The sequence below is a fragment of the Peromyscus californicus genome, unplaced genomic scaffold (assembly GCF_007827085.1).
Source record: "Peromyscus californicus insignis strain IS unplaced genomic scaffold, ASM782708v3 Scaffold_4__1_contigs__length_199733344, whole genome shotgun sequence".
In the NCBI taxonomy this organism is placed as follows: domain Eukaryota; kingdom Metazoa; phylum Chordata; class Mammalia; order Rodentia; family Cricetidae; genus Peromyscus; species Peromyscus californicus.
In genome coordinates this window covers 50,598,668-50,659,615 of record NW_026294562.1, presented here as the reverse complement: position 1 = coordinate 50,659,615, position 60,948 = coordinate 50,598,668, and the positions used below count along the sequence as shown (strand labels likewise).

Below are 60,948 nucleotides of genomic sequence, written 5' to 3'. Positions count from 1 at the left end.
TACCGGTGTCTTCACATGCTACCTGTCATGGCGGCGGCTGGCAGTGTCTCCCTCCATCTTGCTGTTCTCTCAGTTCTCTTCTCTGTTAGTCCCGCCTATACTTCCTGCCTGGCCACTGGCCAATCAGTGTTTTATTTATTGACCAATCAGAGCAGCATACAGACCATCCCACAGCACAAGGTGAGCAGGTTTGTGACACCACGTGTCTCCTTCCTTGATATTCCGCCTCATTGCGGGTCCCAAACAATGGAACCAAGCAACCTCTCCACTGATGGGTGTTTAGTCAGTGGGCACAACTGGCTTTTTTTGTTTGTTTATTTTTTTACATCCCAATCAAAGGTTCCCCTTCTTTCCTTCCCTCCCTCGCCAATGTCCCATCCACTCCTCTACAACTATTTCAGATACAGTCAGGGCTCCCATTGATATCAGCCAGCCATGGTATATCAAGCAACTGACTTTTCTTTTAAAAGATTATGTTCTTTATGGTTACAAAATTTTTTTTACAAAAATAAAAATTGAGAGGGAAATTAACTTAAAGTTAGAGAAATATGTCCTGCTTTGATAAGCATGTCTGCCATTGGGGACTGTTATCAGATTCTACACTGACAGAAGATTCTTGAGGGGAGATCAGCAAGAATTTTCATTCTTTTTAAATAGAAATTAAAGTTATCCCATTAAGAGAAATGAGAATTTTGTAAAAGTATTTGAGAACCTAATAATGGATAGAGTAAATTCCTTAAGGAAATGATGAGTTTCAGAGATGGAAATATTTAGAAATTAAATGCTACTTTTTAAAGATTTTTCAGCTTGTTACTCATCCTCTCACCTCCCCACCTTACTCTAGCCACTGCCATGATATTATATGTTGGATGTGGAGAATCATGCTGTTGCTTGCAAGAATGAGCAGTAATTAGTAATGATCTACTGGATGAATAATTTCCTTGGGAGCATGTGTGAGGTATGTAGAAATAGCCCAATATGCCTGATGTGTCTCTATTCAAATACAGGTTGGTGTTATATAAATATGAACTGAGGCTACAGGAGCATCCTGTTGTTTAATGTTATGAAAAATAAGGAAATACCCAAGGTGGAGTTAACCATTGCAGTCATGAACACACAGTTTTATTCATCTAGAGCTTGTTTTGAAGACTTCACGAGGGGAAAAGTTTTACTTCTTTTTTATTTGTAATTACAGGAAATACCTCCCACCAGTAACTTCTAATAAAATGGAAAAATTCCAGGGAGTGTAACTTAAGTTGTCCGTATACCCATCATGCCTCAAAGCAGACTGATTATGGTATTTGGCTAATAGATTATGGCGAGATCTTCTTAGGCTAACAGTGTTCCTAGGTCAGGTGCTAGCCTCCCTGCACATGAACGGGAGTGGAAAAGTAGGGTGGCCTGAGATTTGGCATCTTAACTATATTGTTTCTAAGCTTGATCTTTCTGAGACCATTTATAGTGCTTAGTATCTGCATCTTATAGCTTACTAGCTAATTGCTCATTAATGTCTTGACTAGTTTTCTGAATGATGTAAGTTTTTAGGTGTTTTTATTTACATGGTATCAAATCCAATTCTGACTCTTCTGTGACTCAACACTTTGCTCATAGACTATGCTCTTGATACAGTTTATGCAGACATTGGGTATATATAATTTGGTCATTTCGAACATCACCAGGATTTGAAGAGCTAGGTCTGAGTCAAGTCCCCACAGCTATTAGGTATGATGGTTATAGGATGCTTTGGCTTGCTTCCTAGTTTCAATTTAATTGAAAATAGTGATATGGATTCTTTCATGGTCATGAAAGATCAAATGAAACCATTTCATAAACTACTCTGCCCTCTGGAAAGCATCCTGTAAGCACAGGTGTTGCTTATGATTTGAGATTTGGGTACCCATTGTGTTCCACCATCCTTTCTTCTTTTGACTAAAGAATACAAGGAGGTAAACAATGTGACCAGAAGCCCAGAAACAGGAGTTGGGCAAAGTTAAGACAAAGAGACTTGCTTATGTGTAAGCTCTGCTGTTTGTACATAGATAGGGTTAGTTATTGCCTTTCACAGCTTTACAAATGGGATACAGAAGCTGGAGGAACATGCTACAGGCTCTGTTACCCTGAAAAAAATACCTGTCTCATTCCCTTTCATTATTATTTCTATTTTCCTTAGAACAATAGTGCAAAAGGACTCCACAAAGAGTGTAGGTAGGGAAGGAGTCTGAGAGTTCAGAGACGGATGGAACAGTCATGTGTCTTTTCCCTCAGCTGCGGTTGCTGCTGGAAGAAATGGGGAAAAGCACTAATACTACTAAAAGGCCCACCTGAGAAAAAGGTGAATGAGAACTGGGTTCTGCAGCATTTCTGCCCATGTAAGATTCCCAAGCAAAGGACAACACAATCTGCTATAATTGCTACATTCTCTAAATGTGAAGGAGAGCTAGATGTGGCTTCTCTATGCAAAGATAAGCTGTGGAAACATGGAGAATAGATGTGGAAGATCACAAGAAATGGGGGTAACTGTGTGTCTTGGAAGCTCTCTAAATAATAATGCTTATAAAAGAAAAGAATTTAAGGAGAGATCTCATTTTCCACTGGCAAGGATTCCTGTTCCTGGGGAGGTTCCGGAAAGTTTATTTCTGTTTCTTCTTCTTCTTCTTCTTGCACTGGAATAATCTCAATTTCTTCTTCATTCTTTGGTTGGGAAGATACTCCACTTAGCTCAATGATTTCTTCTTTCATTTTAATCGTCTGTTCTTTTTTTTCTCCAGCTGACAGCAGAACCACATTCTAGAATATAAACAAATGCCTCTTGACCTTTACCCTTGACACGCCTCCCAACAATGTACATCTATCCAAATGCCAACTTATTCTCATGTTCTTTATTTAATTAACCAAATACTACAGATACCAGGATTGGCTACTTGGATGTGCAAATTCTCATCAAATCCCCTACTTATTAATCTCGAGTATGAGTTAATTGTTCAGGACTTCAGGCATTTGCCATTTTTGCCTGGAATGATCATACCACTTGGAAATATAACACACCAAAAATAGAGGAGTTGGATTCTAGAATTGATTTGCCTTTAGTGATCATAACCTTGGGAAGACGCTCTCATTCTTCTCTGACCCCATCTGTATAGTCAAGGAATCAGTAATGGCTTCTAAGCTATAGCTAAATCTTACAGTCTGCAGTTTTGGTGGAGTTTATAAGAGAACTGCTATTGGAGCATTAGTATTTCCTAGCTTTGGAGACTCTTTGAAATCCTATTGTTTTGGAAGTGGAATGAAGTGAAGAGAGTGGGAGGAGAGGGGAACACTGAAAAGTCCAAGAGCCAGTGACTTTATCTGCCTCCAGCCTTCAACATCCTGTGTTGCATTAAGATGGGAGGGGGCATGTAATCAAGACATGTGTGAGTAAGAATGGCCTCATAGGCTCAAAAATTTGAATACTTGTTCTGCAGTTGGTAGAACCATGGGGATGATTAGGAAATGTGGCCTTGTGGGAGGAGATGTGTCACTGGGGTTCGGCTTTGAGTTTTCAAAAGCCAGAGTCATACCAGTTAGCTTTGTCTGCCTCATGCTTATGGATCAAATGTAAGCCCTCAGTTACTGCTCCAGAGCCATACCTGCTTGCCGGCTGTCATGCTCCTCCCCATGATGGTCATGGACTCTAACTAATATTCAGAAACTGTAAGCCCCCAAATAAATGCTTTCTTTTATAAGTTGCCTTGCCATGCTGTCTTATCACTGCCATAGAACAGTAACTAAGACAGGGCAGGAGTGGGAGTCTGAAGTCAAGTAGAAGGAGAAGCTGATTGACAGGCACACTTGTACACATGTGGAACTGTAGCTTCTGTCTAACCATAGACTCATTTACACTTCAAAACATTTGCTGTCACTACTGGTATTTTCTGTTTTCTAAAATATAGCAGAACCAGTTTATTCCAATGAAGCCCCTAGTTTCAACGTTTTGTCAGATTACATTCTATGTAAATTATTCTTTGTAGATATTAATTTTCTAGAAGGATGTTATGGACAAGTAGCTAAAACTTACAGATTTGGGTCTGGAGCACATTCTTTTCCATTCATTTTCCACAATGCCAGCTGTCACAAGTTTCTGGAAGAAGGCAAAGATCAGCATCACTGACAAAATGCCCTGGAAACCAACAGAACGGAGGCAAAAGATGAGATGATGGCAGATGGATGTGTTTAGCGCACAGTGATGACTAATGACTGAAACTCAATGAGTGAAAAGTCAGCTCAGTTCTTTAGGTGAGTAGACTGAACAGCTAGGGTGAGGTGTGGGGGATGGCTGCTATAAAAGGCAGCATCTTTACAACCCAAATGCTGAACATAGCATCAGGCGCAAGAAAGTAAGGTAGGAATAGTAAACTGAAGGATCAATTCTTTGTAAGAAAGAGTCCCACATTAAATTCTGTCAGTTTGGTCTGGTACTCGCCCAGCATACTTGACACCCTGGGTTCTAGTCCCACTGTGTAAACTAGGTATGGTAGTATATGCCTGTAATCCCAGCACTAGGGAAGGTAGAGACAAAATGATCAGAAGTTCAAGGTTGTTTTTGACTACACAGCAAAGTGAAGGCCAGCCTGGATTCTGAAATTGTATCAGCTTTAGAGGATGTGACATCACACCAAGGAAACTCCACAACACTTGGGAGATGTATTGCCTTTCCCCTTTAAACTCTGTATTTAAAATTCAATGAGGGAAAACATGTTAATAACAGTGTAGGAATTTCTTCCATTTTTTTTTAATAATTATTATTAATGTCATCAATGATATTAACAATGATGAATGATGAACACATAAAGCTTGGTGTGGTGGCATATACAAGTAATCCCAGATTCAGGAGGTAGAGCCAGGATTGTTGTGAATTTGAAGCTAGTCTGGGCTAAATAGTCAGTAGCAGACCAGCCAGGGCTACACAGCAAGACCATTTCTCAGAAGAAATAATAAAGTCACAGGTAGAATCTTCCATACCAATGATTCTAAGCACCTTGCTTATGTTGACTAATTTGTTTCTCAAATCAATCCAAGGAGATACACAGTTTTACTCTCCTTGTTTTACAGGTGAGGAAATAGAAGCAGTATATGAGAGAGTTCCTGCCCAAAGCCACATACAGAAAAAATAGCAGACACAGACTACCTGGACCCAGAGTTGATATTTGTAATAAAACATAGCACCTTTCTTCTCTGGAGGCACCGCTTTCATACTTACCAAAAACACAGACTGCATGCTGTAACAGTACCGTGTAGATGGAGAGTTTTTCTCTGAGGAATTAGATGGTTCACAGTTGTAGATATCAACATACAGGTTGGGAGTTTTACTAAGATCCAGACGCTCCATTTTTAAAAAATGAGAAACTGTAATGTTCAGTATGTCCATAATTGAAAGAATTATTCCAGAAATGGCAGCAAAGAGGCTCAGGGAGCTCATTATCACTTTGGCTTTGACCTGAAACAGAGGCAGCCTTGTTAATTAGATTTGACTTCTATTCAGAAAACATAAAGTAGGATGTGGGATTCCAGTTGTCATCTCCCTGACTCAAAGATGCCACACTTGAATTCTAGTTCAGTTCTCGCTATGGGTGTTAGCCTTGCTGTCACTGTGAAGTACAACTTTTAGCCTACTTCTCTCTCCTTCTCCATCTTCTCATCTTGTACAATCACCATCCACCCAATTTATGAAACCAAAATTCCAGTGACTCCTTACCCACATGTTGTATCCCTGAACTTTTTCCTTGGCACCATCCTCCCAGACATACAGTAAGGACTTAATGAGCATCCAGATTATCATCTCTTTGCATAATAAGGCAGTGGGTAGAGGGATAAGAAGCATTTTATATCACAACTAAAGATCGTTGCTGTAGATATAGATAGAACCATCTAGGTTTGTACCATCCATTAAAAAATGCATCAGCCATAATAATGCTACCACTCCCTGCTGACAAGGTCAGCTGTCTTCCCCCAGTACCATTAGGGCAGATATCTCTTGATACACAGGTTAGAGGATATGGCTGTGACTGCTCTGTTCTGCATGGGTGATAAAAGCTTGACATATCATATGCCAAGTACCACAATGGTATGGCATTATTGATGATTGTTTCATGAAATACATATTTTATTCCTGACTACATGGCTTATTAATGGCAATTTGGTAGTTTTGGTTGTATTTGATATTTGTAAACCATTTGTCTCTTCCCCTAAATTGAAATTTTCAGACCCCTTAGAGAGAGGAATTGTCTCATTCCACTCAGATCCTTACCAACTCAAAGTGACTTAGGTTAGTAAGTGAAAATATTGTTAGAGGATTTTCTGGAGAGAAATTTGGTAGTGAGATCTAGTCACCCATCCTTCAGGAATTCTGTATGTTACCTTTATAAAAGAGGCTATAAATGAATCTTTAAAGATAAGATCATACTGTAGGCCTTACAGCTTCCACTCTATCACACTATCACACACAATGCTCTATTCATCTTTATCTTGATTTTTTTTGAGACAGGCTTTCTCTGTGTAATTTTGGTGCCTGTCCTGGATCTCGCTCTGTAGACCAGGCTGGCCTTGAACTCACAGAGATCCACCTGGCTCTGCCTCCTGAGTGCTGGGATTAAAGGTGTGTGCCACCACCGCTTGGCCTTATCTTGATTTCTTATGCCAGGACTACAACTTCTGTTCATAGGGTGAAAAATCAGGAGCACCCTGTACTCACTCACTCAGGGTTCTGACTTAGCTAGAACATGACTCAAGCATATGATCAGAAAAAATTCCTAAATAGTGTGTGGGGAAAATGACATTCTTTCAGAATACATCAGTTCTATCACCTCCATAGGGAACTTAGTATTGAAAGACTGTAAGTGCCATCTTCTGGGCTCTGCCTTTGATTCCCTTGCTATGGACAGACTAAAGGCAGATGCCATTTTTCAGTTTTTCATGAAGAAGTCATTTCACAACCAGGATGATACAGGATCTTTGCTCAGAGAGAGTCAGTGATTGCTAAACTCTTTAAGGGTCCCTAGGACTTGTTTTCAACTGAGAAAGTCATTATTGTGTCTGATGTGTGGGAAAAGACATATGATTACTTGCCAAACTCTTCCTGGAGGTTTGCTCTGCTGATGCTGCCAGGAGTGATCCCGAAACAATATACTGCAAAGAGAGGGGTGAGTGGGAGGGGAGGGAGGGGGAGGAAAAAGGGGCAGAAGGGGGGAGGCAGAGAAGGGTCACTGCTTTCCACTGATGATTGGTTGGGAAGGAACCACCTACATTTTTAGTGTCTTTCATTGAACTATGCATCAAATTTTATCCCTTTAAATTATTTCTAGGTGGCTATATTTCTTTGTTATTAAGGTTCATATACTCAGTCTGTACTGTTCAACCTCTGGGTACCATTAGGAATAGAATAAGAAAAGAGAGACAGAATTCACACTTCTGTGTCAGTGAGAATCCTCTGGGCCCATACCATCAAATAGAAAAATAAGAAATCACCCTCGATAACATGACTTACTCCTTCTCTACACAGGCTGCAATTAGACTAAGTTTTAAAAACACCATTAAGACTGGGGTCTCAGAGGCATAGGTAGGAGAGAATGTCAGTGTGAATTAAAACACTCTCATTCTCTTTCTTTTTGAAAATAAAAAAATTAAATTTATTTGTCTTATGTGTGGGTGTTGGGAATTGAACCCAAGCCCTCTGGAAGAGCAGTCAGTGTTCCTAACTGCAGAGCCATCTCTCCAGCCCATCTCTCTAATTGTAATTAGTGAAAATGTTCTTTTGGGGTCATAGTGATTTAATAGCTCTGATGCCACTGAGAGATAGTGTAAAAGGCAGTACTTATCTTGAATATAATACACTTCACCAAAATGTTGGTTGCTATAGGAAGTAATAGTGATTATTTCTCAACTTCCTTTTTTAAGGGTCAAGCTATAAAGTACAGAAAAGTCTCGCAACCAATCCACCTAAGTTCTGAGAGCCTCAATTCTGCACTTAGAGTCATGAAAAGTGTCCTGGCAAAATAAGCACTACCTAGCCCCATGTCACACACAGAATTATAAGTTTGGGAAACATGTACATTAAGTAGCCCCAAAGAGTGTTGCTGCATTCATAAGTACAGGGGGATTATTTGGGATGGGAATAATTTCATCAGATGCCATAGTAACTAACAAAATTGCAGGGAGGTGGAGGACTTAGGATGTCCCATTTTTCTTTTCCTTCCAAAACACCGAGTATCTGGTGTCTCACACCCTGCTGGAGTTAGCTGTGGAGAGATCCTGCTTTGTACAGTCTTGCTTCTCTGAGCACAGCTGGCAGAGCTCCTTTCTGTGAATCCACACGAAGTATGACCATGATCAGCCACAGGAGTCACGTGGTGTAGTCTATCCTTCTTCCCACTTAGCTATGTCAACCCAGTAGCCTTCTTCCTGCTCAGATTACTTTCATCAACATAGAAACAATCTAGATATTTTTTTGGCTTTTTTTCCCTCCAACATCTCACAAATGGTTGCTGTTTATTCTAACTTACCATAAGGCCTCCCCAGAGAGGGTACCATACACTCACAGAGATGGGTGCGAAGACCCCTGTGGGGATCAGCAGCAGCCCCCCAAGGGAAATATGGAAGAGGCCGTTCATGATCTGGATAGCCTGGGGAAAGAAGAAAAGCACTGGTGGTAAACTGAACCCATCACTGGTGAAGGTCAAAGGCCAGGTGGGAAGCCTGAGACCCGATTGAGGACCACACAAAAATACTAAATGGAGTGATAGCACTGCCAAGGACTTTGTCTCCTGTAGCTTGAGTTTTCCTGCCTGGCCCACAGTCAGGGCAAATCTCTCTCACCCGCCAGTCCCAAGCCGCTCAAACCCAATCAAGTAAACACAGAGACTTATGTTGGTTACAAACTGTATGGCCGTGGCAGGCTTCTTGCTAACTGTTCTTACAGCTTAAATTAATCTATTTCTATTAATCTATACCTTGCCACATGGCTTGTGGCTTACCGGTACTTTACATCTTCCTTATCCTGATGGCGGCTGGCAGTGTCTCTCCCACCCAGCTTCCTGTTCTCTCAATTCTCCTCTCTGTTAGTCCCACCTATACTTCCTGCCTGGCCACTGACCAATCAGTGATTTATTCATTGACCAATCAGCAACACATTTGACATACAGACCATCCCACAGCACTTCCCCTTTTCTTTTCTTAAAAAGGAAGGTTTTAACCTTTACACATCTCCAAAGTCAGCTTGGTATATTTGGGAATTTGGGCGTAGCTTCTCTTACTACTTCCTGCTGGAGGGGGGCGCTGTATCTTATGGGGACACAAAGAATATTTTAGGGTTATGGAGTAGTCCATGAGGGTGTATCGTCTGAGCCAGTTGCCTTGAAACGGTTCTGGATGTTGGATCATCTGGGCTATGGTGTCATCAGAGACCTTTCAGGTGGTCTTGGCAGGTCAAACCTGATGTGTCTTAATCTGGAACAAATCCATAGCCTCTGGCTTTCTGTGGAAACAAAAGCAGAGCCTCCTTTCCAAAGCAACATATCCTTATATCCAAATTTTGAAGTCAAGGTACCTTTAAAATATACATTTTGGCATAACTCAACAGCTTTTGTAATCAAATGTTTTTCTTTAGTTACGAATATCAAAGAAAACATAATCCAGATTCTTTGTGTGGTAGCCATCTTTATGTGGCTTATTTTTTTATATTAGCTTGAGCCTATTGCTTTGAACTGCAGCCTTCTAAGCCTGAAATGGCGCTGGCGCTGCTGGCTCCGCCCACTTCAGCTTCCCAACATGGCGGTGATACGTTTTCTGCCAGCTCTGGGAGCCATCAACTCTCAGAAATAGTGGGTCTATGCTTCTATCAAAGCAGCGTGTAGCCCAGAAACCTCTTTTTTTGTTTTGTTTTGTACTAGCAAAGGCTAAATCTACCACATAGCTTAATGTGCCACTTGCAGAGGCCTCATTCCTGCCATACTACAGGTCGAGCGCACACGCTAGGAACCCACCAGTAGCTCAAACCGGCAGGCTGCCGCTAACTTGAAAGAGACAACTAGGAACTGTTTTTAGCTCCATTTTAGAATCTTTTTTTCTCAGGTTTTAGGTGGAAACTCTTGCCCCACGTTGGGCGCCACAGCCGCCATCAGGACAAGGAAGATGTAAAGTACCGATAAACCACAAGCCACAAGCCACGTGGCAAGGTATAGATTAATAGAAATGGATTAATTTAAGCTGTAAGAACAGTTAGCAAGAAGCCTGCCACGGCCATACAGTTTGTAACCAATATAAGTCTCTGTGTTTATTTGGTTGGGTCTGAATGGCTGTGGGACTGGCGGGGTGTCAGAGATTTGTCCTGACTGTGGGCCAGGCAGGAATACTCTAGCTACAGTCTCCTACTCATCCAGATCTATCTCTTCCATCACACAAGGCATTTCCAAGGAACAGATGTGTCTGGAATTTGAACAATGGACCCGAATGGAAGATTCTTAACCTCCAAGCCAAGAGATGATATAAGATCACCCTACAGTGATTCAGGTGCTAACTCTTTTGTACCCTCTGGCCCAGCCCACTGTGTGAGACATAAAGAACACATCCACTCAGATCTGCCAGTGCAAGGTAGACTGAATTCCATGTATAGCTGGAAGCATCAGCATCTGTAGGCCAGAACATCTCCAGGGTGCAGAATAGAGGAAAACAGCCTTACCCCCAAAGCTTTGGATTCCCTCATGAAGAAGCTTTGTGTTGGGCCCACCAGTGAAGATGTCTTCCTGAGGTTTACTTTTTGAGAAGGCTGCATGGCAAGAGGGCCTTTGGTAGACTCTATTGGGAAAGTTCCACTCACTGAGTTTCTAGGTGTTGTCATTCTGTTCTCAAGCTCCTGAAAATAAAACAGTAAGGTGAGTCAATGACAAAGTCTTTGGCAATCTTACCTTCTGTCACCATCTAATACTTCTCTTAGTGTTCCCTTGATGGTGCCACTGAGGCATGCCGTCTTCCTAGTAGCTTCCAGTGTGAGGCAAGGTCTACCACTGTGTTTTAGGAAAGTATCTGGAGGGGCTATCTCAGGCAAGGACACATGGGCCCAGGAATCTGAGCTGGAATTCCTGCTAATCATGTCTGGACACACATTAACATTTAAGAAAACACTAGGCCGTCAGTTCCCCTACCAATACTAGAACATACTGTGAATTTATGTCCCCATAGATTTTTGTCTGTGCTGGGGTTTGGACCCAAGGTCTTATGAATGTTAGGAAAATATCACCGAGCTTCATCCCTGATCTCTGCATTTGGCTAGCTGGCCCCTCCTTGGATACTCTTCTTACAATTTAATACTGCAAAGCATACTTTTTATTGGCTTGTTCATCTATTTGTCTCTGAACAGTGTGTTGGCCCAGAGGTGTCATGCCTGACTATGGTAAGGACTGTCCTTCAAATCAGGAGGGGATGATTCTACTCCTCTCTCTCCCTCTGACTCTGACTTTGAACAGGTCACATCAAGAATGCTCTCTGTTCTCACATGTAAGACCACAGCCTCTGAGTCTGTCTGTCTGGTTTAAACAGTAATTCTAATTACTCTGAGGTGCTGGACAAGTTCTCTGGGCCTCAGGTTCTTCAACTCTAGACTGGAAGCTTGTAAGAGATAAGAGATAGATGGTGATGGTTCATGTTTGGGTGGCTTTTTTTTTTTTTAACCTGGGCATAGCTTAAATATCAGTTATCCCCAGAGGCCTTCTCTAAACCCTCAACCTATCACACATGTTCTTACATATTCTCTCTGGCTCAACACATCCTGTTCTATTCACCTCATTTCAGTTATTACTGTGGTAAATTACTTGTTTTTTTGCAGTCCTCTCTCTATAGAAACAAATGATGTCGTTGCCTCTTGACCAGGATCTAAAAGAATGCTCACATGTTATAACTTCTTAATAAACTTTGAAGGAATGCTAGATTTATGCAAAGCACTCACATCTGAATAAATATTAGCTGCTTTGTTGCAGTTCTTGTTATATACTTCTGAGCTGTAGTTTCTGTTTTATCTGTGAAGTGAGAATAGTGCCCTTCTCATAGAATTGTCTTAAGAAATGAGTGGACATATGTGCCTAGAGGAAGAGGGTAGCAAGTGTCTTCTGTCAGTGCTCATGAGTTGTTTCTGAAGTGATGATGAACCACATTCTTTCCAGTTCTGACAGGTTAAGGCCATTAAGCTTTCTTCACGTGCCATTTGTTGGGGGTATTCACTGATTGGCCATGTCAAAACCACAGATATGAATTCCCTTGATATTTTCCTGTGCCCTGGATGTTATTCTCTAGGGCCGCATCTCTGGTCTCATCTTTATTGATGGTAAGCTGTATAACAGGCCTTGGGAATTAAAACTGTCTACTTGGGCTGCTGAGTCTTACAATAAAGTCAAGGAGAACTGGGCAGCTGAATCTCTTAGACTTCGGGTGATTTTATAATTACAAGGAAATTCCATCAGGGATATCTCTTCTGATCTCAGTAGAGGAGATAAGGGGTGAATCATTGCCTGTGCTTTACAGAGTGTGTGTGTGGGGAGGGGCAAGGACAGACAAGTTAGGCAACTCACTTGAAGTTATATAATTACTAATAATCTGAAATGAAGCCTCCAACCTGTCAACTGCAGTGTCCATGACTCACTGCTTTGACTTCTGTGGGAAACAGTTAACTTTCTCTTCCTTTCCCTTCAAAATATGCACACTCTTCATTACTTAAAGCAATACAGAGCATGAGCTGTCTGCAGCGTGGGCTTTAGGGAAGAGTTTCTCACTTGATTGCCTTCTTGTTCTAAATTACCAGATGTCACTTGGCCCAGGGCAATCTGCTTCATGCCACAAACCATCCCACGAGACCACCAACCAAAATAAAAATTATTTACATAACCCACCAAGGGATTTTCAAATGAATTCTGGTCTAGAACTAGAAAAATCTCAGAAACCAGTTTGCTCTTGTCACAAATGAGGATCCTGCTCCTGGACATGGGGCATGCTTTTGCAAAGTCCTTATACTTAGTAAGGAAGCCAAACTTGAAGACACTGACACCGATGCTCATTCTGTGGACTCCCAGGCTAGACTGTAGTTGTTTAACTGGACATGTACTGTGTCCCCAGAGATATTAGCTGTGCTATTTTCAGTTTTTTTCATACCTCTCTCTTTCAGTAGGCACTGTATTTCCTTTTGGTGGATGTATAGAAGACCCCATAAGTTAATTTTCCCAAGATCCTTTGGTAACTATGGAATGAGCTAGAATTCACTTAACTCCATTCTAGGGGACTAATTTTAGTGATGGTGACTTAAAGTGCAAGATCATTAATTATTCAGGGTGATGGAAATGATTGGACTACCATCATTATAATTCTTCTGTAGTTACCAGCTGCTCATTAAGTCTTGGGTCTGTGTTGTTGCTGAGATAAACCTTTGATTTAGGCAAAGTCTCATGGAGCTATCTGTATGGGCTATTGGCAGTAATAATATGGAAAGAAGAACATTCTGTCTTTCTGTTAGAATAGTATCTTTCTAATAACTGTATTCCTACAAAGTGTTAAATAAATATTACTGCAAAATAGTATTTTATAAACAAAATATGACTTTGGCATGCCATTTTATGCTAATGATCCCTTCCTCTCCTTCCCTTTCTCTCACACACATGAGGACACTGTAGATTAACTGTGCAATAAAATTACATTCAATGGAAACTTGTGAAGCTAGAGCTCGTCCACGTACTCTCACAAATGTAGATTTCTCCAACTTTGCCTTATCATTAAAACATTATATGAAATGGCTTCAGTAGACCCCAGCTCACAGCAAAGATTGTCTGTTAGATTAGCAGGGTTACTGACCACATTGGCCAAAATGCAACAATACAGGGCTTTATTTTCACAAATATGAAAATAAACACTGATACTGAGATCCCAACTTAATTTGCTCACACACCATCCCATTTTACCATCACTGCAACTTCCACACACCTTTGTGACTTCTAGAGCATCACCATTTCCTTGTCCATTCCCCTGAAGATGTCACAGCTTCTTCTGTGGTTTTGGTTTGAATAATGACTTTTAGGTCCAGTAACTCCATCATCTACTGAGATGCTTGAAGCCCCCCAACCTCAACTTCCTCCTTTGCCACTAAAAATAGCCTTGCACTTATTCTTCCCTCTCCCTGCCCTGTGTTTATGGCTGTAGGTGAATCTTCTTCATTCTTTCCTCCTCAGCCCTTTCAGTCCATTTCCTTTCACCAGATGCTTGCTCTTCCTCTTCTTCCTGGGACCTACTCTCACTCTTTGTGTGGCATTATGCATATTCGTGATCTCTGTAAAATTAGGATAATATAAGATGTGCTGTGATTGATAAAATAACACTCAAGGAATAGTTATTATTCCTGAGCCTTATTTGAACAAAAATGTGCTACCTTGTTCCCCAGTCCCTAAACTCCCATTTAAAAAATTCTGGTAAAGTCCCCAATTACTTCCCCATTTCCCCTTTCTTCACTTCAGCTTCTTCAAATTTTGCCTTCTACCCTTCCCCAACTTCCTCCTCACTCACACAATTCTTCAACTAGTTTCTGTCACTCAACTGAAACTTCTCTGTACAAAGGTTGTGCTGCAGTCTGTGGCCTTTTCTGGGCACAGTGCCTTGGGTCACTTTATTTTGCCAGTTGCTCAGACTTAAAAGGTCTAAACCAGGGGGCTTGTGAGATGGCTTAGGTCATGCATCACAAGTATGAGGTCCTGAGTATGGATTTCAGCATTCACACAAAATGCCAGCTGTTGTAGCGTGCACTTGTAACTCCAGTATTGGGCAAGTGTAGACAGTCGGATCCCTGGAGCTTGCTGGCCAGCCAGTCTAGCCAAAATTTTAAGTTTCAGATTGGGTGAGAGACCCTGTCTTGTGACGGAAGAAGGCATCTAATGTTAACTTCCATCTTCCACATGTGTGTGCATGGATGTGCACTGACACATACAGGCTTGGAGGCAGATTTTACTCCTGCTTCTTCAGCTCCCTCACATATTCAGGCAGTAGCAAAAGCATGCCATTTCTACATCTGCAATACCTCGTACACTTGGACCTTTTCCCTACATCTAGTATCACCTGAAGATTTATTCCGATTTCCTTTCCTGGTATAGCATAAGAAAAAAAATCTTGTGATAAGGCCAGCTATATGGCTTATTGCCAAGGCTGATGACCCAGGTTCCATCCCCAGGACTCACATGGTAGGAGGGGAGAACTGACTCCTGCAGGTTGTCCTCTGACTTACACACACACACACACACACACACACACACACACACACACACACACACACGCACGCACAAATTAATGTCAGAAATGTTAGAAATATTGTGGTTACTGTTTTCCTTCAATAATTTTTCTAATACACCCTTCACAGAGCAACTGAGACACATCCTCTAAATCACTGCTAAGTTGTGCTCTTCCTGGGCCTCAGCTCTCCCCAACCTATCTCACTTTCTTTAATTCACTTTCTTTGCTTTCTTGAGACATCCTTCTGACTCCTCATTACAGTCCAGCTCTGATGACTTTCAGAACCCATGTCCTCAGTAGTCATAATTGGACATGTCTCCTGCCTTCTCTGTTGAATCTGCAAAAACTTTCCCCCCACCACCCATTCTGTCAACCTCCACAAAAGGATGTTCATGAGGCCATTCCTTGCCTGATGGTAAGAACTTCTTCCAAGTCCACAGTCATTCATGTTTATTACTTTCCCACCAACCACTTTCATTTTAGTGTGACATGTAACTCCTGAAACAATGTTAATCCACTAAGGGAGCTGTACAGGATTATACAGGTAACCTGCCTCCTGTGATGCTGTGATCTCAATCAGTGTTAAACAGATCATAAAGCTCAGCTTCCTCCTCTGGAAGGTTTACAGATAAATACTCAGGATGCTGTCTATTCACAAGACGATAACCTCCCTTCACCTGACCATCGATGAGACCAAACCATTATAAGGGAAACAGGGACAGTCTCTCTCTCTCTCTCTCTCTCTCTCTCTCTCTCTCTCTCTCTCTCTCTCCTCCTCTCTCTCTCTCTCTCTCTCTCTCTCTCTCTCTCTCTCTCACACACACACACACACACACACACACACACACACATACACACACACACTTTATGGTTTAGTTTTGGGAACACATTAGAACCTAGTTAAAGTCAATCCCTCTAGCCTGTCTCCAGTGCCCACTCTTATCCTCCCTCAGCTTCTTAGATGGTACATAGAAAGCAGGAGTTGTCCTCAGTGTACTAATAACATGTAGAAAATGCTAGTCACTAAAGTTTGACACCATCTATGCATGTTTGAAGTGAAGTTGATCTTTGGAGACAAAAATCAGTGGAAACAAGAGGGACAGAATTAGACTCTTTCAGCCAGGATTATTTTCTAGTTTGGTCTCAGGCAGTCCTAAAAAGATTCCGTATTTTAGGTTTAATCTTCATGATGCAGAGGGCCTTTCTATTGCTCCCATTTTATGGACAAGGAAATTGGGGCATGGAGAGGTTTGGCCACTCAACCAAGGTTATGCGGCTTCTATGTAGTAGAACCTCAGGTTGAGCCCAACAAGCCAGAGACTTTACCTCCATGCTGGCATTTGTTTACCACTCATTGCCTAGAGTCATTTTTGAGAGGGGGAGCAGTTAGGAGGAAGGTGGCACATCCAGACTTGAGGTCATCACAGCTTAAATCATACTGTCATTTGAAAGTCTCACCAGGGGCACCCCAGTCTGAAAGACTCTCTAGTCTCTAAAACCATTCCTCTCTTCATCCTGCCTCTCTTTTTAATCATTTAAGCAGAGCAAACTCATGCCTTACCTGAGTCTCCAAGGCTTCAAGGCTCAAGGGCCAATTCAGACACTGCTGAGATCAGCTGGCTCCTTCTCCTATCTCAAGTACTTGAAGATGAGAGAGATAGACCAGGCCCTGGGGCTGGTACCTCTGGTTGACACCAGGTGACAGGAAATTAGTAGCTTCTGCTACCTTGAGATCTGCTCCAATCACTTTGCTTTGATAGAAAGGATATTCAAAAAAGTTTCTGCCTTACCGGGAGGTTTCACTTCTTGAAAAATACCCTGGGGACTGTCTGGTGTGCTTCATGCTACCTTAATTAGAAGAAGTTCTGCAGCCCCCACCCTGTAAGCAGGTGTGGATGGTGGGTCCCTAAGGGTTAGCAGGGTGCTAGAAATTCTCCAGAGATGGGCTGCTAGGGACTGACTTTACCTTCACGCTTCACTTTTAGGGTTGAGCAGGTTGGGGGAGGCGCCCATGCAGAGACTCAGAAGCCCGGAACAGGTACACTTGGGAGTGTTGTTCTTGTTGGTTTGCAAACGGTACTGTCATTTGCTCATACACAGTTCTAGCGGGCCATGGAAATCTTGTGTCAAATTTAGCAGAAATGGCCTCAAATATAATTTGTTCTCCATAGACAGACCATGAACCCAGAAGCGTGAGGCAAGACTCAGCTCCCATTTTGGGTGCTATGAATCGAAACGACACTTTCACATATGAGCCCACCCTTCTTCTCCACCTTCCTGCTGCCCTCTCTCTTCAGTATGCCTGGAGCTGTGTGCCCAAGTTCAGTGCCAGATCAAGTAGGTAAGTGGAGGAAGCTGGTGGCATGGGGAAAGTCTAAACATCGGGAGGTGAATAAAAGATTTTCTCAAGGTTATTATTATCCCCTCCTCTATATACACCCTGTATGCTCATATGTTAAGCTTTTTATTAATTTTTAATTTCATTGTCTATTATTTTATTTCATTAGAGGTACAGAGCTGTAGACAGATATCTTTGCCCATTTAATCTAAAGGGTTGAAACGCAGTAACTATATTAACGAATCTGAGGCTATTCACCTCTCTCTCGTCTTTTTCCCCCTCTCTATTTCATTTAAATTGGTTTAGAGACATATAATTAGGACCAGTGAGTAGAAGTATTTCTGGGGAGGCTGGTTTTGGTGCAACATTTGCTGAAGTGGTTTATTAGTACAACAAGCTGCTGTTTGGGTAGAGAACACACTGCCATTCAGAAAACTGAGGTGACAGCCTTTCAGCCACCTGTCAGAAATGTTGTAGTGAGGAGAGGAGGGAAAATGGCAGATCCCCCAACCATTAAAGATTCTAGGTGCATATCTGTTGAAAAGTGTCAATGGTTGGATATAATGACATAATGTCTTTGTTTTGTGTTGCTCCACTAAAATATCCAAGACTTTTTAAATTTATAAATAACAGACTTATTACAATTTAGTAGTCTGGGAAGTTCAAGGTCAAGGGTCCCACATCTGACAGGGCTTTTGTGCTCTAATATCCCATGGAGAAAGGCATAGGACAAGAGAACACACATTCATGGAGGGGATTAGAGATGGGTACTAGCTAGTTTCCATGGTGACAGTGTTAGCATTTTTAAGGGCAGAGCCCTTATGACCAATCACCACTTAAGGCCCACTTCTCAGCACTGTCACAATGGGAGTTAACTGTTCTAAGATGTTTAGGAATATATTCAAACCAGATCTCTCCAGGCCTGGGCTGTAGATGACTGTGAGACCTGAAGCTCCTCTCCAGGCATGGTGGGTGGGTTAGAGAAAAGTACCTTTCAGTGCACTGCATGCGGGAGCAGGGCAAGGCCTTGTAAATGTGTGGCCTTTGAGAGCCCTGACCCAGGGATGTACAACCCAACCTTCATATCTGTTTCTAAGTCCCATTTTCCAAGTCTTGGGACATTTGTTCTTCTTGTCTTTCTAGCCAAGGAGATGACCTTGTCTCAGTATGAATCCTCCCAAACTGACTCAAATTCAGTTTATATCATCCACTTAAGTTGTCTTGGCTGATTTGGACTGAGTGTGCTCAAATGCTCACCACAATTAGGACTTGTCAACTGCCCTGCCTTTGATTTTCTTGTTTTATGTTGGATGTTTTGTTGATGCTGTTACACTCTTAACAGCTTTTTCCTTTAAACAATCCTCTCAACACTATCCTCTGCCTCCAATTTAGAAAAGATGCTCTGACGGTGCATATAAAAGTCTAACAACTCTGATCCAGCTAGCATTTGCAGACCCACATATGTTCTCAACTCCTATCTTTTGGTACTGTGCTTCCCTCTTCTGAAGGCTGACTTCTCCATCATGATTGTTTGTGTCCTTTCCTTACTCAGCCTTTGATTGCCATGTCCTTTAAAAGCAGGGCTAGGCTTTTCTGAGTCTATCTAAGGGCTCTGTTTGCCTTTTTCTCCCATGAAGGTAAGGACCAGCAGGCTACTCAGAATTAGGAAGGAAATTGATGGCATGTTGTCAGCTGCTCAGCAAAGCCCTGGCACCCAGAATTATCTGCCTTGGAGGGATTTTGGTTCAGAGCATTGGTAAGGAAGAAGCAGATTGCTCAGAACTGAGGCTCAGTATTGAAATGAAATCGAATCTGGCTGCAGGCCTGAAGATCCCAATGTTGTACCTATAATATAAGTTCAAGTACTTAACATTCTTATAGTTCTTTGTGTTCTGAGGAAACACTTCACACTTTGCACAGGAAAGTAACATTCATCAAATGCCCATGCATATGCCATGCTCCACCTGTGTCAAAATTCTGATAACACCCACAATATCAACTGATTGTTTTATGATTAGAGAAACCAAGACTTAGGAAATGGAGGAGCTGGTCCCCAAACACACTGCTAGAAATTGATAAAATAAAGTTTTAGAAGCAAAAAATTTTCAACTATAAGTACCTACACCATTTACCCAGTGACTTAAAAATTTCAAGTGCTGAAGATTCACAGCAAAGCATTAGGTAAATGTTACTGAATTTTAGCCTTAGAATTTTTTTTTTTGGTTTTTTTCGAGACAGGGTTTCTCTGTGTAGCTTTGCGCCTTTTCCTGGAACTCACTTGGTAGTCCAGGCTGGCCTCGAACTCACAGAGATCCGCCTGGCTCTGCCTCTCGAGTGCTGGGATTAAAGGCGTGCGCCACCACCGCCCGGCTTAGCCTTAGAATTTAAAGCCCATAGTGTTTAAATACTCTGTTAAGTCACACGACTGTGCATGACAAAATAACATCTAATAATTAATCTAACTTACAAGTCCTTACCATAATGTGTCAAGTTTTCGCCTTTAAATACTTCTAAAGCCTGAATATCACTCACTCAGTTACCAAATATTCTTTCACCAGAACCTCAATTCATGGGAAATAAAAATTAATGTCTCTTGCTCCTCACCTTCATCCATGTAATTTCCAGCTTAGAGCACACCTCAGCTCCTTCTAGCTTAGGGCAGAAATCTAAGAAAGCTTGTTAGTTTATTCATTTGAACAGGCTACAATTCTTCCTATGCCCAAGGCAGCATGAAATATGAGATTTGCAGTTAGGGATCTTAATTCAAATCCTGTTTTTAAATAAGATGTCCTTTGTGTTCTCAGAAAAAGTTGGCTGCTTTGAGTTTTGCTTTCATGTCTGTGACTGAAGGCACACCTTCCTTAATGGGCAGCCATGCCAGTTTGAAATGACACAGGCAACGTCTCAGTGCTGGTGGCACCCAGTTAGTGTGGGGCAATGCAGTACAATGCTGTGATTCTCAGAGTGAGGATTGGAAATCTTTGGCATCCTCAAGACCCTTTTTAGGATCCATGAGTTCAAAAGTGTTCTCTCTCTCTTCTCTCTCTCTCTCTCTCTCTCTCTCTCTCTCTCTCTCTCTCTCTCTCTCTCTCTCTCTCTCTTCTCTCTCTCTCTTTCTTTTCTTTCTTTCTTAAGAGGAAAAATTGTCTTTATTGAGTCCAGAAGATTCCAGAAATAAATTCCAATGCTTCATTTTTTTTTGGCTCTAATTTGGTTTTTATTTTTAATCTAAACAAATTGTATTGTTTTAAAGAAAATGTCATGATTGCTTTCAATCTTTAGAACATACTTTTCAGTGAATATATATACACCCTCATATATGTAGCTCATCATTTTCTATGACAAATATCGAAATGGCATGTCAGTGTGGTTTAGGTTTTTCTTCCTATGGTGCTAATGGCAATGCTTATCTTCATATATGTGGATGGTTTTGTGATGTTCTATTCTATAAAGTGTCTAGTCAAGAGTGTGGTCCATTTTTTCTATCAAGTTGTTCATTTTTTCTTTTAGGTACTCAATTTTATTTTTCTTCCCATCTTTGATTCTTTCTTTTATCATGTCCTGTGATGTGTATTCAAATATTTCTTTGTTTAAATTTTATTAAGAGATTTTCTATTTATTTTACATATCAACCTCAGATTCCCCTGTCCTCCCTCCTCCCACCCCCCAGCCTTCCCCCACAACCCAACCCCCATTCCCACCTCCTCCAAGGCAAGGTCTCCCATGGGGAGTCAGCAGACCCTGGTACATTCAGTTGAGGCAGGTCCAAGCCCCTCCTCTCTGCACCAAGGTTGTGCAAAGTGTCTCAGCATAGGCACTAGGCTCCAAAAAAGCTGGCTCATGCACTAGGGACAGGTCCTGATTCCATTGCCTGGGGGCCCCCTAAACAGTTCAAGCTAAACAACTGTCTCTCATCCAGAGGGCCTAGTCCAGTACCATGGGGGCTCCTCAGCTATTGGTCCACAGTTCATGTGTTTCCGCTAGTTTGGCTAGTTATCTCTGTACTTTTTCCAATCATGGTCTCAATATCTGTTGCTCATAGAATCCTTCCTCTCTCTTGTTGACTGGACTCCTGGAGCTCTGCCTGGGACCTGGCCATGGATCTCTGCATCTGCTCCCATCAGTCACTGGATGAGGGTTCTATCATGACAGGGTATTCAGCCATCCGATCACCAGAGTAGGTCAGTTCAGGCGCCTTCTTGACCATTGCCAGTAGTCTATGGTGGAGTCCTTTGTGGATTCCTGGGGACCTCCCTAGCACTCTGCTTCTCTCTATTCCTGTGGTGTCTTCATTTATCATGGTATCTCTTTCCTTGTTCTCCCACTCTGTTCCTGTTCCGGCTTGAACCTCCTGCTCCCCTAAGTTCTCTTTCCCCCATCCCTTGCCCTCCATTACCCCACTCACCCTCAGTTTGCTCCTGTAGATCTCATCTGTTTCTCCATTGCTGGGCGATCCCTGTGTCTTTCCTAGGGTCCTCCTTACTAGCTAGCCTCCCTGGAGCTGTGGGTTGCAGTCTGGTAATCCTTTGCTTTACATCAAGTATCCACTTATGAGTGAGTACATACCATGTTTGTTTTCCTGAGTCTTGGTTACTTCACTCAGGATATTTTCTAGTTCCATCCATCTGCCTGCAAACCTCATGATGTCATTTGTTTTCAAAACAACACGAGGACCTTAAAACATTTTATATTTTATTTATTTGTATATGCGTGTATGCCTGCCTGGGTGTATGTACACCACAAGCTTGCAGGTGCCATGGGAGCCTGAAGAGGGTGTAAGAGACCTCAGAACTGGAGTTACAGGCAGCTGTGCTCTGTCCAATGTGGATACTGGGAATCAAACTGTGGAAGAGCATAGAATTCTCTTAACTTGAACCATCTTTCCAGCACCCACATTAAGATCTTATTTGGCTCTTTCACTAGATGATACTGGTACATTCCACAGGTTACAGAGCATGATGGACTGCAGGGAATGGTCATAGAGAATATCTTGTTGCCCCCTCACCCCCATATATACTATGCTGTCTTACAGCAGCCTCTTCCAGGATTCTCTGCATTGGAATCCCTGTAAATCTCAGAAAACTGATCAAGTGCATGGCTTCCACTATAGTCTGATGTAATTGATATGTTTGCCTATGGTGCACTGGGGATTCTGGAAGTTCCTTAGATGATGTGAATGGCAGCCAGCCAAGTCTGTGAACTGTTTCTTTAGGGGTTTTGAAAATAAAGCCAGTGCTATTCTTCACATTACTTTGGAAAATATAGTTGTTTTGGAAAGGCATTATTTCTGTCAACATTAAATTACTTTTAATTTTGAAGGGTGTAAAAGGGTTCAGAGACCCAACAAGAGCTCTTGAGACAGATACCGGCAGATAAGGAGTGAGACCTCTCGGGCTGTGGAACCAGACTACATGTTGATGTGGACCCACCACTGCAAGCTTTGTGACATTGAGCAGATCTTACCCTTTTCATGCTTCAGCCTCCTTGTTTAGATGTAATAATAACAGTTTTCTCAGGATTTTGTGAGGTCAAAGGAGCAGCAGCTATACCATTTGGTACAAACTCTGTACCATAGTAGCTCCACCAATACTTGCCATCATTGATTATTGATTTGAGTATTTATCCTAGTTTGCTTCTCTGCTGCTATGGTCAATACTATAGCCGAAAGAAATTTAGGGGAGGAAGGGGTTATATCTGGCTTATACTTTCAGATAACAGTCCATCACTGAGGGAAGTCAGGTCCGAGACTCAAAGCAGCAATCTGGAGCAGAAACCACGAAGAGGTGCGGCTTACTCTGTTCTCTGACCCATCACCCTGCCAGCTTTTTTATACAGCTCCCCCTCACCTGCTGGGGGATGTCACCACCCATAGTGGCATGGACCCTGCCACATCAAGTGTCACAGTGTCCCAAACATGACCACAGGTCACTTTATCTGGGTAATTACTCAATTGGCCATTTCTCTTCCTGGGTATCTTTAGTTAGTGTCAAGTTAAAAATAAAAAACTAACCAGCATGCTGTAGCTACTCTTGTAGCTGGCTAATAACAATTAACAGTCTCGTGGCTTCAAGATAAAAGTTTCTGACTGACCCATTCTTCCTTTCAGTTCATCTTCTTGCTTCATGGAGCGGGAGCCCTTGTGTGGCGTCTCTTAGGGGACTCATCAGGAAACTTTCATGTGTAGACTTCCAGTCAGATGACGAGGTCACCTGAGTTTGAGCTTTGGTTCCTCTCTTTACTTATAGAGTGGCCATGCCCCAAAGAACAAGAAGGGTGATTACACCGAGGTAATCATTCTGTTGGGAGAGGAAGTGGCATTACCAGGATGCAGGATGGGTTTCATCAGCCAAAATGATCCCCCTTGAGTCGCTCCCAGCCCCTTTTGCTTCAAATAATTACGAATTTTAAATATGTATTTGTGTTGGCTCTTTATCACAAGCAGTACTGGCCTCTAAGCTGTCTCACATTGCATCTTTACTTGCACAGTGCTATTCAACAACAGCCTTCTGCAAATTAGTTTTTGGTGTATCCCAAAAATGAGGAAAAGAGGGAAATGAACAGTTCAGCAATGCTGAAGATCATCAACATAGCCAAAATCCCCTGCAACAGAAAGAAACAATGGAGTCATGATGTTAGGACAGTGATTGGTTTTCTGATCACAATGAAGTAGCCATTACCACATAATAAACCATTACTTCTCAAATTAGTGAAGGATAATGGGAATATAAGCTATACCAGAATAGCATAGGATAACATTATTGTCTTAAAGAAAATTAAACAGAATATTTGCTAAATTATATTCAGGACATTCTCCATTTTATAGACACAGCATTCACAGAGCAATGCATATCAGAAAAGTGGTCTCTTGAAGGACAAAGATAGAATAAAGCCAAGATGTAGGAAAATGGTAGAGACAAAAATAGAAAAGGCAAGAAAAAGAGGGGGAAAGAGAAAACTACTACCCCAGAAAAAAGTAACACATGGAAAAAGAGACATGGAGAGAAAGCTAGGCTAGAAGCACCACTCAGAAGACTTTAAAAGTAGATTGTACCATGCTAGCTAAGAGTACACACAGCCATACACACCTGGCCCGGAGTCCACAGGCTGGACCCTGGCACAGAGCTGGTTGAAGCCTGCCCTCTTCCAAGAATGGATCCTTCTATGGCCATTGCAAAGGCTCGTATGATTAACAGTCTATTCTATGCTATATTTGTCAAGTGTATCTTTATGATAGGTTGAATAACAATTTAAGGCCACCTAGTTTTTAATCTAATGTCATGGTGTAAAGCATTTCAATACTTTACTCTTCTGTGACAGGAGCTGATACATTTCCTTCTTTTTTCTGTGTTTTTTCTTTTTTGTTTTACTCTGAACAAAGCTGCAGCAGTGTTCTTGTAACACATGTTTATATAGAGGTGACTTAGTTGCAGTGGAGGTAGATACTGGGCTGAAAGCTGAATGTGCCTTTTATGTAAATGAATGCTGTCTCCTTACTGTGCCATCTCAGATGATGATGCATCTTTTCATTATGTCTCTGCTTGCCATCCTACTTCCTCATTAATCCTTGACTGCAGCCTGGGAGCTTCTGATTAAATCCTGGTGGATGCTGAATACATCAATTAATAAATTACCAGACTTTTGACAGAGAGAAAGCAAGTTGAAGAATTTTACAGATGGACTTAATCAAATTGAAGAGTTCCTCCTCTATTCATGGCTTGTTGAGTGTTTTTGTCATTTAATGATGAATTTAGTCAATGTTTTCTTTCCTCTGTCCACTCAAATATCATGTGAGTTTCATCATGTGTTTTGTCGATATAGTATAGTAAATACATAGATTTACTTAAACATACATTTCATTCTTAGGATACAGGATACCTGGTTGTAGTTGGGGACCCTGTGTACATATCACTAGATTCAACATGGGGATATTTATAAGAAATATTGGTCTGTAGTTATCTTCATGGGTTTTTAGTGTTTGGGCCTGGTTAATTTCAGCCTTACAGAATAGCCAGACACTGTCACAGTGATGTCATGTTAGTAAGGTTGTCTACTAGTTATTTTGAACCTTGAACTAGCATGGAAAAAATAGGAAGATAAGAAAGCCACAATTATTGGTAACTGGCACTTTGAAGGAGGGTGATTTTGCTCCAGTAGTCTTGAATGGAAAAGATGTAGTTGCCAATCCCAAGGAGTTTGAGCTGCCTATGAGCTGTCGTGTCTTATAGAACATCTACTCTGGAATTTCGTAAGGACTACTGTTTGAGACTACATGAGGTGTACAGGTGACAGTGGGTGGTGGTTTTAGTGAGATGTTATCCACTGATGCTTCAGTATACATCTTCTCTGAATACACACACACACACACACACACACACACACATAAATGAACATATCTATATGTTATAAAGATATAAAATATGTTATATACAATATTATATGTATGTATATTCTCTTGCTGAAATTCACAAAGAACAATGATAGATTGGATTGGATTATTGGCAAAGGAGCATGGTCTATCTTGTTTGTATTAGCTGTTATTCACAGAGTCATTTCTTTTTATACATGTTTTCAGTTTGAGTTGGAAAAGTTATAGGGCTTCTAGAAGCTATTGGTCATTTATCCCCATATATCCTTTAGCATTAGCAAATGTTCAAGTTGTGAGCATTCTTGGATCATATCGTTGGTGTCTACTGAAGGTTAAAATTTCAGGGTGTGGGGACAGGGCTGAGGAGTGGGAAGAAGTCAGAAATTTGGTTTGTGGCTACAATTTGAGTACCTTTTTTCTGTATTCACCTTATTCAGCCAGTCCTCTGTACCACTTTAGTGCATGACACTTTGTCTTATCCTTACCTGAAGGCTAAGAAGCCTGTTAAGGGCCTAGGTCACTGTAGATCTACCTTGAGTGGACAATGGCCTTCATGTCTCTCTCATAATTATATTGCAGAAGGCCAACACTGACACACAGCTGTGACATGTAAGCAGTTTTTGTGTTCTTTAACATTCTCTTTAGAAATTCCAAGTCCTAAACTTTTCTTTTACAAACTTCTAGTTTATGAATAGCAGACTTCTAAGGTTTTTAAATATCTTTGAGTGAGTTTTGTTTTGTTTGTTTTATATATAGTACTTCATTTTCAGAAAAGGGATGATTTGAAAAGTTCTGCTCAGCATGACCAGGACAAGTTCCCTCTTTTCTGCTACCCTCCCCTGATTTTGGGGGTCCTATTGCACCTAATCACACCACACACTATCTTAGAACAGCTTTCTTTTACCTGAGCTCCATTCTCTCAGGTAGTTTTGAACTTCTTCAGCAATTTTTGGGGGGCATTGGGATCCAAACTATTGCCTCATCTTGACTAAGCATGCACTCTATAATGAAGTTAGCCATGTTAGCAGTCTTTAATATGCCTACTTGATTATCATTTTATTTCTATATAGATTCACTCATACCTTTTTACGTTATTTTACACCATTACTGCAGTAGTTTGGACAGAGTAGAAATGTCTATTTTCAGTTTACCATAGTTTATCAGAAATATAATCTAAATATTAAAACCAAAGACACAATTATAATATATATTGGGAACTTTGAACCACAAGCATACCACTATGCCTCTATCTTTTGGTGTCACTTTCTATTTTTATTATCCTTATTTTACTTGCATGTTTTATACCTTTTATAAGTTGTTGACTGTTTATTGTTCTACTCCACAATGCCTGACATAATGTTGGTCTAGTATAGTGGACTCTTGGATGTTTTGAGCAAAAGGAAATACACAGGTGCCCATAATATTATCTGGATGGTGCTGACTGGGTGCTAATTTTTTTGTTTAAACCATCTGCTTCTCACTTTATAAATGGCACAGGGTACTTACAAGGAATAGAACAGTAATAGGACCACATTGAATAGCATCTGGAGAATAGCCACAGATGAATTCTTTATCTAGAAGGAAACCAAATATGAGGAGAATGATTCCAGCTGCTGCTCCCAGGGCACTAAGTAAATTCATCACCTGGCTCATTTTTATCTGCAATAGAATCAGAACATAACACAAGACTCAGGCCTACCTCGTACCACAGACAGAGCAGTGTGGGGTGGGTGAGTACTGGAGAGCTGGATTAGTCACAACACCAAGAAGCCACCATGTGATCATTTAAAACATTTACCACTCATAATACACCTTTAGGCATTCACCCGCAGTGAATGGAGAAGTCAACCAGCCTTTGATAACCTCTCTGTCTCTCACATTCTGGGCCTGGGTTAACTTCCATTTAAATAGAGGGAGCTATGGCTTGTTTAAATGTTCATTTAAAAACCGTATTTAACCAAACACTGCATTTCTCTGTCACTTTTCCATCTTCTTAAAATTACAAACTTTTAGGGCTGGTGAGAGGACTCAGCAGATAAAGGTACTTGCCACCCGATAACCTGAGTTCCATCCCTGGACCCACACCGTGGAAGGAGAGAACCAGCTCCTAATAGCCGTTTTCTGACTTCCACAGGTACCCTGTGACTTCCACAGGTACACTGTGACTTCCACAGGTACCCTGTGACTTCCACAGGTACACTGTGGCATGGACATGCCCCCCCCCCCCCAATACACATACCTGATAAATAAAAGTAAGCACATTTTAAAATTACAAAATTTTCCAGTGTTTTTGATCCAAATAACTTACTGACTTATTAATTACTATCTAATGTCTTTGTTTCTTTGAGATAGAATATCCTACACCTACAAATTTATATAGATCAGCAACGTATTCTTTACCTCTGGAGTCCGTTTATGGTTTAATTGGGTTGTCCACATTGTGCTTTTCCTGGTAAAGCATCTGGTGTGCAGTAGGCACCAAAACTACTTATGAAAAGAATGAATGACTGAATTACTGAGACCCAATCTGCATTAACGACCAGAGACCATGGACGAGTCATTGAACTGTTCTGTGCCTCAGTGTCTTCATGTAGAATATGAGACTCAAACATGATAACCTGGAAAAGTCTCTTGATGACTAATGGTTTCTGATTCTATGATGATTTCCAAAGCCAGGCAGTTACTTAGCCATTATAATTTTTTAAGGTAGAAATAGAACTCACCAGAGTGTCCGTAGTTTTTCTTTTCAGTGCAATCAGAAAGGCTCCAGAGTTAATGAACTACACAAACAAATAAATAAAGTATAAATATTTTAATGATGGACAGAGGAAGCTGATGCAGAGGGTTTCTCAGTCAGGTCTCTGCCCACTTCTTCCCTATGCCTCCCTCCTAAGGTCACAGAAACCCCAAGGGAGTGAGGAGGGTGAGCCACCTCACATGGCTGTTCACAGAACAGAGAACAAAAAGGCTAGATCTGCTTTAGTCTTGGCCACCTGTTTGAAGAAGAGGATGTTTCTACCTTACTGGACTTTTATTTCCTCATCCATTCTCCTGTTATTGATAACCATGACTCAGCTACCAAATGATACCAGTGTCATCAGTTTATGAATACTAATGTTATAGAGTCATTATAGTACAATCTGTGTGTTCTGTTGTATGGGAACACTAGGTATAACTTCAGCCAACAGACTGGAGAAAGGAAGAAAGAAAGGAAAGAAAGAAAAGAAAGGAAAGAGGGAAGGAAAAAGAAAGAAAAGAAAGAAAGAAAGAAAGAAAGAAAGAAAGAAAGAAAGAAAGAAAGAAAGAAAGAAAAAGGAAGAAAGAAAGGAAGGCAGGAAGATATCACACACACTCATTTTTGTGGAGGTGGGTCAAATATGGCAGCCTCATTGTCCAGTAGAAACTTAAAATCTGAGTTCAACGCAGCTATGTTTAAATTTTTAGCCTCTTCTTTCAGCCCCATTAGTAGTGGATGCTCTCCTAGACCATCAAACAGATAATGAAACCTCCCTCCCTTTATACCCAGACACCCTCTGTTCCCATCTTTTGTATATACTTTTCACCTAATTAAACAACCCCTCATCCTTAAGCCCTAGACCAGCTGGAAATGACTCAGCACAGTTTCCTTTACACTTAGATGCCTTTCCTCTAGAAGCAGCTTTTGTGTCCTCTGCCAAATACTTGTCATACCCTATGGTATGAGGACTTGTGACCAGGGACTGCCTTCTACTGAATCCCACACCCTACCCAGTCTCTGATGCTAAGCAGGTGCAAAGTCAATGAGGACTACATGTGATTAAATAAGTTTCTCTTTGTGGCTCAGAAGGCACATGCAGGAGCTGTCCCTGTCCCTGCTTCTTTACTATCTGCAGAGCAAACCACTAGAATATCAGCATCAGAAGCAGCATCACATAGGTATAAGAAGTGTGCTGATCTCTTGGCACGGTTTCTTTCTTATTAGACTGAATGTCCGTTGGAGGATAACCACTGTACTAAAATTTGGGTCCTCATTGTCTTGCTCTGTGAATACAGTTTATCATGTGTAGCAAGTAATTTTGGACAAATTGATGGACCAATAAACAATCATAAAATCCAAATGAATAGTCCCTCCAAATTTCAAGACCCAAAGACGGGCTACCACCAGTTCTGGAGAGTCAGTGGAGGATAGAAGTAATCGCAATGGGGTTAATGTCTTTGTGGCATTTTCTACAGAATCATATACCCAAACCTATCTTGTTTCATAACTAAGAATTCATTCACTAACACATTGCCTGGTTGACATGCCTTTAAATTGAACTAAACGCACTAAACTCACCAAAGCAGAGCCCCAAAATGGATATCCTGAGAGAAATATAAAAGGAAACCTTGGGTATGGGTTTACCAAGGTGAAAAGGAAAACAGCTCCAAACGAAAAGTTCATGATTCCAAACAGGATCTGGACGGTCTGCAATAGAGGGGAAAGTCAGCTCAGAAGAGGCGCAGCGGGGGAGCCCATTCTGCTTACATCTTTACTTCCAGGATTTGGCAGTTACCCTCTTTATAGTCTAGGGAAGGATAATGGATGTCCCTCTTCAATAGTCCTTGGTGTTTTCTTAATCCGTCCATCTGATAATTACTAAGAGGAAAATGAGTCTACCCCACTGCTCCCAAGCTCAAGGTCAGCTGGTGCTATGAGAGGAAGCTCTCAGGCCCCACTCTCTTCTTACTAAAACCCCCAGTTTTTCAGCACATACATGTGAATGTCGACTTTAAATTACTGAACCAGTTTGGCCTCAAGGGGACGCTCAGGAAAATCCTCTTGGAGGTGAGTAATCCTTTGAGCCTTCTGAAGCAGGGCTGCATCCCCAGGCCTGGAGGTTTCCTCATGGGTTGTTCTTCATTCTCCCTGCGCTATGCTTGTAAGGCACATCCTGGACGTACTGTGAATGCTAGGCAGGGGCCCAGGGGTGCTAAAGAAGCCTGGCGAGAATGACAAGAAGAACAGAAGGTGTATGACCCAGGGGTTATGTCCTCTGTCGTCTTTTTGCTGTACTTCCTCAGTCTGGGTGAGCTCTTTTGCTGCAGTACCAACATTTGGTGGCTGAATCCTAAGAGGTATGGTATGCATATCACATCTGGATGATTATCCCTCTTGAATGTCCCACTACCGACTCATATTCCATATGTCCTAGAATACGGGTTCGCTTTACCCCTCTAAGCTTGATTTTCTGACTTCTTTGTCTCTGTTGTTGGTGCTGTCATCCTTTTAGGCCTGGGGCCATCAGGTCTCCTGTCCTTTTCAAGTTCCCTGATTGCAACAATCCCAAAGTAGCTAACTTTCCTAATATCTCGTCTTGTGAAATCATGCATACTTCAGCCAGCAAGATGGCTCAGCAGGTAAAGGTGCCTGACACCAAGCCGGACAATCTGAGTTTGATCCCTGGAACGTGTGTGGTGGAAGGAGAGAGGGGACTCCTGAAAGTTTTCCTCTGACCTCCACACATATGCTGTGGCATGCATGTGACCATATATGCACAATAAACAAACAAATACAAGTAAAATATAAACTAGCAATCTGACAGAGGAATTACAAAAACACACATATTTAATTTTGATCCCATTTTCCTGCTGTAGGAAACATTGGGGTGCTTATTTAATAATTTTATGTTTTTTCCACATGTTGGTGGATTTGTAGAGAGAGAGAGTCCTCCATTGTCTATCATCACCCAAAGCACTCGTTGGCTTCTTTCACTTAACAACATGAAAATGAGATTCTTTATGCTTCCTCTTGGCTTGTTAGCTTATTTCTTGTACCACAGAACACTGTTCTGCTGTATGGGTATATTATGACTAATTTATCAGACAGATTAATTCTTTTTATTTTTAGTCTTCTTAAATCTTTTAGGCCTAGATTGACCCCTCCCAGCTCTCCTCTACCACCCCTCCCGATGCTAGCGTGCTTCTGTTTCCCCTCTTCATGTATATTTGTTGAACTTCCATCATTTAATCAGAGTCTGGGTTCAATGTCCACTTCATTGTGAAATGTGCTCATCCCCTATTCATTGGCGATGACTGTTCCAGCTCTGGGGCTCCCACTCTCATTATCACCATTGATGCTCTTACTAAATGCTCCATTGAAATATCATTCTCAATATTTTCATGCTATTATTGTGTTCGAATGACACCTTTCTTTACCTCAGTGAGGAATAACTAGCTTGTATTTGTTTCTGTGAGTACAGAAGCTAACATAGTTGCTCGCACCTAGTTCCATTTCTGTTAAAGTAGTATAAACTATTTCATTCGAGACTGGACTCCATTGTATTTGAAGAGATGCTGAAGCAGAAGTGCACTAGTGGTCTTCCACATGCCACAGGATGGTCTTTCTTATTTCTGTTTTTTTTTCAGAAAAAGATTATTTTCTATTTTCCATTATGGGAGGCTGGAGTTCAAAGGACAGCATATTCTCAAAGATATTGGTGACATTGCAACCTCAAATATACCTGACTACCTCTCACCTGCCCATTGTCTTAAGAAAGGTTTGGTAAATAAAATTAGTATTTGTAGCATGAATGAGTTGATTGATGGAGAAATGAATGTTTGCCAGGACCCTACCTCTAGACAAAGAACTACAGGCAACTAAGGACTTCTGAGAACGGGAGAATTAGTCTTTTCTAAGGATAAGCGTCCCCCCACCTCTGTGAATTGATTATCCAAGTACAAGTGGTCAGCAACACTATCAGAATCAGTAGGTTGTATTTATATATTTGTGTATTATACATATATGTAACAATAACAAATAAAAAGAGACCACAGTTTTCAGAGAGAACAATGAGGGAGGGAGCATAAATTAGGTTGGAGGGAGATGATGTACTTATATTTTTAATTTAAAAAATAAAAAGAGGCTATTCTGAAAATCTTTATACTTATATGCATAAATAAGCCTATAATGTGCATGTTATATAAAGCTGTGGGTTCTGAGCTTTGTTTGAGAAGATATAAATTACATGTTGCAGTATGCTAAGATAGAAAATCTAGCTTAACTTCTTGATTGCCATTTTTCCTTTTTCTCTCTGAAATTGACTAGAAAAACCTAAAAGATGGTTAGTTTGGAGGCTTTGGTTATTAAGAGTCCAGGAACATTGAATTTATTCATCTTGTATTTTCCTGTTCACAGAATCTTGTGCATAATTTATATAGAAGTCCAACCCACACTTCCTGAATTGAGTGGAAATGAAAGCCGGAGTTTATTCCTATTGGAGAATGTGTGCCACCAGATACTTTCTCACTCCCCCTGCCCCCTCCACCCGGTGTAGAATATACACAGGGACACATTTTACTTACCCCTAAGATCTTCAATTTTCTAATAAGGATTTTCTGCACTCGTTTTTGGGAGTCATAGGCTGTGGCTGTAAGTCCTGTTGCTTGGTATTCTTGACTGGTCACCTCTGGAGGAAGCACCAGGAACACAGGACTGTGCATATTGTTTGAATCCATGATGGTACGGTTGGTCTTTTCAGGTGGAAGAAAAGGAGCTGGCTGGCACTCCAGTTTAGACCATGTTTCCCTCCTGGACTGAGGCTAGCTAGAGTGCTGGCATTGTTGTGCTTTGGCTTAGAATTATAGAACCATAAAGTCACAGAGTCATAGAATCTCAGGAATGGTCAAGAGCCCAAAGACAGGAGTTAAAGTGCCCACATCTGTGTATTGGATTGCAGAAGCTGACTAGTGGTCTTGATTTGGTCAGAAGACACTGTGTCCTTGGGCAAGTCACATAGCCTTCTGTTTTTACAAATTCCATATATATATTAACCTGTGAAATCTTTTAGTTCTCAAATTTCCAGTTTTTCTATTTCAGATGTAGAGAGGACAAAACCTTTCAGGCACACACCTTATACATGTTACCTGTCACTTAAAAGATACTTTTTGCAACCTCGTTTTAGTAGCTTTATGTTATAAACCACCCCAAAGCACAGTGGCTTCAAAGAACTACAATTTTATTTTGTGGACCCTCTGCCACTTACACTGCTGGCACTGTTCTATTAATCCTCGCCAAGTTTTCTCACATATCTGTGGTCCACTCGTAGATTGTGCAGGGTTAAATGAGTGAGGATGGCATCAGTCATGCATCGGATAGTCGGAGACTTTTTTTTTCAGGACAATATTGCCCTTCAGACTTCTTCTGAGTCATTTGCTAGTGTCCCATTCATTAGCCTAAATTCTGTAGGCAGTTTAGACTCAAGTAATAAGTAGAAATGGACTACTTCATTAGTGGATCTGGCATGTCAAACTGCAAGGACATAAATGAGCAAAAAAAAGAATTTGTTTATTTTTTTAAGGTGTGTGCGTGCGTGTGCGTGTGTGTGTGTGTGTGTGTGTGTGTGTGTGTGTGTGTGTGTGTGTGTGTGTGTGTGTATGCCACTTATGGAGGCACCTATGGAGGTCAGAAGAAGTCATTACATTTCCTGGAGTTGGAGCAAGAGGCAATTTTGAGCTTCCCAATGTGGATCCCCTGTAAGAGTACTCTTAACTACAGTTATGAGTACAGTTACAGAGATGCCCCACTGTGGGATATATACATATACATATACATACACATACACATACACATATACATATACGTGTGTGTGTATGTGTGTGTTGTCATGCTCTGTTATTCTATTAATCTCATACCTTCCTTCATTGAATTTTTTTGTCAAGACCTGCATCTTACTAGTCAGTTACATCCATATAGCACAGTTTCTTTATTTTGAGTGGACCTTTCTCACATTCAACTTAAGTGAATGTGGATTCCTGCTGATGGTTATCCTTCATGAAAATCATCAGGTATTTGATTCATTTGAGTTAAGTAATCTTTGGGCCAATGTAACGGCCCAGTTGTAATGGACTGTATGAACTTCATTGCCCATATTTTAGCTTTGCTGTAGGCCTTTTCAAGTTTCTCTGTTTTTCTCCCAAGCATGGTAACATTCTTATAACTGCTTGATAAGTGGGGAAATAACTTGTTTATTATGTTTTAATTTATCCAAGCATCTACTCATGATGCACCACAGAATTCAATCGTTGGAGCATAAAAATCTAGAATTAATCCTAAGCCTTTTAAAAAATAGTTAAATTGTTTTTTCTTTGAGAATTTCATGCATGCATCCAATGACCAGTTCTATGTCTCATTCTCAAGTAAGTTTATTTACTAGTTTTAGGGTCGAGATAAAGTTACTAACTTCTGCGTTCATATTAGTTTATATATTTATTGAAACATGACATGTCTTATTTGGAGTAATGACTATATAATAAGGCTATTTTGAGCGAATTATGTTCTTGGTATGTAAATAAATTTTAGTAATAATAAGAAAATACTATCAGGCAGCATTACTTCTCATATTATTTCTGTTCTGACCATGACGGTCAAATATGTTGTCTCACTTTACTTCCATAGTTCATTTTGGCTATTTCTTTATCAGCTGAGCTTAACCATAAGAACCTTGGCAGTACCACACTGAGTTACTACAAATGTTATTGTCTTGTATTTCTCCATTGTAGGCAGTTGCTTGCTAATAGACATCTCAGGTGTGTTCACACATGGATGGCATAGCGGATCATAGCCTTAAATAGCTTCCTATATTCTTACGTATCTTATTTCCTGATATTACAAAACCTCATCTTTTCATGAGAGGCCCTCTAATCTTTTTTTAAAATTAATTAACCTATTTATTTTACATCCCACCACAACCTCCTCTTCTCCCACTCCCTCCTCCCCTCCCCTCTACCCTCCCTCAATCCACCCCTCTCTCAGAAAGGGGCAGGCCTCCCATGGGCATCAACAAAGCATGACATATCCAGGTGCTGTAAGACCAAGCACCTCCCCCTATATGCAATGCAGGCTGGGCAAGGCAATTCAATATGAGGAATAGGTTCCCAAGAGCCAACCAAAGCACTAGAGACAGTCCCTGCTCCCATTGCCAGGAGTCCCACAAATAGACCATGCTATACAACTGTCATGTATATGCAGAGGGCCCAAGTCAGTCCCATGCAGGCTCCCGGTTTGTTGGTTCAGACTCTTTGGGTTCCCATGAGCCAGGCTAGTCATTTCTGTGGGTTTTCCTGTGATGTCTCTGACCCTTCTGGCTCCTACAATCCCTCTTCCCTCTCATCATCAGGACTCCCCAAGCTTGGCCCAAGGTTTGGGTCTCAGAATCTGCCTCTATCAGTCACTGGGTGAAGACTCTCTGATGACAACTGGAGTAGTCACCAATCCGATCATAGGGGGTGGCCAGTCTAGGCTCTGCATCCACTACTGCCAGGAGTCTTAGCTGGGAGGCCCTCTAATCTTAAAGTGGTTTACGAATGATTGGATACTATCTTTTAGGCCTTAATGTTCCCCCAAATCAAACCTTTTGTCATAGTTAGGGTTTCTATTGCTGTGAAGAGACACCATGACCAAGGTGAGGTGGCTGGCTTACAGTTTTAGAAGTCAGTCCATTATCATCATGGCAGGGAGCATGGTGGCATGCAGGCAGACGTGGTGCTGGAGAAGGAGCTGAGAGTCCTAATCTTGTGGGCAACAGGAAATGGTCTATCTGTCACACTGAGCAAAAGGGACCTCAAAGCCTGCCCCCACAGTGACACACTTCCTCCAACAAGGCTACACCTACTTCAACAAGGCCACACCTCCCAGTAGTGCCATTCTCTATGAGCTTATGGGGTACAGTTACATTCAAACTACCACACCTTTATTTTATCTTGTTGCCAATTATTCTTGGGAAGTTATGATGATGCAAGTGGTCAGACCGAGTTCAAGGCTGTTTCTCCGATTCCCTTTCTGGGTGGTTGTAAGAAAGGCTCCCAAGTCCTTTCACTTATATCATACTGTAGATGGAACTTATTTTTCTTTGCTTTGAAATATCTTGTCTTTATATTGAAAAATGCTCTCCTTCCAAAGACCCATACCCAACCACAGAGAGCAGGACAGTGACAGGTGTCCTCTGCCTGGGGGCCTGCAAGTCTTCTGGGTGTCATTTGCTATTTAAATTATAAGCATCGACTCTAGACCTTATCCCATGAAGGACAGTGAAAAATCCATTATTTCTCCCAATATTTTCAGCTATCTTGGGGAGTAACAAGGAGACACGAGAGGGAGAAAGCAACTGGGGTTCCTGTTTTGCTGAGTTGTCCTGGGCTGTTGTCTTGGCTTTTACGGACATCTCTTCCCCCGTGTTGGCACTGTACTGAATCCTCATTACCTTCAAGTAGTAATGATGCAGCATCTCAAGATGTATAGACAATTTTAAAATAAAGATTGCAAACATTTTTGTAGAACCCACAAGGGCAGGCACTAGGGAGTTCCCACTGGATGTGTCTTCTGACTTACACTCTCTAATTCCTATTCATTGGCTTATCAGTATGTCCATACAGCCTCTCTCTCTATAGTGTTCCCTTTTTGACTACCAGGGATTTTTCTGTCAGAGACAAAATGGTATTTGATTTATGAGGTCAGATGATTTTTTTAAAATACCCTTGCTCTTTCTACCATCTAAGAAGAAATATAAAAGGTTTGTGTTAGTATGTTTGGGCTGTCATAACCATGTGCCTGAGGTTGGGGGATTTAAACAACACAATTTCATTTATGATTCTAGAAAGTGGAAAATATTAAATCTGGGTGCCAGTGAACTTAGATTTTTGACTTTTTTAGATTAATACAACTACAACATGTCTCCCTTCCCTTTCCTCCCTCCAATCTCTTCCATATACCCTCCTTGCTCTCCTTCAAATTCATGGTTTCTTTTTTCACTAATTGTGAATAAATACACATATATTTCTAAATATAACCTGTTCAGTCTTTATAATGTTATTTGTATGTATATGCTTTCCTGACTAACTATTTGTCACTAGACAACCATTTGGTATGCCCTTCTCTGGCAAAGACCTCCCACTCCCAGCTTTCCTCAGTTGCCTGTAGTCTTTGTGTAGGGTTGAAGGATCATGGGCTTTTCCTCATCCAGTCTGGCATGTCAACTGGTGTCATCCTCATTCAGTTGATGTTTGGGCAGTCATGTTGGTAAGACTTTTTGGATACATATTCTGATGTTATTACAAGACACAATCTCACAGAAAACTCCTTGATTTTGTGGCTCTTATAATCTCTCTGCCCCTCTTCCACAGTGTTCCCTGAGCCTTATGTGTGGTTTTGGTTTGTATATTTTTTCCACTAATACTGTGCTCTACAAGCCTGTACTTTTGAGTCATTGTGGTTTTCTGTAGTGGTCTCAGTCTGTTGCAAAGTTTCTTTGATGTGGGGTGAAGACTACGCTTGTCTGTAATGTGGAACTGACCTGAATGTCCCCTCCCCGAGGCCTAGTTTTCATGGCACCAGAAGGCACCATGCAAGCTTCCAAAGGAGGGAGGCAACCAACAGCCCTACCCACCCACAATGCCTATGAAGCACATCAACCAGCATGGCACGATAACCCTAAGGGTTTAATAGTGGCACACAAATCTTGGTGGAAAACAAAAGTTCTATAGTTATACTGAAACCCATTCTACAGGAGAGAAACCATGCCTGGCACCACGAATCTATTTTTCAGTGCTGGTGAAATCATGGTTATTGGAGGATTATCTAAGACCCCTAATTTGTTAAACCAGCATAATCCCTAACAAGAGTCTATAAACAATTGTTCTTATACCTGCAAACTTAGGTTTTTATGATGGCTTTCTTCTTGGCTTTCAGGTGGCTGATTTCTTCTGATGCATTTATATGACATTTCCTTAGATCTCTGGTATCTTTATGTACAGTCTTTCTCTCCCCCTCCTTCCTCCTTTCCCCCTCTCTCCTTCCCTCTCCCTTTGTCTCTCTGCCTCTGTATCTTTGTCTCTGTCTCTCTCTGTATCCCTTTCTTTCTGTGTCTCTGTCTGTGTCTGTCTGTCTGTCTCTGTCTCTGTCTCTGTCTCTCTGTGTGTGCATGTGTGTGTATGTGTGAAAGAGTTTCACAATATAGTCCAAGTTGGCTTTAAGCTCACTAGCCCAGGCTGGCTTTGAACTCATAATTCTTCTTCATACTCTTGAATGCTGGAATTGTAGGCACGTACCACTGTAGAAGGGCACTATTCCCACCATGAGGGTCACACTCTTCTATTTTCATCTGAACCTAGTATCTTCAAAAGCTCTATTTCCAATGTTATCACATTAGGACTTAGGACTTCTGCATTAGAATTTAGAGGTAGAATATTTCAGTCCAAAGCAAAGAGATAATTTGATTAATACTGTAAAGCATATCTATCACCTTTTTGTCATCTATCTAATAATGATTTGTTCATGCAGACATCTATGACATTTTTGGTCTAAGAAAAGCTTCTGTGGAACAGAATAACCTTCCTTTCCTGATGTTCACTATCTAAAAAGAATGACTCTTACAGATGTTTTTCTGGAGTTTCTAAATAAGCTCTCCAATTTCATCATATAAAAAGATGCTAATGAGTCTCTTTTTAGTCATAGAGCACTGTTAGTCCATGGCATGACCTAGCTTCAGATTCTTACAAAATTTCCCCACCTACTATTCCTAACTAAGCATCTATATACAAGAGTCTGGGTGACACAGCTCATGATACTTGAAAACACTTTTCAGAGTGCATAAATATAATGAAGTTGATTGCTGCCACGTTTGTGTTTTTTTTTTTTTCTGGGCAAAGTAGGGAAAGAAAGGGAGGAACTCGGGGATTTGAGTTTCTAGATCAAGCATAATAGACAAGACCCACTGCTGTGTGTTCTGAAGGATCCTCTTCTCATCTGTAGCTACAGAGTTAAAGCTGCTGAAAACTAAGTGCAGAATCTCATTTAGCAACTGGCTGGATTACAGTGCAAGGTGAATTCTCTGTCCTTCAGCAACACTGCTATTGAAGCGGGGACATTGGTAAGAGCAAGTGGGATTCTAAAGTTGGAATGGCTAAGTACAGTAAGACTTGGCAAATCTGAAAACGCTGGACCCTAAATTCTGACGAGTCTATCATTTTCAGGAAAGGAGGTCTCCCTGTCCCCAATGGGGCCTGGCTATCTGTGTGAATAATCCCTTGCATGAAAAAACTAAAACGATAGCCTTTTCTGAAGGAGCTGCTGTGTCAGACAATCCTTCTCATCAGGACACGACTCTACCCACTGCCATTTTTTCTTTATTCTAACTAGACTTAACTGACCACAGGCCCCAACTTTATGGTGGCTCAGGAAGCTTGTTAGACTACATAAAAAGTACCTGAGATCCAATGTTATGTGCTTCCAAAATTAGCCCTTACCCTTAGTATCTATTTCCATGTTTGTTCTTGGGGGTTCTGTGTTTACAGATTAGAAAGTTCAGGTACACATACATGCAAAGGAAACACTGTGCAGCCGAGTAAAATGCAAAGCATCAGAGCTGACAGAAAAGCAAGATTTTATCAAAGACATCAAAGAGAAAAAGAATTCGAGTAGTCCAATTGGCAAGAGAGAGGAGGGATTATATGAGCAAAAGATATTGAGACCATTATTGGAAAAAGCACAAGAACAAATAGCCAAAGTAGCAGAAACACATGAACTGTGAACCAATAGCTGAGGAGCCCCCATGGAACTGGACCAGGCCCTCTGGATAAGTGAGACAGTTGATGAGCTTGAACTGTTTAGGAGGTCCCCAGGCAATGGGACCAGGACCTGTTCTTGGTGCATGAGCTGGCTTTTCGGAACCTAGGGCCTATGCTGAGACATTTTGCTCAGCCTTGGTGCAGGTAGGAGGGGACTGCCTCAACTAAATCTACCAGGCTGGGCTGACTCCCCAAGGGAGACCTTGCCTTGGAGGAGGTGGGAATGGGGGGTGGATTGGGGTGGAAGGCTGGGGGGTGGGAGGAGGGAGGACAGTGGAATCCATGGCCTATATGTTAAATTAAATTAATTATAAAATAAAAATATTTATAAAAAAATTTGAAAACTGTGGTTGGCTTGGAAGACAGAGAGTAACTGACAGTTTTTTAACACAATTCATTTGGCCAGAGAAGGTGCAATTGGCTCCCAATACTTACAAAGCTGTGAGTGCAGGTGTGTGAGAGAGAGAGATCTGCAGCTTCCTTCAGTACAGTCCACTTTGCCATATTTTCTATTATAATATGCACATGGCCACCCTTCCCTGACTTCTACTCTTCCATCTCTAGCTATGCTTTCTCTTTCACCAAGTATTGGACACCAAACCTGGTGCATATATCTTCAACACAAATGTGGGGAGAAAAATATTAGCATTATGGAGAAATAGATCCATTTAGTAATAAGGTGTGAGATGAAATTGACGATCATACATTGAAATACTAAAATTGATGGCGAAAGTTTTACAGTTTAGATGACATTTATTTCTTCACTCCCAGAAGGTTTTGATAAAGTCTTAACATTTGGCTTGTTGTTACTTTGCTTTTAAAAGGAACGAGTTCTTTGTAGGTCCTACATGCCCTTTACTCTGGTGAGTGAATTAGACAGCAAGCGCAGGTGGGAAGACAGGTTAGGGAAGAATCAACCGCTTCATTCTCATCTGGCTCCATTATCTGGGATCTGTGGTTTTTGGTTAGATAAGCATGTTAGTCTGAATCCTCAGATTGAGGTTGATCTCTCTGACAACACGAGGAAGAAGTAGCATTCAGATCTTTGGATGAATTTGAACCGGGTGGTGTACTGTTCTGCACCTCTTGCTCTGAAGCTATATTGGATAAACAGGTTACATATGTGTATGGAACCAAGCTCTGACAAGAAGCAGGATAATTATCTGGCCTCATGTCTTCTGACTGCTCATCTTTTGGTTTCTGGCATGTATCTTCTGTGTCTCCAGGTTCTCTGTCTCTTGTTTGTATATCATCTGCATACGTATCTCCTCTTACAACACTAGATTCAGAGTCTTGTTGGTCGTTACCTTGACACAGACCTACTTGAAATATAAAGTTATGCAATTGGTGATCTTGGGTGTATCGGACTATGGTGCTGCGGGGTTGGATTTCTTGGTATAGTGCCCTTTGCCTTAAGGATTCTCTGTCTAATAGCTCTTGGGATTCCCAGTCTAGGGAAGGATGTATTTTGAACTGCCATTCTTGTGCTTTCCAATCTTTGTTTCTCCAGCCTTGACTTCTCCAGTCTTGGGATCCCAGGCTAGCAGGCTGCCAGGATGAAGATGACCAGTATGAACATGACTTTTCTGTGAACTGAAAGCTTTGGGAGTCCCAGTCCTCACACGACTGCAATGGGACTCTCTTTACTAGCACTTGTTGTCTTTGTTGCCAGTTTGAGGACTGGCTCTTTAGGGCTTTCTGCTCTTGGGGCTGCTGGCCTTCAGCTTGTTGAACTTGAGCTTGTTCTTCTGGAGGTTGCTCTTTATTAGACTGCTGATCTTCTTCCTCTTTGTTATTAAGCTGTTCTTCTGGGTTTAGTTCCTCTACAGATTTTTGGTCTTTGCTTTGCTTATCTTGGGATTCTTGTACTGGGACCTCCTCCTCATCTGCCTGCTGCTGACCAGCTTGCTGTAAGAATTGCTCTGAGGTTTGAGTACTTGCATCTTGTTTCTCTGTGGTGTGCTTCTTTGGGGATAGCCAGGCTTTGATTTGCTGATCTATGGATTTCCGTCTTGAAGTTTTCCTTTGTAAGTCTACAGAATGTCTCCTTGGGGGTTTGTCACCTTTGATTTGCAGGTCCAGGGAATGTCTCTTGGGATAGACTTTTTCATGTGTGCCTTTCAAGGATAAAGAAAGTCTTCTTGGGGTTTTCTTGCCTTTATCAGACTTCCATTCTTGAGTCAACTCCATGACTTCTGTTCGAATGTCCCTATAAATTATTTCTGGATGTTGCTGGCTTTGAACTTGAGTGTTTGGTACTTGAAGATCTGAGAATGACATGTCATGGGGTGCTGAATCTTGGGTTTGTGTGCTCTGGGATAGTTTGTCTTGAGATAGTACATCTTGGTATTTCATATCCTGGGATGCAGTATCCTGGGAGGGAATCTCTTGTGTGTCTTGGGATGGTATGTCTAGAGTTAGTGTATCTTGGTATGGAGTTTCTTGAGATGAGGTCTTTTGGGATAGAGTATCTTGGTATGCTTCGGATGGAGTCTTTTGGGATAGGATATCTTGGTATGGGGTTCCTTGGGATGGGATATCTTGGTATGCTTCGGATGGAGTCTTTTGGGATAGGATATCTTGGTATGGGGTTCCTTGGGATGGAGTCTTTTGGGATGGGATATCTTGGTATGCTTCGGATGGAGTCTTTTGGGATAGAATATCTTGGTATGAGGTTCCTTGGGATGGAGTCTTTTGGGATGGGATATCTTGGTATGCTTCAGATGGAGTCTTTTGGGATAGGATATCTTGGTATGGGGTTCCTTGGGAAGGAGTCTTTTGGGATGGGATATCTTGGTATGCTTCAGATGGAGTCTTTTGGGATAGGATGTCTTGGTATGGGGTTCCTTGGGATGGAGTCTTTTGGGATAGGATATCTTGGTATGCTTCAGATGGAGTCTTTTGGGATAGGATATCTTGGTATGGGGTTCCTTGGGATGGAGTCTTTTGGGATGGAGTATCTTGGAATGACATGTCTTTAGTTAGTATATCTTGGAATGACAGCTCTTGGTATGGAGTCCCTAGGGATAGGGTCTCTTGGAATAGTAGGTCTTGAGTTAGTGTATCTTGGAATTGCATGTCTTGGGATGGAGTGTCTTGGGATGGAGTTTCTTGAGATGGCATGTCTTCCAAAGGCAAGTCTTCAGATGTCAGATCATAAGAAAAATGGGATGATGGGGGTTTAGATCGTAAAACTTGTGTTGACAGACCTGCCATTAATGTTTGGGATGATAAAGTGCCAGGTAACAAAGGGAGGAAATCATGTGAGGATGGAGTTTTAAGAGATGCAAGTGACACATTTTGGTTGTCAAGCAATTTGGGTTGCAGATCAGAGGTTTGACGTGTAATAGCTCCTAGGTCCTCATCTTTCAGGTTATTGCTTCTAGACTCTTTCGGAGAAGGCATATTTTCTGAAGACTTTGGTGTTAATGGGGGAGGTAGAGCATCCAGTTTAGTTTTTTCCTCTTGTGGGAATTGATGAATAGTCTCCTGTTCATCTGGAACACGCATAGAAGATGTACCCTTATCACTTTTCTGTGGGATATTTTTGGGAGCTGTGGGAGCCGAAGGATTTCTTGAGACTCTTAACTTGAAGAAAGCATAACCCCCTAAGAAAATGGTTTTTATGTTTGAAGCTGTATTACCACTGGGAGATTTTCCTTGAAACTCAAATTGTAATTGATTATTTTCTTCTGGCACAGGCTGTTCAGTATTTTGAGGAACTTCTGAAGGAAAAAAGAATACAGCCTATAATACCAAGGGGAAAGCAGAGTGTTAATAGGCCAGAATTGTATTTATGTCATTTCCTTACTGTATTCTCATATTATCTTTCCTGGAGATGAAGTTCTCCAGCCTTTCCTGTCTGCTCTTAGATTTGGGTGATGTCACTATCCTTATGTCCTAGATACTCAACAAAGGGATTTTACCAAAATTGCCTCAGGATTTTTTCTATACTGAATAATATTAAGTTTTCTAAGACATTTAAAGTATCCAGTTAATATTCACACACAAAGCCTACTATTTGATTTGTTAATTACTTAGATAAACTGAGTGTTGGTGATCAAAGACAATCAGAATTTACCCTTAAAGTGATAACAATTATAACCAGGCTAACATATGAGTAGATAATGATAAAAATCACCTAGCACTATGCCTATTATTGAAATAGTTACTAGGTTCTGAGGAAGAAGCTAATTTACAGTATCATTTAAAAGAATAATATATTCAAGAAAAATGTCTACCCAAGGAGATGAAAGACTTCTATGCTGAAACCTCCAAAATACTTCTGAAAGTATTTGTAAGAACTAGACAAATGGAGATCTTCTCCATGTTTGTTTATAACAAGGCTTAAACTTGTTTAAAAAATCTATGCTATGCAAAAAATATACAGATTCAATGCTATCCATGTCAAAATACAAAAAAGCTTATTCTCAACATAAAACACAATTCAAATTTATTTGGAATCTTAAGGGGTCCAAAATAGCAAAACCATTTAAACAGAAGAAAAATATTTGGAGAAATAATAGTTGCCAATTTTGAAACTTCCATAAAGTTATGGTAAGATGGATAGGTAGATAGAATAAAGAACCCAGAAGCAAACATAACATAAATAGTTCATTGAGTTTCAGCAGTGATGCCAGGATCATTCTATGGGAAAGGACAGTCTTTTTAACAATCAGCACTAGGAAAACTGAATAGCCACATGCAAAGAACAAATTCAACATTTACCCAGTACCATAGATAAACTTAAAAGCCCAAAATGTACACTTTGGTGGGCCCCATTTTCTTTAATTCCTTTGTCCTGGGATGGTGCTGCCCACATTCAGAACAGATTTTACTTACCCTTCCCTTTCTGAAAATAGCCTCAAAGACAAGCCCAGAGGTCATCTAGGCTCTTTGTAATCCAATCAAGATGGACACCAAGATTAACTGTCACAGTTGGAACTGGTGACAATTTCATGGGTAAGACAACACAAGATGGATAGGGAGATGGCTCATTTGGTAAAGTACCTGCTGCCCAGGCAGAAAGACCTGAGTTCAGATGGCCAGAAACCACGTAAAAAGCAAAGCATGACAGCATGTTCTTGTGACCTTGGGAGCATGGAGATGGGCTAGGCAGATCCATGAACCCCAGGTTCAGTGAGAGTTCCAGCTTCAAAAACAAACATAGACTCATCCAATTGCTGACCCTGGGCACTCACAATGTGCATGAATGCACATGTACACACCACATATACAATATCACAATATACTCAAGTATGTAATAACAAAAGAAAGAAAAGAATACATAAATCAGATTTGATCAATATATAGCTTCTGTATATTGAAGATACTGTCCAGGATGGAAAAAATAATAACAATCTGAAGGGACAGAGTGGGATGAAATAGTTATAGACAATATGTCTAATAAGAAATTACCAAACTGTACATATGGAAACACTACAATCCAACAATAACAACAACAAAATGAACAACCTAATTAAGAAGTGAGCATGGGACTATAAAAGCTCTTGTTCAAAGAAGATCTATTCCTACTAATAGGTGCATGACTAACCCTCAGGAACATCCTATTAACCTTTGGGATGGTGGGATTGAACTGTATCTTGATTGTGATGATCCTTAAATAGATGTGTGTCATTTGTCAAACTTATTGCACAGTATACTTAGAATTGGTGCGCTGGATTGTTTGAAGTTAAAAGCAAGCGAGGATGTAAGCAAACACTGCCAAGCACATTCCAGACTGCTGTTGTAACTCAGAAAGCAAGGCCAGGAACTGCACTACACAAGTCAGAATCCTGTGTTGTATCATACTGGAGATGTTAGTTAAACTCTCTGTTAAGCTTTAGTTCATTTGATGTAGAATAAGGGTGTTGATATAATATTAACATAATTATTAATTTGGCACCAAGCAATTATAATAATGTTTGACATTATAAACAATCAGTAGGGCTATAAGTTCCCAATGTCACAGTACTATGGGTTTTCCACAAAGTCCCATATTTCCTTTTTTTTTCCCCAGGAAGATAAAGAATTATATATTAACAGAGATAGATGACTGAGGACAGTAGATAGGACAAGAAAGGAAAGTAAGTTACCTGAAAAAGTAGAGTGAGCATCAGTCTTAAGCTCAACCCCCTCTGACCTTCCTAATTTAGGAGTTTCAGTGTATTAGCTGAGCATACTGCTTCTGCACGGTAATAGAGGTCAATGTGGGGTGATGTTCTCAGTGTGGATGCAGTAGTACCAACCTCTGTGCTATTTGTACCCTTAGAGGGAGTATGTGGGAGGAGAGAAGAAAATCAGGATCGCTGGAAGCTCCTAGGCAAGCTAGCCTGGAGTATGCAGTAGTGAACATCAGGTGAGACATTTTCTCGAAACAACATAGAAAGTGAGGACCAACACCTGAGGTTGTCCTCTGTTCTCCACACTCACACTGTGGCATAAGAGTGCCTGCTTCCTCATACACAGGAACATGTACAAACACACACACACACACACACACACGCACACACACGCGCACACACACACGCATGTGCACGTACACGCATATACTCAGTTCTCGTGACAACCTTGGGCGCACCTCTCTTGAACTGGTCCAGCACCTGCTTCTTAAGGATGCAATAGTCACAGAGATGCTGAACTCTGCTATGGTGATGATTAATAAGACTGACAGAATTCCCTGCAAATAAGGAAGGGAAATAAATTATATTTAGGACAAAAGCAGCATCACTTTAAAAACAGAAGCCAAGAATACTTTACACCCCATGACCGAGTTTGGGAAAACTCATATTCATGCTGTTCTGTAGCTATTAAATATTGCATCATTTCAATGTCTTTCTGGTAAGGAGTGGGCTAAGACAGTCTCTAGAGTAACACAAGGAGAGGGACAGTAGAGAGAAATAGCATTCCTATAAATATCTGCCATTTCATTAAAATAACTTTTTTCAGTGTGGGAATATAGTACCCCAACACCTGCTTTTTCTTCCCTGAGAAAGCTGCTAATGCATATTTTTTGAAGTGAAAGTTTCAGCTATGTATTCACCTCTGTGTCAAATAAACCTGCAAGATGGATCTAGTACCCAGATCTGCATTCTGCCGGCACTACTTTAAGGTAATGTTTTCATTGAGAAGTAAGATGGTGCAGTGTGGTATTCAAAAAAGCTTAAATACTAGAGGCAACACAAGTTGGGCACAACTGGGCCCAAGGTCGCGCTTACACTAGGAAAGTGACTACAGCTCTCCACATCTCAGTTTCTTTGAGCACATGCAAGAGCTTAGGTAACTGCCTTGATGCTGAAGCTGAAGGGTGTCTGTCCTCCCCACTGTCTGTCCTCCCCACTGTCTGTCTTCCCACTGTCTGTCCTCCAGCACTGTCTATCCTCCCCACTGTCTGTTCTCCCACTGTCTGTCCTCCCCACTGTCTGTTCTCTCACTGTCTGTCCTCCCCACTGTCTGTCCTCCCACTGCCTGTCCTCCCCAATGTCTGTCCTCCCCACTGTCTGTCCTCCCCACTGTCTGTCCTCCACACTGTCTGTCCTCCCCACTGTCTGTCCTCCCCACTGTCTGTCTTCCAACTGTCTGTCCTCCCCACTGTCTGTCTTCTCACTGTCTGTCCTCCACACTGTCTGTCCTCCACACTGTCTGTCCTCCCCATTGTCTGTCCTCCAGCACTGTCTGTCCTCCCACTGTCTGTCCTCCCCACACTCTGCTCTCCCCATTGTCTGTCCTCCAGCACTGTCTATCCTCCCCACTGTCTGTCCTCCCCACTGTCTGTCCTCTCCACTGTCTGTCCTCTCCACTGTCTGTCCTCCAGCAGGAGAGAATTGGCCCCAGTCCTTGCAAAACTTCCATCATATGCACTTGGATCAAGTAGAACAGGATTTTATCCTTTATAATTGTTTTCAGACTATCCTTTGGAACCCAAGTCTCATTCTGGAATTTATCTCAGCACACACAAAGAGGTCCTTTAGTTCACTTCAACAGGTGGTTACAGGGATTAAATCATGGGAGATAATTTCCCATGAGTCTACTTCACTTTTGTCCTTACTAGTTCAAATTTTCAAATTCTAGGACCGAAGGCTTCAAGATGTTGCTATCAGAAACAGACTAAAAGCCTAGAGTTTGCTTTGGGGGCAGAGGAAAAGGCTCATTGGAATCTTTGACATGATTGAAAATGGTGTCAGGGCTGGTATGGTGATAGCACTTGCTATTCAGCCTGACACCCTGAGGTTAAGCTTCAGGATCCACATGTTGGAAAGAGATAAAGAACTCCTGCAAGTTCGTCTCTGATGTCCACATATAAGCGGTGGCATTGCAGACTACACACACCTCAAATAAGTACGTGTAAAAAATAATTAAAATAATTATAATGTCATGTATTACTTATACAATAGACTCTTAAAACCTTAACTATCACTAGGGGCTGGAGATAGCTCAGAAATTTTGAAAACTGGCTCTCTCCTGGAGGAGCTGTGTTCAATTCCCAGAACCCACACTACAGCTCATAAACATCTGTAATTCTAGTTCCAGAGCATCCATTGCCATCTTTTGACCTCAGAGAACACTAGGTATGTATGTGGTACACAGTCCCACATTCAGGCAAAACACCTACACACGTTAAAAAAAAGTAAAATAAAAAATCATGTATAATTATATTTCCTGGTAAATTTACCATACTGAGTAAAAATTATATAATTATATAAAATGGCTTATATATAAAAAAAGATTGAAACACTTCACTGAAGTACTTTCTTCCACTGTATTTTGTTTCATACCAATAGAGTAATTTTTTGATTAGTAAAAAGGTAAAATTTAATACAATTGAAGTAATAACAGTTGTAATAGCTAAAACTATTGAGTATTTATACTTTTCCAGGTATTATTTGAAGTAATCCTTACCACAGGTCAGTGAGGCAGCTATTATATTACTATCTCAAGTTTTTTCAAGAGGAAAAACCAAGATGTGGAGACTCTACAATGTTATGCCAAAGTCACAAGCTCCCAGGAGCTAAAAGTAGGGTTAAAAATCAGAGTCTAGGGTTCCAGAACCACCCGTAGTGAAGTCAGGGGTAAAAAAATCAACTCATCATTGTGTCATGGACACAGCCTGGCTAAGGTTACTCAGCCTCTTCATCCAGAATCAGGTCACTCACAAGGAGAAGTGTTCTGCCTACAACACATGTTCCTTCAAGGGAGGGCATCTGACAGAATTTGTGCTGCTGTGTGAAGCTGATGAAGATCAAGGCCATCCCAGCTAACGCAACCAGTGAGCTGAAGATATTCATGGTCATGATTCCTTGTCCCTGGAAAATAGATTTAAAACATGGGAAAGTAAATAAAAACTAAAGGTAAAGACACCTTGCTGGAAATTCTCAGAACTTCTCTAGTTCTAGAGGCCTCATCAGATCCATGTGATTGGAAGACTTGATAAGGTCAGTTCTGACTGGCCAAAGTCAGGAGGCAAAGCCCACTGTAGAATGGGCCAACCACACTGTGCAGTTAATGCTCCTGAAAATGTCCATCTCATCTCAGCACAAACCATCTTTTATAATTTGAAAGGACATGGTGCCTTGGAAAGCATCACAACATGGAAATCAGACTTGATTGTGAGTTCTGCTTTCATTAGGACTTATACCAACTATTTAATCTGTCTGAGTCTTAATTTCTACCTTTAAAAAGGAGAATGCCTTTAGTGTAGTGTTCATTTATTTTCTAAAAACTTAGTGTATACTAAATATGTGTCATTGCCACATTAGGCCCTGGATGTACAGACTCATGGGGGAACTGACAGATCACCATCTGGCTCCCTTGTATTCCCCAGGAGAAGTCAAATGATGACCGACAAAACCAGATGGTTAAAGATGGTGAAATTCAGACTAGTGCTTAAAGTTGCCCTGTTTTGATCTTAGTGCTCCAACATGGGAGGCATAAAAAACTGATCTGCTTAATTCTTTTTAATTTTTAAAATGATTTTATTTCTTTGTTGAGAATTTCATATGTGAGTGTTGTGTTTACATCATCCCCCCACTCCAACTCCAACTTCTCCCATGTTCTGTCCCTTCACTCCTCAAATTCATGGCCTCTTACTATTTCATGATTATTTTTTACATATATGTACATATAAATTTATAATACAACCTACAGAGTTAATTTAGTGTTGTTCATTTGTATGTTTGTTTAGGGCTGAACACTTATAGGAACTGTCAGCATTTATCTCCAGAGGAGCAGATGGAGCATTCATCCCTCTCCCTAGGATTTCACTAGAGTTTGTAACTGTCCCCAAGGAAACTGACAGAGAGCCATGAAAATGGATTCGGTGACTTTGAGAGGAAGCACACAACTCTAGGGTTTTCTGCAATTATTAGATGAGAATAGGAACATTTAAACATCACCATGTCTTTTGTAAGTAATATTTTAATTCTCAAAGTAGCTCTTAGGTAATCTCCCTTCAAGATGACAGAGCAAGAAGAGCCAAGCAGCTCTGACTCAATCCTACAACCGTGTGGCATCAGTGCCACACTTTTTGTCTGGTCCTTGGGCAGGCCTCTCTGTTGGCATTGGAGGTGGGGCTGGAGATAGAAAGTGAGGCTGACAGGGTTCTGGGATGAGTTTTGGTTGAGGTATGGCTTCTCAACTTTGAGACTAGACGTTTTGGTCAGATAATTTTTCTATTGTTAGGAGGCCTTTCCTTGCTTCCATTGTTTTAAAGGGTGTTTAGAGGGGACTGGGGAGACGGCTCAGTAGTTAAGAGCACTGGCTGCTCTTTCAGAGGACCCAGGTTCAGTTCCACATAGTGGCTTACAAATATCTGTAACTCCAGTTTCAGGGGATCTGACACCCTCTTCTGGCCTCTTTGGGCACCAGGTAAAACACTCCTACACATGAAATAAAAACAATAAACCTAAAAAGAAAAAGGATGCTTAGAGACAACCCTGGTTCTTACCCTCTACCTGCCGATAATATACACTACCCAGGTATGATAATCAAAAAATATCTTTGGACATTGTGAACTATTCCCTGTGGAAAGAGAAGAAGCAAAAATCCACTGCCAACTAAGAATCATTTAATTACAGCAATGTAAGATGGTTCCCAAGAGTAACTTTCAGTTTGCTTGACCAGAGAAGTGGGAGAAAGGGAAAGAATGCAGGGATAAATCATCCACAAATGAGTTTGAACCACAAACTTGATGCATAAAGATCTTCCAGAGAAACCCTGAAGCTTAAGGCCAAAGATGCTACAAAAAAAAAAAAGAGATTTGAAATCAGGTAGAAGTCATAAAAACTGCTTACCAGAATTTGTCTTGATTTATCATCGAACACTGAGATGAATCCTGTCAGGAAAAACTGTTCAGAAGACAAGAGGCAATGGTTAACAGGTGATACATCTAATTGGTCTACAACACAGTCTCCTTTGGGTTTTCAAACTTCGGTACTACCCCCTCCCCCCAGCATCTAGTCTCTCTAACCTGAATGTTAAGGAGGAAGGTACTTGTTTTAATTCCATCTAAAGGAATTGGTGTCGGTACTTGGGGACATTTGGGTCTTAGAATCTAAAATCCTTCTGCTGCAGTACAGACATTGGGAAGTTACTGTTGGCATCTTCCTCTCAGTGCCACACAGTATCACCTTCCTTCTCTGGGTAATTGCAACTTCTTTCCAGTTGATTTTCCCAGGATGACTGTCATCTTTGAATTTATTTCCCACTCAAAAACCCATAATGTACTCTAATGAGAACACATTATGAAATTTATTGTCATAGAGCTTAATCCAATTCACATTAGTCTTTATAGCAATTTCTGTCAAGTTCTTAGTAAGTGGTACTCACAATAAATGCTCCCCAGAATGGATATCCTGTGAGGATCACGAGAGGAAATTTTTTGGAGAAAAAGATGAAATTAAATGCTAATATAATCCCAAGGCCCACAATGATCAGAGAAAGCAGAATCTGGATAGCCTGGAAGGAGAAAAATGAACAAGAGATAACAAGAGCCCAGGCCTGTGGACTGCCCCAGACACACTTGTGGCTGCCCACTACCCCAATATAAACATCTCCCATGTCTCCATCATGCTGAGTCCCTCCAAATTTTAATTCTTCACTCTTGTTCTTTACTATTTCTCAGAGTCACCAGTATATCTTGTATCTGATGTATTTGAATTCATGTGTGACTAAACGTAGATTGCAAACTTTGTAATGATAGGCCCCACAAACTACTTCCTTATACCCCTTCCTCCTCTGTGGCACCGAACTCTTAGGATTATCTTCACAATTAGCCTCCATATTGTCAGTGTTAAGTGCAATCATTCCTTGGTTTGCATGGGAAAGTGCGTGGGAGGCTTGGTTCCAGGACCAAATCTGAGGATGCTTAAGTCTCTTATGTCATAATATTTGTAGATAATCTGCACATATCCTCTTCTTTGTACATTTTTTTTCTCAGACAGGATCTCCTGCATTCCAAACTGTTCTCAAACTCACTATGGAGCACAGGATGATTGTAATCACCTTCTCTTGTGCCTCCCCCTCCCAAAGCTGGGATAATAGGCTTGTGTCACCACACCCCTTTCCTTCTGTACACTTTACATGGTCTCCTAGGATGGTAGTATGCGATGTACCATACATACAAACACCAGAAACTTTCAAGCATCATCTGCCTAGGAGTGAACAAAATACTTAATAGAATGTAAAAGCAGGAAGTAGCTTTTTATTGTACTGTCTGTGGAATGGGTACAAGAAAACTAGCTGTACTTGTTCAGTACAGGAGTAACTAAAAAATATTTTCATTCCATGTTGTTTGAGCCTGAGGTTATGCATCCTTTAGACCTATACTCCACTGATGGACTTTGACCTCACCTTCACTGGCTTCTTAGTTCCATGAGAGGCACTGCCATACCCTTGGGTCACTTCCTCAAGAAGATATTTGGAAAAATTACATAGTTTCCTATTTCCCCTGTGTTGGAAATCAAAGATCAGAACTAGCTCCCCATGAAATAGCCATGGGACCTCCCTGGGGTTAGGTGAGTTAGTAGACTAATTAATTCCAAGAGTTACTTAATTCATCACCTCAGAAACATTTCTTCATTGACTGCTGAGAGTTAATGTATAATACAGACTCAAGGCAAACTGTGCATTGCACTTCTAAAGAGATCTTTTGTTTCTCTCTCTCTCTTTTAATCAAAATTCAGGGAAATAGCATGTGATGACTCTTCTCTGGAGGATCCATTTTTTCACAAGCAATTGTCTTAGATGTGCTGCCTTTTAAAAAATATTTCATATGTGTATACAATGTATTTATCGTATTAACCCTTTTACCCTCCTCCCTTCCTCCTCCCATGCTGACCCTTTCTTCTTTCCAACTAGTCGTTAATTTTCAGGTCTTTTTTTTTTTTGATGACTTGCTGACTTTAATTAGAGTTGCTTATATAAGCAGGGCTATGGGATTATTTTTTGGAGCATGAGCAAAACTTATCAGTTACATTTTTGAAGAAAATTGCTGATTCCTTTGCTGTCCCCCACCATCCATTAGTTGTCAATAGCTCCTCTGGGAAGGGTGGAGACTAGTGAGCTCCCTCGACTGTCGAAGGGTACATTGCAGATGAAATGCCAGGAAGGATGGGAGATCAACTCCTTCCCTGAATATTATTGCACAGAATTACCTCTCTGTAGAAAAAAATGGAGATGCGGCCCCTTTCTTCCCTTCTGGGATGGTCCATGATAAGGCAAAACTCACCCCCAAAACTTTTGGCTCCCCCTTCAGGAAATCCAGCAGAGAGTTATGAGGTCTGTAGGGAAAGGCAGTCAAGACCGTTTCTTCTGGATCTATAGTGATGACATGGGTCCTTCTTTTCTCCTCAGATGGTGACGCCATGATTCAGTGGCAGAGCTCTGTTAGGGGAAGTAGTGAAAGGATATTGTAGCCATAATCATGATGTATTTCCCCCCTACGGCCACATGGAGTCCTCCGCAATGAGCCCGTAGCAATTACATAGTACTAGAACCACAGAATCCCAGTCATTGAGTCATAGAATCTGAGAATTCTAGAGTGTACCAGCCCTCTCGATTCTCACAGAGGAAACCTGGAAAAGTTACTATTATCAGCTTGCTTAAAAAGCATGTAGTAAACACAAAATTTGATAGATGGTAACCACAAAACAAGTGCCTGTATCTGTATTAATATATATACACATGTATACATATACACATACATACATACGATACGTGCACACATATATTTCACAATTATGCTCTTGTCTCTACCAAATACTAATTATAATTATACATGGTGTAGAACTTTGTTTTTCAAGACCAATCTTTTATATTTATGTATTTGTTATGATTTCAACTGCTAAATCACAGAGGTAAGCAGTTTAATAAGGCCAAACAACATATGCAAGAATCCTCTCAGCTATTTCCTCGCTTGCAGCAATCACAAATACCAGGGTTTCTTAACTCTTGCATGCTGTTGTTTGGACCCACTACAACTCTTGAACTTTCATGGATTTGCTTAGGACACATAAAGGAACGAAGCCTTTGGCACATCTGCTATGTCCCAGGGACTGTGTAAGGCACTTCGCTTCCATGTGCACTGCAGTGGCACATCTGACAATGAGCAGTGCTCAAACCGAGAAGCGGAATGGCCCAACTGCCAGAGGATAAACACCGGGCATGGGTGAAGGAGGCTGTCCTTCTGTCTCCAAAGCTTGTGTTTGTCCTGTTCAGCCATTCAGCCATACCTCCATCCTTTTGCAAATGGAATTTCCTTCTTTTAGGAAAAATGTTCTTGTTTAACAGCATCTCTTTTTTTTTTCTTTTTTTTTTAAATTTATTTTAATTTATTTTGCAATACAATTCAGTTCTACATATCGGTCACGGATTCCCTTGTTCTCCCCCCTCCCGTCCCCCTCACCTTCCCCCCAACGCCCCCACCCCCATTCCCATCTCCTCCAGGGCAAAGCCTTCCCCACAGACTGAGGTCAACCTGGTAGACTCAGTCCAGGTAGGTCTAGTCCCCTCCTCCCAGGCCGAGCCAAACAATCCTGCATAGGCCCCATGTTTCAAACAGCCAACTCATGCAATGAGCACAAGATCTGGTCCCACTGCCTGGATGCCTCCCAAACAGATCAAGCCAATCAACTGTCTCACCCATTCGGAGGGCCTGATCCAGTGGGGACCCCTCAGCCATTGGTTCATAGTTCATGTGTTTCCATTCATTTGGATATTTGTCCCTGTGCTTTATCCAACCTTGGTCTCAACAATTCTCGCTCATATAAACCCTCCTCATTCTCGTTAATTGGACTCCCAGAGATCCACCCAGGGCCTAGTCATGGATCTCTGCATCCAGATCCCTCAGTAGTTGGATGAGGTTTCTAGCACAACAATTAGGGTGTTTGGCCATCCCATCACCAGAGTAGGTCAGTTCGGGCTGTCTCTCGACCATTGCCGGCAGTCTGTTGTGTGGGTATCTTTGTGGATTTCTGTGGGCCTCTCTAGCACTTTGCTTCTTCCTGTTCTCATGTGGTCTTCATTTACCATGGTCTCCTATTCCTTGTTCTCCCTCTCTGTTGTTGATCCAGCTGGGATCTCCCGCTCCCCCAAGCTCTCTTTCCCTCGACCCTCGCCTTTCATTACCCCCACTCATGTCCAGGCTGTTCATGTAGATCTCATTCCATTTCTCTGTCATTGGGCGATCCCTGTGTCTTTCTTGGGGTCCTGTTTTCCGGGTAGCCTCCCTGGTGATGTGAGTAGCAGACAATTCATCCTTGTTTCATGTCTAGTATCCTGCTATGAGTGAGTACATACCATGTTTGTCTTTCTGAGTCTGGGTTACCTCACTCAGGATGATTTTTTCTAGATCCATCCATTTGTCTGCAAACCTCATGATGCCATTGTTTTTTTCTGCTGAGTAGTATTCCATTGTGTATATGTACCACATTTTGTTTATCCATTCTTCAGTTGAAGGGCATCTGGGTTGTTTCCATGTTCTGGCTATTACAAACAATGCTGATATGAACATAGCTGAACAAGTGCTCTTATGGTGTGGTTGAGCATTTCTTGGGTATTCCTAAATAGAACACCAGTAGCACAGACTCTGAGAGAAACAATCAATCAATGGGACCTTTTGAAACTGAGAAGCTTTTGTAGAGCAAAGGATACGGTCAACAAGGCAAAGCGACAGCCTACAGAATGGGAAAAGATCTTCACCAACCCCACATCTGACAGAGGACTGATATCCAGAATATATAAGGAACTCAAGAAATTAGACATCAAAATGCCCAACAGTCCAATTAAGAAATGGGCTATAGAACTAAACAGAGAATTCTCAACAGAGGAAACTCAAATGGCCGAAAGACATTTAAGGAATTGCTCATCATCCCTAATCATCAGGGAAATGCAAATCAAAACAACTCTGAGATACCACCTTACGCCTGTCAGAATGGCTAAGATCAAAAACACTGAAGATACCTTATGCTGGAGAGGATGTGGAGCTAGGGGAACTCTCCTCCACTGCTGGTGGGAATGCAAGCTTGTACAACCACTTTGGAAATCAATATGGCGCTTTCTTAGAAAATTGGGAATCAATCTCCCCCAAGATCCAGCATCTCTTAATAGTATAAAAATAGTAACTTGTGATTATGTTTTCAAGATTTTTAAAGTATATTTAAAACTTGCATATACTTACAGTGTCCAGGGTAATGTTTTAATACACATATACACCGCATAATGATTACTATAACGAAGGCAATTAATGTATCCATCACCTTACATTGTTATTGTTTTTCCTTCTTGTGGTGAGAAACTAAAGATCCACTCTCAGGGCTGAAGAGATGGCTCAGTAGTTGAGAGTTTGTGCAGAAGCCGAGGAAACAATCAGTTGAGTGAAGAGATCCAGAGTTGGAGGGACTCTTGGCCAGCTACACGTCTGACAGAGGATTAATATCCAGAACATAAAGATTTCAAAAAACAGATAGTCACGGAAACAAATGATCCAATTAAAAATGGGCAAGGGTAAACCTCATTGGCTACGATACTGCCACTGTGAAAACCCTGTGAGCCGTTCTTTAAATTGTAAATACGGGCAACCTTTCTGATGACTCGGCCATTTAGCAGCTCTTTGTTTTCTTAGAAAGCCAAGCCGGGCGGTGGTGGCGCACGCCTTTAGTCCCAGCACTCGGGAGGCAGAGCCAGGCGGATCTCTGTGAGTTCGAGGCCAGCCTGGGCTACCAAGTGAGTTCCAGGAAAAGGCGCAAAGCTATACAGAGAAACCCTGTCTCGAAAAAACCAAAAAAAAAAAAAAAAAAAAAAAAAGAAAGCCAATAAAGAGGGTATTTGGAATAAAATAAGTGGGCAAGGGATCTAAACAGGGAGGTCTCAACAGAAGAAATAAAAATGGCTAAGAAATAACTCAGAAAGTGTTCATCATTCTTAGCAATTAGGGAAATGAAAATTAAAACAACCTTAAGACTTCATCTTATTCCAATAAGAATGGCAATGATCAATAAAAACAATTGACAAGAAATGCTAGTGAGGTCATGGGGAAAGGGGAATCTTCAGTCACTGTTGGAAATGCAAACTGGTGCAGCCATTCTGGAAATCAGTATGGAGAATCCTCAATAAATGAAAAATAAATCTACCCTATTACCCAGCTATCCCAGTCCTTGACATATGCTCAAAGGAGTTGGCATCCTACTCCACACATACTCAGCAGTGTGCATTGCTGTCCTATTCACAGTCGCCAAGAAGTGGAAACAATCCACTTCAACAGAAAAATGGATAATGAAAATGGTGGTACATATACAAAATGAAATGCTATTTAGCCTTAAAAAATGAAAAAAAAAAAAGAAACTTGTAGGTAAATGGATGGACCTAGGAAAGATTATATTGAGTGAAGGAGCTCAGACCCAGGAAGATAAGTAATTTATGTATTCTCCCATCAGGGCTAGTGAGGTCAGGACCTTAGAATAAAGCTACTACCTCCACTTTGCTGGATCAGTGTAATTCCTAACCACATTGTAAATCTTACTCACTGGTAAGTGTAGCTATCACCTCTCACCAAAGAAGCTTCTCTTTACAGCAAGTGGAGACTGTCACAGAAAACCGTAACTGGATACAATACAGAGATCAGTGGACTGTGGGAATCCCAGCTCCAGTGAATACATCTATATCACAGCTCCTGCATCTCTGGCTCAGGGAACATCTTAGGAGTATGGGTAGAAAGACTGTAAGAGCCAAAATACCAGGATGTCTGCTTGAAACAGTCTGATAGAAATGGCTGCGTGAACAAGATCTGAAGAATGGCAGTATCAATAGACTCGTCAGTGTGAGAGGGAGGAAATCTCATGTGGTTCTACCCCTAGACAGAGAACAACTGGCAACTAATGGCTGCTGGGATAGGAAGAGTTAGCCTCTCCTAGGGATGTGTCCCCTAACCGGTTGTCCAATACAAAGGGGTCAGCCCTGAAACCATATACACACAGCCATTTTTATTATGACTATATAATAATATTTAATTATTATAATAATTATATTAATATATTTGTGCATATATGCTTTATATACCAATGGTAATCAGGAAGGCAAAGGCTATCAATTTTGGAGGGAGGAGGCATGGAAGGAGTTCAAAGGAGGGGACTTGGGAGAGGCTGGAGGGAGGAAAGGAAGGAGAGAAGTGATGCCATTATATATTTAAAAAAAACTTTTTATTGATTCTTCCTGGATTTCACATCATGCATCCTGATCATACTCATCTTCCTGTCTCCTTGATTCTGCCCTCTGACCTTGCAATCTTACCCCCCAAACAAAACAAAATTTAAAAGCAAACGTCAAACAAACAAACAAGATATCGGTGCGGAAGCTGTAGTGTATCACAGTGAGTCACACAGCGTACCCTTTAGTTCACAGGTCATTACTTGTAAGTGTTCATTGCAATGAGTCATTGGTCTGGTTCGAGGCCTCTGGGTCCTGCTATACTATCGACACTGGACCTTCACTGGAACTCCTCTTGGATATCCTTTTGTTGTCCTGGATCATGGAGACCCTGCAACTTTGGATCTGCAAGTCTGACCCCTTCAATCCTCCAGCCGTCCATAGATGAGGTGGATGTTGGGATGGGCTAACTCACAGCCCTGGTACTGGGTGTGGGTGGTAGCTAGATTGGTCATCCCACCAGCTTTCCCTCATTGTCGTCACTCATGTCATTATATATAAATGAGGATGATGATAAAAGAGTATGTACTGCTCTTTCAGAGGGCTGGAGTTCAGTTCCTAGCACGGATATCTGGTGGCTCATAACTGTCTGTAAGGGACATCTGACACATCTGGTCTCTGAGGCACATGCATTCACATACACATATGTACACACACACACACACACACACACACACACACACAAAAAAAAAAAAAAAATGAATCCAAGAAAAAGAGACCAGCTCTGTTTACATCCTGCTTTCTGAGTTCTCCATAGATTTTAGTTGTCCTTTTTAAGAGTTCTCAGGCATGTAGGGGACTAATCTATGTACTGCTGCATTTCCATAGTACATGTGTATGTTTGGAAACCTTACATATTTATTTCAGTTGCACTTTTCTTTGTGGGGAGAATATTGGAAGCTCTCTTTCTTGGGCAAGTATAACATGAATTCTAACAGGTCTTTTAATAAAAAAAATGGAGCCAGATTTGGGGGTAAATGCTGAAAGATCAGAGAGACAAAGGAACACGCCACTGCCACATCTTACCTCTAGCACTCCTCAGCCTGAAAAGCTTTTTGGCCAAAGGCCTCTAGCTCAAAGGGCTCTCAGCCAAAAAGCCTTAGTTCCTATCTCCTCACTACCTTTCTCCGCCCAGCATATCACTTCCTTCTTAGTGCTGGGATCAAAGGCCTGTGTACTTCTCAAGCAAAGGCATGAGATCTCAAGTTCTGGGATTAAAGGCATATGATTCCCAAGTACTGGGATTAAAGGTGTGTGCCACTACTGCCTGGCTCTGTTCCTCTCCCAGACTGAGTCAATCTCGTGTAGTCCAGGGTGGCTTTGAACTCACAGAGATCCAAACAGATCTCTGCCTCCTGAGTGCTAGCATTAAAGGTGTGTGCCACCACTGCCTGGCATCTATGTTTAATCTAGTGGCCTGTTCTGTTCTCTGATCTTTAGGCAAATTTTATTAGAGTACACAATATATCACCACAGGTGAGCAATGTTGATTTTTCCAATCCATGATTGAAGTTGCTATTGCTTATCTATGGCCAATGACTTATTCTTTCTAGTACTTAGATGAGAGAGTATACTATGATTAATTATAGTCTTTGAATTCAAATAAAAAATAAAGCCAGTGTGTTGGGGAGCTAATTCAGTGGTAGAGCACTTTCTTAGCATGTCCAAGGTCCTAAATGCAATACCCCGT

At 41.3% G+C, this 60,948-nt stretch overlaps 3 protein-coding genes across 3 annotated transcripts; all 3 read right to left on the bottom strand.

Moving 5' to 3' along the window:
- Nucleotides 1-408: 408 nt before the first annotated feature.
- Nucleotides 409-16,956, bottom strand: Ms4a1 (membrane spanning 4-domains A1). Its single transcript, XM_052713176.1, has 7 exons — nucleotides 16,844-16,956; nucleotides 10,709-10,882; nucleotides 8,535-8,654; nucleotides 7,102-7,161; nucleotides 5,237-5,473; nucleotides 4,055-4,156; nucleotides 409-2,787 (listed from the first exon to the last, which is right to left on the bottom strand). The coding sequence occupies exons 2-7, from the start codon at nucleotides 10,865-10,867 to the stop codon at nucleotides 2,569-2,571; spliced, it is 897 nt and encodes a 298-aa protein (XP_052569136.1). The 5' UTR covers nucleotides 10,868-10,882; nucleotides 16,844-16,956; the 3' UTR covers nucleotides 409-2,568.
- Nucleotides 16,957-24,133: 7,177 nt separating this feature from the next.
- On the bottom strand, nucleotides 24,134-33,458 carry Ms4a5 (membrane spanning 4-domains A5). Its single transcript, XM_052760088.1, has 5 exons — nucleotides 33,306-33,458; nucleotides 30,301-30,429; nucleotides 28,709-28,765; nucleotides 27,492-27,644; nucleotides 24,134-24,220 (listed from the first exon to the last, which is right to left on the bottom strand). Exons 1-5 carry the CDS (start codon nucleotides 33,456-33,458, stop codon nucleotides 24,134-24,136), a joined length of 579 nt encoding a protein of 192 aa, XP_052616048.1.
- An 8,082-nt stretch (nucleotides 33,459-41,540) lies between these two features.
- On the bottom strand, nucleotides 41,541-54,423 carry Ms4a14 (membrane spanning 4-domains A14). Its single transcript, XM_052713175.1, has 6 exons — nucleotides 54,286-54,423; nucleotides 52,386-52,514; nucleotides 51,851-51,904; nucleotides 49,715-49,864; nucleotides 47,143-47,241; nucleotides 41,541-44,309 (listed from the first exon to the last, which is right to left on the bottom strand). The coding sequence occupies exons 1-6, from the start codon at nucleotides 54,421-54,423 to the stop codon at nucleotides 41,541-41,543; spliced, it is 3,339 nt and encodes a 1,112-aa protein (XP_052569135.1).
- Nucleotides 54,424-60,948: the final 6,525 nt, after the last annotated feature.

Coding starts and splice junctions, on each gene's coding strand:
- Ms4a1 (XM_052713176.1), bottom strand. CDS start 10,867: ATGACAACACCTAGAAACTCAGTGAGTGGAACTTTCCCAATAGAGTCT. Junction 7,162..8,534: donor CTCTCTGGGGAGGCCTTATG/GTAAGTTAGAAT, acceptor CTCTCTTTGCAG/TATATTGTTTCGGGATCACT. Junction 4,157..5,236: donor GCATGCAGTCTGTGTTTTTG/GTAAGTATGAAA, acceptor GTTGGTTTCCAG/GGCATTTTGTCAGTGATGCT.
- Ms4a5 (XM_052760088.1), bottom strand. CDS start 33,458: ATGGATTCAAACAATATGCACAGTCCTGTGTTCCTGGTGCTTCCTCCA. Junction 28,766..30,300: donor CATTTTGGGGCTCTGCTTTG/GTGAGTTTAGTG, acceptor TTGTTTGTGTAG/TTCATTAACTCTGGAGCCTT. Junction 27,645..28,708: donor GAAAAACTACGGACACTCTG/GTGAGTTCTATT, acceptor ATTCTATTGCAG/ATAAAAATGAGCCAGGTGAT.
- Ms4a14 (XM_052713175.1), bottom strand. CDS start 54,423: ATGGCGTCACCATCTGAGGAGAAAAGAAGGACCCATGTCATCACTATA. Junction 51,905..52,385: donor CATTCTGGGGAGCATTTATT/GTGAGTACCACT, acceptor TCTTCTGAACAG/TTTTTCCTGACAGGATTCAT. Junction 47,242..49,714: donor TAGGCAGAACACTTCTCCTT/GTGAGTGACCTG, acceptor CCTTATTTGCAG/GGAATTCTGTCAGTCTTATT.